This window comes from Tetrao urogallus, assembly GCF_951394365.1.
Source record: "Tetrao urogallus genome assembly, chromosome: 6".
Classification (NCBI taxonomy): Eukaryota; Metazoa; Chordata; class Aves; order Galliformes; family Phasianidae; genus Tetrao; species Tetrao urogallus.
Genome location: NC_136819.1, coordinates 43,218,566 through 43,290,654, shown reverse-complemented (window position 1 = coordinate 43,290,654; position 72,089 = coordinate 43,218,566). Strand labels below are relative to the sequence as shown.

General features: G+C 38.2%; 1 protein-coding gene across 1 annotated transcript; it reads left to right on the top strand.

The window, feature by feature from the left end:
* Positions 1-12,146: 12,146 nt before the first annotated feature.
* KCNK10 (potassium two pore domain channel subfamily K member 10) lies at positions 12,147-67,780 on the top strand (the record flags this gene model as incomplete). The annotated part of the gene is made up of 7 exons (XM_079536820.1): positions 12,147-12,198; positions 34,815-35,143; positions 41,665-41,782; positions 44,195-44,355; positions 62,023-62,209; positions 65,021-65,163; positions 67,157-67,780. The coding sequence occupies 7 exons, from the start codon at positions 12,147-12,149 to the stop codon at positions 67,778-67,780; spliced, it is 1,614 nt and encodes a 537-aa protein (XP_079392946.1).
* Positions 67,781-72,089: the final 4,309 nt, after the last annotated feature.

Below are 72,089 nucleotides of genomic sequence, written 5' to 3'. Positions count from 1 at the left end.
GTTTGGGGGCTTATTTTGGATTTAGAAGGTACTGTAATGGCATTGCCTCTTTGTTTACGCTTACTGGAAGATGAAGATGACAGACTGAGAAAATCTCTTGCATGCTGTGTTGCATAAGTAATAGCGATTTCTGTCACTTTAACCACTTGTAACTATGTGTGAAAGAAAGCAGTGGGCAAGAGAACAACAATAATCAAATTGGAGGGTATGAAATGTAACTCTTGCAATAAATTTTGTAAGAGTATTTTTTTTTTTCTGTGGAATCATTTTATTAATAGTAGGGGGGGAAAAAAAGAACAAAATAAGGACATTTTAGGAAGAAGTACAGTAAGTACTTTCTGTTACACTGTCTAAAGCTTTCCTTCAGTTTAAAGTTATATTCCAAGGAAAAAAACTTATTGAACTTACACATTACTTATTGAACTTGTGCATTGATACTGATATCATAAGACTTCAGGAAAGTCCACATTCTGATTGAAACAGAACCTGAATTTTAATGTTTTAGAACTTGGTATAATTGCACCTTCTTCCCCATAAACATGTTATATGCATCAGGAAAAAAAAAAATAAGAGGAGTTCAGTTTGATGGATGTTTCACAGACCCAGGAGTCAGGATGCTCACAGTTTGTTTACAGTCTGTCGGTGACTTGTGTGACCTTGTGTACACCCCGAGTCAGGTACCTGAGTAGGCTGCTGTCTAAATCACCTTAACATGATTCATAGCTTGTAGTAAAATGGGATACTTAGTTAGCTCGCTTGTCTCCATTTTGGAATGAGATTTCTGCACTGTACTTCTTATCAGTAGGAACATAAATGACGTTCTATTGTTTGAATAATAAATATCAAAACTGCAGATTACAAGATACAGGTGAGTACTGAACACAATATTTATTTTTAATCTTCTGTCACAGAAAGCGGCAGGGTAAGGCTGACTTTTAATATTAAATGTGAATAGCACTGGCTGTTGAACGGATAACGTAATGGAATATAGAAATTCTGACTAGAAGGAATTGAAATTACTCTGAGTAATCAAACCAGTTGTAGAATATAGAAATAAAGGAAAATATAACCAGGATAGGGATAAGTCTTACGTGCTATGATGGTTTCTTTAATAACAGGCAACAACATTGTATTAATGTTTAATAAACTGCTCAGGCTCTGTCTTAAAAAATTTTATACTTTTATTTAAAAGTTTGCTCCCATTTTATTCCGTAGGTGGGTGTATGCCAGTGTTGTACCAGTGCTAATCTCAATTCTAAATAATTTTTTTTATTTCATCTTGAGATTGGTAACTTAGTTGTGGCTCGCTGTGTTCCTTGGCCCCATGCAATTCTCTTTTATTCCTGTACTTTTCTCAGAAGTTTCTGGAGTGACCTCACTGTGGGCTAAGCTCTTTCTGTCTGAACAACAAGGGATCCAGTTAAAAAATATTTGCAGATGCTTTTCAATCCAGCAGAAGTTGTGAGGAGGGAATTTTCACTTTACTGGAGGTGTAGTTATCTGATTCTTAGTGGTGTTTGTTAATCATTTCTCTAAATCCAGAGATTTAGATCTGAAGAGAAAGCAGTTTGAGATGCAAGTTATTTGATTTTTTTTTTTTTTTAAAGAATAATGCAAGTTTTAAGTAGCCTCAGTTGTTCCTTGACCTAATAACGTTAGCAGGTTTTTTTTTAGGTGGAATTACATACTTGAGAAGTAATAGGTCACGTTTAAAGCAGAGTTCTTCCTGAGAATAAAATGGAGGTGAATACAAACTGTGTCAGACTATTGTCTTTTGATTGGCAGGTGTGAAGGTACATTTTCCTTGTTGCTCTGGAATTGTCTGAGGAAGAAATGGTTCTTTCAGTAATTTTGGGATGACAACAAAAATCTTTTGATTTTTAAGAAGTCAGAAATTGGGGTGAGGGTAGACCTATCAATTCTCCTTCTCTTTTCTGTGTAAGAAAAAGTGATTGCATTTTGTTTGCTGAAAATTGATGTATTTTTAATTTAAGATTTCACTGATCATTTCTTTCGGATTTCAGTAAGTTTTGTGGATTACATTACTGGTAAAGAATTTGTGTTTTCTATGCTTCTGTGTTGTGGCTGTGGCAGCAATACTGAGCTGACAACTTGCTTCTCCAAAATAGTGAAAACATAGCTATATTAGTTTATCGTCTTAAAAGTCAGTTCCCATGCAGCCTCTCCTTCTCTGAAGATGCCATAGGCTATCAGACTCTTGTGTATCCAATGTTTGCAACAGCTGGATTTCCTCCTACTACCATGTAGCAGGAGAATCAGAAATAGCTGCAAATAAAAGCACTTTAGCTGCTTTCTATTACTAACCCCTGATTAATGAATAATTAATATGATTGTAGAAAACAAAGTAGGCCAAAAATAGACCTTTGTTTTAGTGACTCAATTCCTCAAGCTAAACCTTAAATATATTCATTTTGTAAAATTTCATAAAAAACAGCCATGTCCAAGAGAATTTTCACACACAATCCATCTACTTGTTGTATTTCAAATCTTAGTGTTTTATAAACATTTGTCGTAACAAAAAAAAAAATAGATATTTAAGCAAGTTTGTTTTTTCCTAGGAGTAAAACAGATCTAAACTAAGGATTCTCTTCCTTAATGATGTCACACCTCTGAAACAGAGAAGGCATGTTCAAGAGTCAAATACTAAATACAATCTCTTTTGTTTTTGAGTTTGTCACTAGTTATGTTAGTATTAATTTCTTTGCTTCAGTGAGTTTCATATAAGAAACGAGAAGACGGAAGGATCCCGGATTTTCTGTGGTTTACCTAGAATATATATCTTTACCCAGTTAGGAGAGAAATAAATGTGTTAGTATGTGAAAAAGCTTGAAAAAAATTATGCAAAAAAATTGTAAATAAGTAAAAGTTGCAATAGATTATTAATGACTGTATTTCAGTTTTGGCCACTGCTTTTCAAGACGGAGAATTACTGGAGTAAGAAAAATGAAGTTGACATACTGCAATACATTAATAGGTATGGATTTCTGTGATTAAATAAAATGAAAAGTTGAAGAGCCTTCATAATATGTTCTTTTTGGATTGTTACAAAATCAAGAATGAGCTATTAACTATAATTAAAGGATGATGTTATTTTGCCAGAAACTAATATGAACTGCTGATTTATAACCCAAGAAGCCAATGTGCATAATTTATTGATATTTGTGATAATTAAGAAGGAGGATGGTTTTATGCATAGAATATTTTATATGGAATGAACTGCTAGTAGAGGTATATTTTTTACCAAGTAGAATGATAGTAGCTGATGTGCGTATGTTTTGATTCTTGCACTGTTTTTTTTTTTTTAAACAGTATTTTTCAGTTTATCAGTCTGGGTTCTTACATCGTAAAATTATTATGATTTTTCCTGGCTAAGTGTTTGGCTTTGAAAAATCTCATTTCCATTTTTCACTCTATTCAAGATCTTCATAAAACTAAATGAGACGCTAGACCATTCTGTACGCCAGTAATCTCATCTGTAAGAAGATTTTCATGATCCTTTTTTGCTAGAGATAGCTCAGCTGGAAGATGCAAAAGAGAATAGAATTAGCTGTATTATGTTTCTCCTTGAAATATCAAGTACAAGCATTGACAAAGGAAAGGTATTGATCTATCTAACAAGGACATGTAATGGCAAACTTCCATGCCTGTTTATATATTTAGCAGCATCTAATGTTAGCATCAAATTTCTGTCAAGATTTATATAACTGTAGCTGCACTGGTTTCTCACTTGGTATGCAGAAAACTTGTGCCATAAATGTACACTTCTACATTACTTCTGAACTCTTCAATTGAGTAAATTATTACCACTGTTTGTGTAGATAATTAGTTATGATGATGACAGAACCTTCATTTGTTCCATCGTCTTTCTTTACTCAAAATGCTTGCAACTTATCTTGGTGCTAAATTCTTTACTTCCTTTATTCTATTACCATGGTTAGGGTACTGAGGGATTTGGTGTGGTGTTATATGTTAAAAAGAAGATATGCAAGATATTTAGGTGCCTAACTGCTGTTGATTCATTTGGTGTTGGTTGCCTAAAAAACTTTTGGAACCTGGGCAGGAATGATTGCTTCATATTCCTGAGTTCTTTGCTGGTCAACTGGAAATAATTTAAAGGGGCATTTTTTTTTTTTCCTGGAGTGAATACCTAGCACTGTCTGCAAACTTTTTTTTTTTTTCCAAGGTTTCTTCATTTGTGGATGGAAAAGCACTTGGCACTTCTGAACACATTGGTTGACAATGCAATACTGAAACAGTCACCAATCCCCAATACTCTCTAGAATTTCAAAGAAGTGTTCTAAATGAGGGCTGCGGAGTGCCTTAGTGCCTTAATAGTTAGCCTTGTGAAAGTGAAAAAAAAAAAGTGGAAAGTAAAAGGAAATGCATATCTGATTTGTACATGTGTTTTGTAGTACAAGTAATTTTGATCTATCTTTTAAACGTATTAAACTTCTGGGCTAGAGATTATCCATGTCTTGTTTGTATAGTAAGGAAGATTACTAAATGGGATCTTTATATAAAAATACAGCATGAAGATGTAAAAAAAGTGTTTTTTGTTGTTCATTTTGAACAGAAGATCCCAAGACTTTTACATGTTACATACAACGGTAACTGCAGCTGTTTTAGAGCAGCAGGGAGGCATTCCTGAAATGCTCTGTAAAATACTTAAATAATATCTGCACTCAGAATGTAAATATACAAAGGAGGCAGCTTGTAGAGAACCTGCAATTGTTAGCTTAGGAAGCTTATGCACATTATTTTTTCTATTCTTCAGCATAAAGACTTGTTATCACAGTACAATTCCCAATTCACATAACCTTATATTTACATTTATATTCCCAGACTACATATAGTCCAGAAGCTTACTATAATTATGTAGGGTGACACTTCTTTTCATGGGTAGCAAAATGAAATGCATGTTACCTGCTGGTCTGTAGGCTGTAGCAGATCTGCTAACTGTGAGAAGCCACTGCCTATGGATTGATTAACACTGAGCTTCTCACTTTGGTGAAAGTATGCATGTGTGAATAACACTGCAGTCTCTTGCCATGTTACATCTAAACTTGTAATCCCACTAATCTTATCTAACAATATACTGCAAAACAGTTAATGAAATGGAGAGTATGATAATCAGGGTAGTTGTTGTGGAAGATGATGTTATATACTGGGATGAATCCAGTCATCTCATTATTTCCTTTTTTTCCCCAAGTCCAGAAGATTCTACTCATGGGTTTGTATTTCTACTTCTTACATGGCTATATATATGTGCATGTGTATGATTTGTGTATATATTCAAACTGGGATTCAAATACTGTATCTTCAGAAATGTGGGAATAGCTCTTTTTCCTTGCTATATTAAGATTTTCCATCATGAGACATTTTTCTGCTCATCATTATAATGTCTGGCACTGCTCCTGTAATAAGTATTAGTAATTTTTAATTTACACTCAGAACATAGCCCCTACTCTTCTTAAAACAGAATATTAATGTACTGATTTGGCTTTGCTTGAAATACCATACTATTTCAAGGTCTTTTTCTCAAAGAGGTCCAGTGCTGATGTGGCTAGTCGTGTGCAGATATAAAGACCTACGCAATTCAGAGTGTTACCTTTCGAACAACGGCTGAAGTACTGACAGCGAAAGCTCTGCATCTGTGTGGTTTGGCTGAAAGGTGTCTGCACTCAGCTACGAAGTTGGAAGAAGCTAGAGGAAAGATCTAGTAGTGCAACTGAAATTGAAGCCTTATTTCATTCCCTGTTCCACAGCTCCATGATAAATACCATCACCTTCACATTTTTGGAACAGCTTCTTACTACATGAGTGGTAAATAAGTTACCTAATTTAGGAAGTTGTAAAGCTCTACTGAGTAATGTCAAAGTGATGATGATTACTGCAAGTGTTGTAGTCAGCTCTTTAAATGCTCAGTATATCATCTTTCTTCCCTTGCTGTTCAGAGTAGATAAGAAAAAGACATGACAAACTGTAGGAGGACTGGTCACAGTTAATAGTGTCTGTGCAGACTGTTCCTCCTTGCTTCATGTATTCTATACTTGCATTAATACCCACATTTAATAGGCTGCTGTGAGGATTCTTCCGTGATGATACAATGAAGAACACTGAAAGGAACAGCTGCATCTACTGGCATGCTTGGTTCTAAGAAATGATGAAAGTTTTCATTACAAAGTGTGGTAAGACACTGCTTCTGAGACTAGCATTGACTTCCTTTGTGTGTGTGGCCCCTAAACTTGCCCTACTGTCTGATAAGTTTGCATGTCATGTATGCTAGAAGGCAAATCTGAGTACAGGATATGCAAGTAGTTGACTTAGTTTACTGGTCCTGCAGATTAGGTAGGAAATAGTCAGATTATACTGCAGTAAGGAAAATAATCTGAAGTCTTGCCCAAGATCCTTACGTGTTCTAAGTACAAATCTTTGTAAGTATATTTATTCAATCTGAAGACATTAAACAAAGAAATATTGGAACAACAATCATATACATAGAATCACACTTCTGTTTCCCTTGCTGTTCTTCAGTGGTGCAATTGTTGATGACTCCTTGGATGATTTTATATGCAGATGTGATTTAATATATTTCTGTAATGCATTGAACACATCCACTCATTTATCCACCGTTCTTCTTTCAATCTGCTGCTACACTGCTTTAGAAAGCCTGCATTGTCACTGCATTGGCTCTGCATCGCCTTGGCAGGCCAGACTCGCCTGGGACGTGGGAAAGCAGTGCCTGGGGCCAGGCGCTCATGCAGCAGGGAGGCTGGGGCCGAGGCTGCGGAATCGGCGCTTCCCCGCAGCCCCTGCCCGTGGCCGACTTCAACTGTCCAGGGTCCTGAAGCCACCAGCGGGCCGGGCGCGCTTCTACACACTGCGCCCGTCCTCGCACGACTCTGCTAGTGATGTGACTGACAAAGAAACATAGGTATCTCTGAAAGCCAACCCTCAAATTTCCTGTTTAATATAGATAACTTTTCTCCTGCTAAGGACCTGCTAAGGTAAAGCTTCATGTAGCTATCTAGTAATAAATCTTTAACAAATGACAAGAGGAAAGAAAACAGTACTGCTACTGCTCTAAAATGAATTTGGTGGCTTGTTTTTATTAATCAAGCTTTCTATTTTTGTTAAATATCAGACTTTGATCTTATGAGGATTCTTTGCAGACATCATGAAAAAAAACTAAGGGCCAGATTGTAATTCTCCCATGACTGTGATTCAGGAGTAATTGTACTGAAGTCAAATTAAACTAATATGAAACAGATGTAAGTGGGTTCCATCAGAGATTCAGTACTATAGAGCTTGAGTTAATACTTGTTTTACATGACAGACCTTTCTGAACAAAATGCTACATTATATTATTACAGTAATGATGTGCATGGACTGTAATTTTAAAGATAGTTAGCTCACATTTTTATTCTATGCCACTTCAGTCCTTGCTAGCACAATAAAGGGACTGGTGTAACAGGTGTCTGAAAGCTCGAGTCTGGCTAATGAAAAAATATTACCAGGAAAGAACTGAGGATGAAGTAGATAATTACAAAATGCAAAGCAGGCACCCTCACTTCAGTTCTGGCATTTAGGGGATGGATGCTTACAATGAGGCTGGGAATATGAATGGTGTGTTAGGATGTGAGAGGTAAGATCCATAGTGTATTCTGTTTAGTGTCACTGGCTAAAGGAATTTGTAGATTGTCTGTGGTAACTTAAACATGTCAGATCTGTGCAGATCCTGTTCTGGAAAAGGCTATTACAAAGCCTCAGATTCAGTGATTTCGTTAATAAATAAAGAGTTGCAGTTCTATGGGTTCATCTCTGCATGAATGAAAATCGAGGCTTAATGATTTCTAAGAAACACCAAGCAGTAAAAGGCAATAGCAAGTTTGTTTTCCTTGCACAAGATGAGGTAATCCTGATTATTAGTTAACTTTTTAATTCCCAGACACACTAAATCTTCTGAAAACCATCAGAAGAAAGTTATTCAGTTTACTCCATAGAGAAGGCTTTATAAGTCTTCCTACACACAAGGCTTCCTAGGAAGTAAAAAAGCTATAAAATTTTTCTGCACTGGGTCTTGTCCAAATTCATACTACTGAAGACAGAACATAAAGAACAGAATGCCCTTCACTGGATTTATACTTTGGATTTCTTAGTCTTAGGGTAAAAAAGAGCAGTCTGTGGCAATAAACTAAACAAAGAACAATCTTCAAAATCAGAAATAGCACATTTCTAGCAACCGTAAACTGAATAGTTACACGCACATGTGCATACTGCGAAGTGATGATGCAAAGACTGCAAAAGATTTCCACCTAACCATATTGTATTCCTTCAGTATGTTCAAGAAATTTAACATAAAAGTTACAGATGATTTCAATCTACCACTGATGCATTTTCTGCTTACTGCGTTTACTAGGTATAAGATATATTTATTATTCTTTTCTGCTGTGGCCTTCTTTCAGTTACACCGGAACAGCTTTTAAGTCACTCATTCCATATTATTGAACAATAAAATGGAACTTAGCATTTTATTCTTCTGTCAGTGAGATTGTGTGTAATAAATAGCGTCTTGTTGGTTGTGTTTTGATGGTCGCAAGTCGATCCCTACAAGACGCTGATCTCAGCTAACACCAACTCTGAGGATGTAAGATCTGAAGAATTTAGGCAGACTGATTTGCTAAATTACTGTTAAAAAGTCAAGACCTGAAAAATGTTATGCAAGTACTAAAGTAGATTGATTATGCTTTTTTTTTTTTCTTGGTGGTCTCCTATTTAAATATTAAACATTACTGAATCCACTTGGCTTATAAAAGTTGACAGAGTAACAGCTTGAAATACTATAGCTTCAAGGCACCAGTTCTGCCTATCATGAGAATTCAACATCACTGAGGGGTGAAAGGCCTTTTATTTGCATAAGATAATAGTTACGTTTCTATGCAACAGCTATGCTGTCAGTGAAAGATGCGCTCATTGTGCCAAATCCATCTCTGGAGTAACCCCATTGATTTTAAATGAGTTACTTTGGGAATAAATTGGCCAACTAGATAAAACTACAGGTCTCAGGTATTGAAATAATCGAGCAAGATTTCCATGATCATAACATGGTAAAAAATTGCAAAACAATTGTATGATATCATGTATTTCTGTACCTGACAGATCACAATCAATTTACAGCAAGATTTTTGAGCTGTATAGCTGGAGCCAAGACAAAAATTACTGTAAAGCTTACAGATAGTTTTGAGGAATGTGGGAACATCGGGTGGTTACAAAGACAGGAATATAATATTGTTTCATTATTATGAACTTAGCATTTTAATGATACCATAAGTCAAACAAATATGATGTTTGTCTAAAGTCAACTTAATAATGTAAGGTTCTTAAGGCCACATTAAAATTACTCTTCTTTAGACAGCAAAAGACAGGATCTGTTTATTTGCAAATGCTTGGTAATGAAATTGCCTGAAGATTTCATCTCTAGACTATAGGTTCATTTCGTGCTTACGTTAGCAAATATTAAATGCTGTTGGCCTTTCAGAAGCCAGTTTGAATTTGTTGAATTTGGGTGAGTTCTCAGTGGACAGATGATTACAGCATAATAACTACCTCATCAGTTAACTGTTAGTAGTTATGGCAAAAAGACAAAAGTATTGCTTGGGTTAGAGTGACGGAGCTCCTAATCACAACTAAGTAATATTTGTCTATATGTAAGTTTTACCAGTAATATAAAAGGAAGATATTAATAATAAACTGGAAACCGGAATACTGAAGAAATGTTATACACATGCATAGATTTTATGTATTCATGTGTGTATACATATATTATACATATGGAGAGAGAGAGAGAGAGAGAGAGAGAGCATTAGAAGTCCTTTAGAATAAGGTGTTCAAAAGTCTCCGAAGTCTTTCTAGGTTACTAGAATAGCAAAAAGATTTTCAGTTATGACTCAAGCAATCATGCTGCACAATTAGCAAAGCCTACTCTCAATTTTTTCCATTCAGTTTGCAGAAGTAACGTCAACAGGAATCCCAAAGCCTCTTCAGAATGTATCGTAGGATACTTACAAAGGAAATACCTTGTTCTTCTGGTGTCACTGCAATCATCTCAAATTCAAATCTGACTGAGCAGGCTCATTATAATTCTTACCGTGTTCTCCCTTGAAGCAGCCTCTCCCGCCTCCTCCTGTACAGAACAAAACAAGAGCCACGGGGGTGCTCAGATTAAGAAAAGAAAAGACACCCAGCACCTCCCCCCAAGGAAAACTTGCACTACTATTTCTCTTCCTGGGTAAGGTTGAACAAAGAGTGTGTGTGCAGGAGTGTGTGTTATTTACCTTCTGAATCTGGAAGTGTAAAGAGCATGCAAATCTTCACAATTAGAGTTTCCCGAGGAGAACCACACACTTCAGACAGCCTAATTTTTCACCTGGGTAAGATTTCTCTCTTTTTTTCATACAGGTTTAACTAACATCTGAGCAACAGATAGGAAAACAAGACAGTGCAATTGGGTGAAAAGAAGTTTAGGGCAAAAAGTGCAGGAAAAGAAGTTGTCTTAAGGAGCAAGTTTATAATCTGAACTTGATTCCTGGAAATTCAGAAGGCTTTTTTGGCTATGGACCTCAGTCTGATTCTAATGTGAGTCTCTGACACATGACCCACGTAAACATGTGGATATCTCCCACCAAACCATTCCCAGTGATTTATGTGCTTTTCACAGTTTGAAAAACCGGAGGCAGGACAGGGTTAACCTTTCACACTCTTCCTTCAGCCCTGCAAATGGGCTGAGGTTTTGTTTTCCTGGCTAAAGGAGGGAAGCTGAGGCATACATTGTAACTCGAACTGAAAGCACTTCTGGTGTAAACTGTCAGCAGCCTAATTTGTATTTGAGGAAAACAGGAGCAGGAGGGAGAAGAGGATAACTGCAGATTGCGCAAGTAGTAAATGTCTGATAAAGGCACAAGGGACACCCCATCGTCCTCCACTTTTTCCAAAGCGCCTGGGGGCTTGGAAGGTCACTGATACCCCTGAGCCTCCTTCCAGCCCTCCTACCCCCACCCCTGACCACATCTTTCAGCCTTGCCTGAACGCCAGGTGTCTATCCGTGTCCCCCAAGCAGAGCAGGCAGGGCACAGGGAGCCCCTGGTTGGTCGAGGTGCTCTTTTTAGGCTGGGCTGCCGGCTTTGAGCATCCCTGCCCTTCCCCTCCCCCGGTGCTGCGGAGTCTCTGGCTGCCACCGTGCTCCTGCCATGTGCTGCTGCTAATAGCTAGCCGAGCGTGGCTGCGGCTGCCAACTCTGCCAAAGCAGCCTGCATCCTCCTGCGGGGCCGAGGACCCAGTAAGTATCGGAGGAAGCCTCCCCTCCCCTCCCGGGGCACGCGGCGCCGCCGCCGCCTCCTCACAAAGGGATTCGCAGCCTCTTCCCACTCCCTTTTTAAGGCAGTGAGGAGAGGGACTCGGTGAATTCCCTTCAAAGCTATAGGGTGGCTTCCTTCTCCTCCTCCTCCTCCTCCTCCTCCTATCCTTCCTGCTTCGGCTCTCCTCAGCTAGCCAGGCTGCTGCTACACCCAGCCGAGGGTGCCCAGCCTTCCCCCAGCCATGCTGCTGCGGCTCGCCCCCGCTGGCTGACCTGTTACTCTCCTAGTGCTGCGGCCGAGCTGACGTGGGCTCAGCTTTGGGGTGTGTACGTGTGGGAGGTGTCCCTGGGGGTGGGCTTGGCTCGCTTCCTGAGGGCTGCCCAGCCCCGAGCCCCTTAGGTGGGCTGCATCGGGGACCGTGCCGCCCCAGCATCCGCGAGGCGAGCCCAAGACTCAGCAGCACACGCTGCCCAGCCCCGGCCCCTGCGGCCCTTACCTTATCTCCACTCCCCCTCTCTGCTGGGGTGTCCGCACCCCTCCTCACCTCCCTCTGCAAACCCCACCGCCCTGCTCCCTTTCCCGCCCCTCCCCACCCCTCCCCACTTTCTTTGATTTATTTGTGTATCGCTTGCCTTGGCAACCACCAGTTTCCCTCAGTCAAACAGCGCAGACTCCCTATAATTTGAAATTAATTTGTTTGACTGCAGCATTGAGACAGGAAGGTCGGGAAATTTATTTAATTCTTTTTTCTCCCTGTGTAAAAAGGAAGCGATGAAATTTCCAATCGAGACTCCAAGAAAACAGGTGAACTGGGATCCTCAAGGTTGGTGAATCTCTATTACTATCATTATTACAATAATAACAATTATTAGTATTATTCCTTCTGTCTCGTGACTCGCAGGAGACTATTTGACTCCAAATGGGAGGAGACGCTGGATGCTTGTCTGCCTCCCATGTGCTCTGTTCGTTCTTCCTTGCTCAGCCCTACCAGGGCATTAGAAATTGCTCCAAAGATGTGGGGTTGTGTGGGTACGTGGTTAAAACCTCATCTGGGTGTAAGTTTTTTAGTCCTGTATTTGATATCTCCCTTTCCTTCCCTCCTTTTTCTTGAATATTTCCATGGCAAACTTGCCTGGGATGGCTGTGATCTCTGGCTCAGAGCATTGTTTGTTTTATCTGTCACTCCTTTGTTGTTTCTGGTCATCATTGTCTCTGCTAAATGGGTGGTACAGGAGTGGACACAGATGTGACAGCTTGCTAAGGGCTCCTCTATGGTAAATGCTGGCAAGCAACTTGAGCAAAATGCTGCTGCAATATAACCCATAATGTGGACAGTATAAAAACACACATTAAATAATGGAGCCCAAAGGGACCTTTTGACTTTTTACACTGTCCTATAAACAATTGCTCAGCCCAAGCGGATAGTTTGATTAACTCTGTACTTAGCCTTGGAGTCTGTCTTGGGGAGTGTTTGTGTGATGGTGGCAGGAGATTTACGCCAGTGCAGTGGTTTTCAAAAAAATGATCTAAGTTGTGTTTTAAAATAAACCTTTTTTTTTTTTTTTTTTTTTTTTTTTTCCTTCTTTTTTTTTTTTTTTTTTTGCCTGGGCACGGGAAGAAGTTCATGTGCATCCTACAGAAGAAATAACTGAAAAAATCCTACTGGCAATGTATATATTGGTGTGTCATATTTCTGTGCATTGATACAGGAGCAAAGCAACTTGGAGCCATATGCTGAGGTTTGCAGTAGAGCTGCTGGCAGCTAGTTGCTGTGTAGCAGTGCTTGCAGGAAGTATGAAGTGATAGCATGGATTTTATGTATTCAGCTTTATTCTGCAGGTCTGGTTTTAGTGGTCAATTTGTCTGTCACTCTCTGTGTCCTAATGTCTAAAAAAGAGCCATTAGAAACATTTTCTCTTGGTGTAGAAGAAATATAGCAGAATAGACATCTTTCTGCCGAGCAGATCTGGTGTGCTGTTTGCATAGGATACACAATTAAGCTTTAGTTTAAGCCTTACTACATCTTTAATTAGGTGAAAGCTGAAGTCAACACATCAGCCTCCTCCACCCTCAGATTCACAGCCAGCAGTAACACTAACACATGTGCTTATTTCCATAGGAGCATATTCCCTATTCTGTGGTCAAAATCAGATGTAGTGAAAACTTGCTCTTCCCAGGTGCCTTTTTGAATGTGTTTTCTGTAGCTTAATTTTACTCCATTTTATGCATTGTAAAATGCCTTTTACTGCAAGAAGCCCTTCCCTCCCATCCCTTGGCAGTGCACACAAGGAGATGTACTGCTGGTATTCTGTGTGCAGTCCCTCTGCTTGGCAAACAGCTTTATAGCATATGGATCCAACAGGTGGTTGGTCACAATTTACTAATGTGTCCAGAACCACACAGTATTCTAACAGGTTAAGGACCTCAAACCCAGCAGGTTCCCCCTCTGTCAGGCTGGTAAGGACTGCAGAATCCTACCTGTTATTTTCCTTCAGTGTATAAGACTTCATTAGCCAAGCAGCAAGGTCGTTAATGCATAGCCAGGAAGGAAACAAGAAATGTTAATTTCTAATTCTCTGTGGGACTCGGGAAATAGATAAAAATCAGTCAAATAGAAAAACACAAATTGATAAGGAAAAATTGTCTAGGGTCCAATCAATACAGGAGTAGTTTGATGTTACATATGTGGTCTCTTCTCTGCGGGTACAAGGTTAGAAGGATGTTATGTTTTGGATACTACTTTCTTAGATCAACATTTAAAAATCTGTCAGTGAAAGGATACAAAGAGTACTTAGTATTAAAAGCAGAATTTGTGTCCAGTGAATGTTCACACTCCAGTAGTAGGCTCATTGCAGTGTGTTTTGTGTGATAGTGCTCTGTTCTAGTCAGACAGAGAACATGCAGTTTCCACGTTTCTGTCTAGCATAAATTGTGCTGACTTGTGCTAACGCTACTTGAAATATTTCAACCAATGTTTCTGGCAAGCAAGCTAACATTCTGAAGATGAAAGTGAGAGCTATGGCATCTCAAAGATGTTTAGGTCAGTTCACTCGAGGAAAAATTTGCTGGATTGTCTATCTATCTATCTATCTATCTATCTATTTCAGAAACATTTCTAAAGCCCACAGCCCTTGTTGTGGAGATATGATTGGCTTGAGACTGATAATAGTGCTGTTTTTTTATTCCAGGTCAGGATGATATACACTGAAAGGAATTAATGCTCAAACTCTTTAATGGTGACTGCACTTTATATATTTAGATAAATAGAGTTTGCTGGTAGACTTCATCTCACATAAACCTGTTATTCTCACTTCACATCAGTGAAGATTAATATATCATAGAAATACTCTGTGGATGGAACAAGTTTAAAGGAATGGACTTAACATAAGAGCTCATGTGTTACAGACAGCTAATTGGACTGACTTCTGGACTGTTAGACTGGAATAAATAAGGCATGGTGGTGATTGAACTGTATATACATTTATCCTATTGTGTAGCAACTTCACTTGTCATGGCTATGGAAATTACTTCTGCAGTCCCTCTAACTGATGAGTGTATTTTCTAGATAAACAAATTATTTCATGAACCTGGGAGTATCTAAGGTTCAGGTTCCCTTAAGGAAGTTCCCTCCTACCCTAGGCACTATATAACTCCATTCATTATCAAATGTCATTGCAAAAGTCATTGCAAAATTCCAATATGAACATTGTCCTAGAACCTCACAACAGAATGTACATGGTGTTCATACACATTGAGTGAGCTAGTTAACAGAAGAGCATAATCCCAAATAGGCTCTTGCAGAAGAAATGCATTTTTTCACAGAGCTGGACACTCAGTAGGGATACAGGATCTCATAGTATGTATCCTCACATTTGAGGTGGGAAAAAAGAAGAAAAGAAAGAAAGTCCTGCTATTTGTCTTACCGGTAGAATCAGCTTGGATTTATACTATCAAAGGGCATTTAATTTGCCTGTCATTGATTTTTTACTTCTCCTGTTTGGTGCAATTTAGACAATGCAATCCTCACAGTAGTTAGTAGATCAGATTTTTAGTTTCATATGTCACACAAATTTAAAACATTTAACATCTAAACATTTTGAAATGTAAAATTGCATTTAGAGCAGCATACAGAGACTCTAACTCTTGTCATTGTTCTTCTCCTCCTTCATCTCCCACCCTCATCTTGCTGTTCATTACACAGTCTTGTTGTCCATATTTAAGTTGGCTTACAAAGTCTTTCCATATATATTTTTAAGCATCCCTCATTCTGACTGAAACATCTGGATATTACGGGAATATCATTTTTTTTCTTCTAATTATCAGCTTAAAATACTGCTTCTTCCTAGAAAAGGATAGATGTGACCCTTTCCAATATGCTCAGAAATTATCTCCAAGCGTGAATGTCTTGCAGAGTGACGGTTGAATGTTTTTTCCAAGGTGATGATGGTAGTAGGCAGAAAATTGAGTTCAATCTTGATCCATCATTTATGGCTCCAGGTTTTTGTTTTTGTGTTGTTGTTTTTCAAAGATGTTTATCTCAGCGTTGACCTTTTGGAACACTGAAGTTTTGGTACAAGCTCAGTGTCTTTTTTGCAAACAAAGGTAGCTCTCTCAGTTTGAAACCCTAAAATCATGCTATTATTATAATTCTTACATTTTGTGTTAGTGGTCTGTGGGGGATTCAAGATGTGATTGAAAATCTGGAGTTTTTCTGGTTCTGCCACTGAGTCATTGTTTAATTTTCAGTAAGTCACTTACCCTTTCTTTTCCTCCTTTCTTCTCTGACTGCGAAATGGAAATATTAATATTTGTCTACTGCACAAAGGTGTTGTGAAATATAATTAACTTGTTTAGAGCAATCTAAGACTTGCTATTGCAATCAGTGCTAAAACAATTAGGATGGAGAAAAACAGCCTGTCTTTATACATCGATCACATCACTTATGAAATAAGGTTATCTCTGCACTCTACAACTAGAGGAAACTAGCATTACTTCCACATCTCTGCAGACACTGAAGGCTCAATTGAGTTTCCCATTAGATGAATATAGAGCCATTTGATAGTCCCCAGCTGCTTCTCCAGATGGGCACAAGTCTTCCACAGGTCCTTCTGTGGGATTTTTCCATTTCACCTGAGACACCTCAAGAGGAACTGGACACCTGCATTTGGAACTGAGTCTGTGTGGATAGCAGGATTGGATCACCTCTTAATGGCTGTTGGAAAAACTCTTCGGTGTTAACTATTCAGTATAAAATTAAACTGGCTGCATAATGTTACAAACTGTTCCAGTTTCTGCTTTTTCTGCCATTTAACATCAGAAACCTATACAAAAAGCAAACTATTATAAAGACATAATGAGTAGAATGAGAAATCTCATTCCTGTCCTTTCTTTTCAAGAATATATATGAAAATGTGTTTAATGTCATGAAGTGCAGCTGTGGGCTAGACAACTTAATATCCTTCTGCACTAACAAGACATTTTTAGTAGCTCAGTGTAAGAAGACATTAGTATGGAAAGCTGTGATGTACAAAAACATTGATTTGTTCCCAAGAAGTGAAGGCAGGATAGTGACCATGTGCTGCTTGCATCACAAAATCATATTGGTTTTGAGTTGTCTTGGAACTGGAAGAAGTACGGATTCAGAAAGGTCAAATTAATAAAAAAAAAGGAAGTAAAAGATTAGGCAACAGCTTTCTTATAGTAGAAGCAATAAGAAAAGATTGAACAATAGCCAATATAAGATGAAAAGTAAAGTATTACTATAATGCCATCTATACTGTGAGGAATAGGAAATGAACAGAGCACTATGATGCTCTGTACGTCTAAGTCAAGGATAGCAGTAGAATTGTTAGCAGCTGGAGAAGTTAGAACAGAGTAATAATTTCAGTGAAGAATACCAGTGCTATTTTTGCAATGTTGTACAAAAGTAATCGATTAATAGTCTTTGGGGCTGAAAATTCCCTTGTGCAGGTCTTGAAAATTGATGCTACCTGAAGTGATGGAGTTTGCTTTTGGAAGAAAGATATACAATACCTGTTGTAATTGGGTAGCTTTTAGGTTAGCTTTTGTCATGTCTATGGATTTATCTAGCTAATGTATCAACTATATCAGCTTCAGACATAAGAGTGCATATATATTTTGATATAAGTCTTACTCTCATGATTTAAACCAGAGATAGGGTTTTACTGCTCCAGTACAAGCAACATGAGATTCTTCACTTTAAAGTCTCAGAACTTTATTGTCCCCATGAATTAAAAGTAAAAAAAGTACCTGGAAGAGAGAAGAAAAACAAAACAACAACAAAAACCAGAAAATATTAGAGATGGAAATGTGCTCTAAGGTGAACCCACTGACTTTAAAAATAACCTGCCATTCAATTCTCACCAGTTAACTCAATGAGATCAAACAGCAGATGAGAACAAAACCCATCATATACTCAATTCTTTTTTTTCCATGGTCCACTGTTTTCTTGTTTTGTTTTTGATACTTTTTTTCTAGGCTGCTTTTACAGTTAAATATCAATTCGGATAATTTAAATAAATTGATGTTTAAAAAGTGAACCATGATGATTCTCTTACAATGTTAATGAAACATGTTTTAGGGGATATTTTCTTGGTCTGAGAATGCTGAAACCAAGAATTCAGATTTCATCTTTAACTGCTAAAAAAAAAATTCCCTTACTAATATAAATGTTATTACTGACAGGTTTTGAGCAGTATGCTAAATACATGCATCAATATGTGTTAGTCAGGTGTTTCCAAATACAAGATTAAGATTTTGAAGTTGCAGTACAAATTTTGGTTTGGTTAAATCTTGGTTTGAGAGGTGAAAATGAAAGCCAGTAGTGAGATAGAATCAAAATTAGTTATCAAAATTTGTATAGACAGTAAAGAATTTAACTACTAAGGAGTAACAAAAGTTAACATCTCAAAAATCATCTTCTTATTAAGCAATCAAGTTATTTTGGCATCACTATCCTACAGAATCATCACAGTGTTTCAAGCATCAGGCTTTGAGTATCTAGATTTGTTATAGCCATATGTTCATATCTCAGCAGGACTGACTCATCTTTTCTTTCTGAGGAGAAAGAAACAGCATGCTAGTGACTTTACTGGATGAGGATTTGGATTTTGCACCACTTTTGCACTTGCACCACAGAGATTCTTAAGATTCATCAATACATTGTTAAAGGCTACTTGCATTATTCCTCTGTTACTCAGTGCTGTCATATAATAGTATTGGCATGATTTGAAAATAGCAAATACACACTGACAGATTGTCCAACGTTTTTAATACTTTGACATTTAGTATTTCATTTTAAAGAAAAAAAAAAAGTATCTAGTTATGAAGGTGGAAAAAAATCAAAGAAAGAATGACAAAAGAGATGGTACTGCAGAAACTCCCAGGTGATATGTAGGAAGTGGCTCACATTTCAGAGACGTTCCTCTGGGTTAACTCAAATCCATCACTGGTTACTTAAATGTTAAGACTGCTAATAGGGGTTTTAAGAGAGGCCTTGAGTAGCAACATTTGTGATAGGCAAATAAACAACACCAGAACTACCTCTTTGTGGTCCCAGAGCCACCATAATAATTATTTTCTTTGAGAAGAAGAGTTCATTACTCATTTACAATAATATGCTGACACATAATTTGGATTTCTCATCGCCAACAAGCATTATTTGTTGATTCTGTTTTCTGAAAATAAATATCTGTTGCCATTTAATGGGCAGTAAGGCAACTGAAACGTTTACATAGGATAGGTATGTATGCTAATGGGCCAAAAGGACACCTCTGTCTTCCTAGAGCAGCAGCTTAAGGTGAGATAAAATGCCCTAGGACCCCACAGTAGGTATTAGGTAAATGTGAGTGAGCAACTGAGTTATGCTGTTTGGGTGTGACTTATTTTGAACATAAATCATCTAAATATAGGTAGGTATTCAAATGAAATGCAGAAGAATTTGACTGAAAGGACCTGCTATGGTCAAAGGAAATATAGTCACATATGTTTGTTGTAGCCTGGAGAACTTTCAGAAGGTGCCTGGTTCAGGATGAGCAGAATAACTCTTTGGGATACACTCTCTAATATGGGCACATCTGTATTGACTCTGCCGAGTTATATTCTAAGATAGAACAAATGAAAGAGTTGATGAGTTGTTTGTATTTTGAACTTTAGCCCAAATGGCTTTGGGTACCTCCTCACTAGAAGGATTTAGAGGACACCATTCTTTCCTGGTGGATTCATTCTCAAATTGCCTGGGCTTTGGGGTCATGAGGGGTTATACAGTCATTCCTAGTGCATCTCTGCCAGAAACTGTAAATTACTATTCTGAGTTTGGCATTATTAGTGATGATTTCATTTGTTACTACCAGCTCTGAGTACAGAATGAGGTCATATTCACCCACTATTACATTGTACAGGCATGCTTTTCTTAAAGGAAGCTTGATTTGGAGCAAAATTGACTAAGGGGACACAGCTGTCTCCTTCTTAAGTTTGATATCCAAATGCATGTGTCTGTGTGTCAGTGATGAAGTATGACAACATTGCAAAGCACTATCAGATTCTAGAAACCATAGCATATTAGCAGATACCATCCTTATGTGGCTATGAAATTTTATCATAGTTCAAATTGCAACTGTGTTTCTATACTCAGAATAGAAGTTGAGCATGAGACAAGAAAAGTCCCACATAATTTATTTGTTGTACCAGTCCCCTTATCTATGATATCCTAAATTGTATAACATAGCTATGAAGCCAGCTTTGTGCAGCCAGAATCAGCTTAGTGTTGACCTGGAGCTCTGTATGCCCAACTGGTGGCACTGTTCATGTGTTCTGCTTGTGATTTGCTGCCAGGTGCAGGATAATGATTTTGGAGGCACCACGACTTACTTTTGCTTACCTGAGCTCTCTGACTCAGTTACTTTCTAATAATTGTTCCGTGAGCACTCTGATTGCAGCATCTTCACCAATGCAACTTCACACACCAAAAGTGGAAATAAAAACTGCGTACCTTATGAAGAATCTAGAATAAGAGAAAATAAAAATGTCTGTGCTGAAGAAGTGCATTTCAAACAGCAACTGCTTCTTGCTTGTGAAATGTCTTTTTGCACAGAGTCATTTTGTAATATCTAGCTTATATGTATTCTCTCTCCTGTTTTCAAAGCACAGTAATGCCTTCATTCATTTAACTAAGACTCACTTACTGTGTACAGGAATTTAGCACTAACCTGTACAGAACCTTAGTATATACAAATAGTGTATCTCCAGTGAACTAAAAAATAGCCCAACGGATGTGCTTCTTACAAGATTTCTGACCATTATCAGATGATGTATAATCCAGTTCTATTCCCGTTGCCCAGAAAAATTGAGAAATCATCATTTAACTGAAGCAGTGAATCATTACTCAATTTTGTTAGAATTCACAGTATTTTTCTATAAATTTAAATCACTATCCAGGCTGGGGAAACCACCAGCAGACTGATGCAGGAGTTCTTGTTTTTACAGAGGAACATCAGTGTGAGCTCTGTAGGTATGGTCAGTAATGTGCTGATACATCTTAATGAATGAGTCAAGAAATCTCTGAAGGTGCTTACACTACTCTCATTGTGCCTGTGTTTTTCCAATCTTGTTCATATGTGAAAGGTCTGTTCTTTTTCTGTTAACATAAGAGAGTCGTGCAGCAAATGCGCTCCCCTGGCTAAATGATGTATTGGTATCTTACATTTCCAGCTTATAGTATATATCTAGTGCCACTACAGTTCCTCTTTGCATGACTGTGAGACAGCAAAGAGTTTCCTTCACTCCACTGCTATGCCATGCCACTAGCAGACAGCTGTCATCAATCATATTTCAAATATAGATTAGGTAGTTTCCTTCAAAGGACAGAATGGAGCGATGGATCTTTATTTTGTCTTTTGTCTCCACTACTTGTTTCTCTTTCCACCAGGTTGCTATAGGTAAGAATGTTCTTTTCTTTATACACGTCTTCTTATGCTAAACTATTAGAAGATAAAGGTTTCCTTCACTGGCTGGTCTGGCCATGAGACTATTTGCTGGATATCTTGTGTGAAATATTGAGACAGGATATTTGGAAGATTACAGTCCAGCTTCTTCAGCAGTAGGGCACCAGCTAAAACCCTGAACCTACATCAATGTATGAGTACTTGGAAACAGAAAACCTTAAAATCTTGTGGGACATCCTGACTTCCTAAATGTTGCTGGAATTCTGGAACGCTTCCTGAGAGAAAAATGTAATTGACTTATTTTACCAATGGCATGATGCAATGACTTTTTTTTTTATTAATCTTTCAAAGGAAGATTGTGGATAAGCAGCAGCATCACTGCTTCAATGAATCTGTTGTTCCTGCAGGATGAATTCTGCAGAGGACCAGCTGCTTATTTGTTGATGCTTGTACTTGAGGCTTGTGATATACTGACAAGAAAGAAGATTTTCTAAATATTGCCTAATGAGACAAAAAAAGTGGTGTACTCGTCCCTTCTGACAGGAACTCTTTTTCACAAAGTCATCACTATGCCCTAAGATCTTGAGCCAAAAGCGCTTGCTTTCTATTTGGCTCTTGACAGAGAAAATCTGAATGGACTAGCACTCCCAATTTTAGCAAGAACAAGAAATATCAGTAATGCTAGGGAAAGGTATTTTAGCAATGATCTATTAGTTTTAGCTTTATTTCAGAAAACAAAAGGTGAGGATTTTTGTTGGGTTTCTCTGTATTCAGTTTCTCTAAAAATAGCCTCATGAGCCTGATGATAGTAGCACTGCTGCCAGTGAGTGTGTTGGAACAAACACAGTCACTGGTCTTGAAGCAGAGGGATTCCCTATTTGGGACATGCCCCTGCCAATCACTTCTAACCTCCCCTCAACTCTTTCGACTCCTCAGCTCAATGCTCTTCTACTCCATTTTTCATTTCCCAGTATGTAAAGTACCTTGCCAGGGAGTTCACTGATGCATCCCATCGCTTGTGGCTTGGCGCCTTGCTTTGGCTCACATGTCAGAGGCAATGGAGAGGGCAGCTGAGAGCAGAGCTGTGGGAAGAGGAACTACGCAGCAAGATGCAGGTATGCTGCTTCCTATGCTGCCAGCAGGACTGTAGAGAAATGAGAGACAAGAACAGATGTGTGTATTTGGAGGAGGGCAGTGTGGAAGAGAGGTCAGGAAAGAGAAAGCAAAGCAGGGGAAACTGCCCTCCAGCACAAGACAAATTTCTCTCAAGTGCTCATCTGGACTTGGCAGCTCTGTAAGTAGTGCTATGAATGGTGTCAATGGCAGTGCATATTCATGTTAATGCCAATAAATGTTAGATAGGAACCCCATGAGGATTGTTGTCCTGAAGTCAAGCTAGACAAAAAAAAAAAAAACAAAGATGCTTTCAGCTGCTGCTGGAGTTCACACCCTGTCCTGTACCCCAGCCTTTTGACCAGTGAGCTTTCATGTACATGCCTGGGAGCAGTGGGAGAGTGGGGAAGTATCCCAGAATACCATGATTGTGACTTTGGCAGAGATATATTTTTTTGAATGTCAGTGCACATGTTCTGGCTGATACTTTCACAAACCAGTCTTGGGTATCCTCTTATTTTCCTGCAATTTGCATTGCCTCAGTATGCAAAAGTGCTGGGGCTGTGTTTGCAACAGAGGAAGAGTAAGACTCAGACAGTCCATTTTAGGATTTTGTGGGCAGGCTCTGACTGCAGTTCTGAAAGCAGAGAGTCAGGGTCAGAATCCATTGGGATGTTCTTGTAAATAGTCGGCAAGGGCAACTCACGAAAGGAGTATCGTATTTGTCTTTTATGACTAACAACACAAAGGAATATAATTTGTGGTTATCTATTAATCTTATAACAGACAAACCAGTATTTTTTTTATGTATAAAGAGTGGAACAGAGCTTGTCTCTTGAGGAGTTGATAGTACACTGATGACAATTAATTGTCATACCTACTTAATGCGCGTATGACAAAGACAATGTTTTAATCACCTCCTTAAATTACTCCTGAAATCATCTGCTAAAGTCTTTGTGGCACTGTTTATGTGAGACAAACAGTGAATACATGCAATATCAGTTTTTCTCAGTGTCACAGGAGATTACGTATTTTAAGTAAAATACTTCGAAATATTTAGATAATCATCAAAGATTACTAGACTTTTGGCATGACTGGTGCGAAGATGAATGCTGAAATGCATTTGACTATTTTTCACAGAGGGGAAAGCTTTCAACAGCATTTTCCTGTTGTGAGTCAGGACTAGTATACTGAGATGCATTTTTTGAACCTTTTTGTACCCTTAACATTTTACCTGTTTGTTTACGTGTCCTGGATGATAAATACGGTCTACAACATTAGGCTGTATTCCTAATTTATCCTTCACTGGTAGCTTTTCTTCTTGGGTCCACGTGGGAATGCAGAGCACAAGCTGAAAATATAGGCCTAAATGTTTTCTGGCAGATGGTTGTCTGTCCAATTAGAAACTTTCAGTGAAGATTTCACTCAACAGGCTTTCCCATGTTCAGCTATCCTTGCAGATGGGCTTTCCCCTAATGCGCAATCCAATAATTCCTTGAAGTAGATTAAACACTTATTACTTGTAAAGGATCTAGAGAAGAATTCTTCACTGTTTTTTTGTTGGTCAGTGCTTATTTTTGTTTGAGAACTATGCTTTGCATTTTCACACTTAGTCTAAATGACATTTTCATTGACACTAATATGATACTTGAGAATATTGCAATGAAAATCTAAGTGGGATGTTTATAAAATGATTATCAGCTTTGTTGTTGTTGGTTGTTTTTTTTCATGGAAAATGATATTTGAATATGTGATAGTATTTGATTTACTGTTTTTCAAACCAAGATACTAGAGTGGCCAAACTGGCTGAAGCAAGGCACAGGTATTTCCTGCATTCTTTAAACATGAAGAGGCATTTGCCTTCTGTAGTTTGCTAGCTCATTTTCTTCTTTTCTTGTTCTGTACTTTTAACACTAGGTTACAATGAATCATGTTGGTATTTTGTTACCATTTAATATTTTAGTGATAAGTGGAGCAGAGAAACATGCTGAATACAACAGCCTTTTCCCTGGCATTCGGAGATTGCTTTCCTTTTCTGAAGAAAGAAAAATGTTACTTCATGTCCATTGTTTGCTAAAAGTATGTATGATGAAAGTTTGTGCTGTAGACAAAAAAAAAGGACAAGAATTAAAATATGACTGTGTCCGTCCCCCATTCACCCTACCCTCACCCTCCCCACCCCACTTTATGATAAGTCATAAGAGCTTTTTTGAGAAACACATCACCATGCTAAGAAATCTACCTGGCTTTTTGTGGCTTAAGGCTGTTTTCTGTGCAAGTCTTAATAAAAAATTGGATCACTCTGCAAGAAGGAGCCTAGAAATACTTTTGAACTCCTCACATTTAGGATCAAGGAAAATTATTGTCGTCTATCATTGGATTTTTACATAATGATCTAAAGAAAGTGATATATGGTAATGCATTGCTATCTGGAATAGATTCAGGAGAGTGGAACTCCTGTTCTAAATGCTGCTGATGTCTGAAACCATAATTTGAAGAATTTATGAAATAATTATAAGATGCAATTATTAATCAGAACCTATACAAATATAATGTAAGATTGGATTTGTTGACTTAGTGAGCTTTTTGATCAATTTATTTTTTTGGTGCTTAAAAGCACTGAGATTTTCATTCTGTAGACTTCTTTTTTCCTAAGCAATCTTTGTGAAATTTTCCTTTCCTTGCCTTGAAGAACCTTTTGAGTTGGGTTCTTGAACGACTATTCTTCTGTGCTTTAAAGAATTTACAAATATAAATGGCAGAACCTTTCAGAAATACAGTAAGTATAAAAATGGTATTCAGACCCTCCTCTTTCTCACTACATTTCATGACTAAAATTCAGCCAGCTTGTACATTGTTCTTTTGTATCTCTTTAGGGAGGCTAGGTTCAGAATTGCTGAAGTGAAATGATGGAATACCAGAAAGTCTTTCAAAACCCTCACAAAATCTGTTGAAATCAATGAAAAAAGACATAGCATAGCTCAGGAGAATAGTAATTGTACAGACTCGTTAATATCTTGCACGCTTGTTAAACTAATCACAACTAGATTAACAAATAATACAGTTGGTCAAGTTTACCCAGCACCCCATTTCTAGCTACTTAATATCTGCAAACAAATGCTGATTTTCTTTTCTTTTTTAAAATTGCCAAAGAAATCACATTGTATTGCTGCTTTTCCCATGGTTAGTTGAGGGCATACACAACTTCTGCCAGCATGAAATATTTAATGAATTTGACATTTAGCTTTATATGAAAATGTGTGCTGCTAACATCTGTTTTCTCAAATGTGTATAGAAAATGAGTAAAATAAAATGGTTATATGTGAGAAGAAAAATGAGAATGAAAGGTGATAAAAAGTGAAAAAAATCAAATCAGCTCAATAGGACAAATGAATGTTTTTGTTCCACATTGACTCAGTTCCAGTATTCAACGACAAGAAGGCATCGCTGTTGGAAGACTGCTTGCTCTCGCTCTTTCTCATGCTCATCACAGTAGTTCGAGTCTTGATCTATACATTGATATTCTTAGAGTGTGAGGGTAATGAACTGATGACTTTTTTCTTTTCTTGCCAAAATCCATATGCATACCGTGATCGATGGGACTTAAAAGAAAAAAAGTGCTGAATGATACACATCAACTCTTGTGCTCAGCTCTGTTGTCTTTTGTCCAAGCTGGCTATGGTGGGTTGACCTGAGCTGGCTGCCAGGTGCCCACTCAGCTGTTCCTTTCCTCCTCAAAAGGACATGGGGAAAAAATAAGATAGAAAATCTTGTGGGCCAAGATAAAGACTGGGAGATTACTTACCTGTTGCTGGCACAAACAAAGCAGATTATTTGTGGAAAATTATTTTAGTTTGTTGCAGATTAAAATTGATAAAATGATGAGAAACAAAGACAAAGGTTAAAATGCCTTCCCATCTCCTTTTTTTTTTTTTTTTTTCCTTTCCACTATGTTCAGCTTCCCTACTTCTTCTCTACCTCCTCTTCCTTCTCCCCATCCTGAGTGGTGCAGGTAGATGCAGAACAGAGACTGTGGTGAGATCACAACAGTTCCTCTGTGGCTCTGCTTTCCCTGTGCACTTTTCCCTTGCTTCAGCATGGGCTTTCACTGTGGGTGCAGTTCTTCAGATAAATCTGCTCCAGAGTGGGCTCTCCAGGGGCTGAAGTTCTTCAGGAAATACCCACTTGCTCTGAAGCAGAGTTCTCCACAAATTGCCATATAGATCTCTGTTCCAGCATAGTCATTTCCATGAGCTGCATGGAAAGACATGGATTCATTCAAAACTTCTGTGAGCTGCAGAGGAGTCTCCACCAGCACATGGAGATAATCTTCCTCTTCTTCTTCTCTGACCATGCTGTCTGCTGGATATTTTCTCACAAACTTTTTACTAATTTCTTTGCCTTTTTTTATATATACATTTTCAGAGACACCCCACCAGCTTCAATGAAGGGCTTGCTATGCCCTGCACTGGATCTGCTGTGGACCTGCCTGGAACAGGTTGTGCCTAGCACAGGGCAGGCCTGTAGCCTCCCTGCTGCTAACACCTTGCCACATAAATCCAGTACACTACCATAGAGATCAGATAGCCCAGCAGTTGGTTTTACTTGGACAGCTTGCTGCACAGCTATATGGAAGCAGCTATGGAAGCACACTCTGGTAGTGTGGACAGGAGAAACTGGAAAGTACAACTATAAAATTTGTCCCTTGGAAAAACCTCTTATCAAATAGGTGTGACAGCATCTTTCAGTAGTAGGCAAAATTCATTCTGATGAGTTGCTGCATAGAGAAGTTTCTTGTCTGCCTCTAAAGAAACTGCCTGGGAATGGCATAGACACTTAAATTCTACTAGTCCTTCTGATCTCCAGTGTGCCAGCATCACTCTTCTTTGAACACTCTGGATAGTTGGGAAGCTACAGCTACAAAAGGAGAGATCTTAATGCAAAACAGTTTTGGCTGTTTAAGATTTTTATTTTTATTTTGTATGAACTACAGTTTTTCTAATGAAGAAGAATATAAGCCACATTATAAATCGGTGGTACTTTCTTGTTTTCTCATAAAAATTGCATTCCAAATCAATTAAGCAGCTGGGATATTCCAAGAGCTATTAATTAGTACATATCAGTTATAACAAATAAAGCAGATTTATGTAGATTTCTTTGGAAACTTACCAAGAATCGTAATTTCAAGCATTGGCTGGGAATTTATGGCAAATAATTCAAAAATTGCAGAAGCTCTTTTATCTGACATTTTCCCCAGTGCTCCCAAACATTGTGAGGCACTGGTTAGACATGATTCCCTCTAGTACATATTACTGGCATTTCTCTCCCTACCAACAGAGAGAACTCAGTGTATGAACTTTCCCTGTATTTCAGTTGTGTTATATTGTAATAGGATGAAATGCTGACTGTATGCCTCATGCAGTTTTATAACTTATATTCCTACTGTCTTCTCCCTGCACCACTCTGGGACTAGAGCAATTGGGAGTGAACACTGCTACTTTCAGTCTACATTCAGTCTTTTTGTTTTAACGTTAGTTGCCCTTTCTGCCTTTACCTGTCTCTCTTTCCATACTTAGCTGAGTGCCTTGCTACTGATGGCTGTGTTTGCAGCAGGCTGCTGTGATGTTGCTGAAGTCAGCAGCACTAATACTGCATTAGAGATCCCACTTCAGGGAAAACAATGTTAGATTTAACCAGTGGGGTACTGCTGCAGTGAAAAGCTGTACGCTCGGAGGCACTCTGTGCATTTTTCAAGCTAACAATATACCAAGCTTTGCTTTCATGAGCAGTAAAATGTAATAGTAATGCTTCTCACTTTAACAGCAGTTTCCAGCAAAGTGCTGTACAAACAGGAGGGTGAAATTCCTCTTGTGTGGAAGGCTAGATGCAACTCTCACTGCTCAAATCTTGTGGTTGAACACCCTGAGGATTTGCAAAGGGACCAGAGCCAAAACAGCTTCAAACACATTGACACTGAAAGCAATTTTCTTGTGACTGTATGGATGCAGCAGCCACCAGACTGCAGCGCTTATTATTATGCCCCAGTCCAGAACAACAGCCACAGGGATACTCGTGTTCTGCCCCGTGTGTAATCGTAGCCTGCAGGCAGGATTTTGTCTCCCATTCCTTGATCACAGCTGGAATGTCACCTGTCAATTAGCCCACATCATGCAAAGATGCTGCACAGACACAAAAGCAGACACAATCATGGTCTACCGGGACTTTTTGCTCTAAAAGCTAGATTTTCTAAACTAGAGACAGATTTTCTATTGTCCTGTGTGTAAAAATCTGTACATTTATTGTGTTGGTTGAATGGATGCTCCCTACATTACAAAACATGTTTAAAGAAAAACACACACAGCAGAGACGAAGAAGAGAAGGAGGAGGCTGAAATAGCAAGCAAAGCAGGTGGCCTGGAAATGATTAGCCATGTTCCTCATAATGCAAAAATTTAATGGCTTAATGATTTTTTTGTTACACATGGCCAGAAACTTCTATTTTTCATTACTTTCCTCATGCGTATAGCAACTCCCCTGCTTACTTTCTGACACATAAATTCCCACTATTCATAAACCCTCATGTGTTTTCTGCTTGCGACATGCTCATGAGAAGTGCATATGGATGATAGCTTAATACATTGATAGCCTCATCTCTTCCTCGGCATACCCCTTGTCCCTGCTCTGGCTTCCAGGCATTGCCTCGTGATCTTAGCCCAAGCAGCCAGCAGCTGAAATCACTTGGGGGAGGTGGGGGAGGTTGTGATATTTGAGTGAAATACTTACAGACCCCTCTCCCTCAGAAGCTTCTCTTTGGAGATGAGCCATAACCTAAGAGCTCAAGATTATATGTCATCCATTGGCAGGCTATGCTTCCTCTTGCTTTTCCATGCTGGTTCATCAGGAAGCTTCTGATGCTAACTGCAAATTGTGGCCATTTCAGAAGAGTGGTGGTAGGGGAGGGGCAAACAACTGTAATACTCTGGACAGCGAAATGAAATAAATGAAGCTCCTAAAGGACACTACAAAAAAATACATCCTTCAGAGTCCCTTCATCCCCCATTTCCTTACTATCAATTTTAGAAAAGGTAGGTTCTTTTATTTTTAGTGACCAGTTCAGAGAAACTGAACTGGATTTGGCTGGCATGTCACAGACTTTTCTGAGCCTTGGCACTCCAGGTCTTTGCTGAAACTTTACACATTTGGCAAAATACCATATTTCTAAGTGGAGATAATGCTGTCTCTTTCAGCAGTGCTAAAGAATGTACAAGTGCTGATAACCCAGCATAGGATCTTGTGAAAGCAGTTGGAAGTATGACTTGATCATGAATTTTCTCTGAAACGGAACTGCATGATCACATCCCTCTAAAATTCAAATTCAACTTCCTGTTCTAAGACAAAGACAAGGAAGACTCCATGGGAAATTTTGAACTGCACATCTATATAAAATTTTGAAGAAAGTATTTCTTTTTTACTAAAAAGAACTTCCTGTCCTATGTGAATTTTGAGGAATATACAGATACTTACCTTAAGATGCACATCAAAGAATATTTTTACTTGAACTGGAAGTACCTTATTGTCTTCTTGTCTGTATCCACTAAAATGAGAGATGAAATGTCCAGTAGTACATCTCAGAAATGTTGGCTGCCTGCAGAGAAGTATTGCAAGCTATGGGCCTACTTGCGGTTCACTGAGTGTACCTCCTGGTCTGCTGGAAATCTGTGGGCTTTCTACTCATTCAATTTGGACTGAGTCATGTATTAAACTCAAAGCCAGCTACAGGGCTTATGAATGCCTAAGTCTATACATCCTCCATCTGTTTCTGTGCTGAATCCTATGAAGTCAATGTTTGCATCAGATGTGCCAAAATTGCTCTATTATACTTTTATGACAGTATACACACATTCCTGTGTGTTCCTGCAACACTGGATCACAGAAGAAAATAAAAGAACTATATAAGACATTCAATTAAAATTGACCTACATTATTTTCACAGGTAGATTTTGTAACAGGAACACCACAGAAAAGTGTCCATACTTTAGAAAAGATAATGTTTCTTTTACAGCTGTTGAGAAACTCCTCTAAAACCAGATTTTTTCAGTATCTAGTATGTTCTTAGCATACTGGATAGGGTAGTTATCTATGTGTGGGTCAGTGTATCAAAGCCACACTTATGCTTTCATAATTAAAAGCCATCTGGACCTCCTCTCAGCAGTTTGGTACTTGTTTGATGCCACCCATTTGAGGCAGTTGTACTTTGAATCTCTCCATCTGGAAATATTCCCTTTAAAATAGAACTATTTTCACAACTTGTAGCAAATTATTTGGCCCACCCTGCTGCTGCAAAGCAGGGCCAGCTACACCTAGATATTCCTGACAGATGTTTGTCTAACTTGTTCTGAGAAACATCAATCTCTCTATACAATATATTCCAGGGCTTTAAAACCTTTAGAGCCCTTCATCACAGTGTCCAATCTCAGTCTCCCTTGCTGCAGTGTGAATAATTTTTTAATGTTGTTTATGTTGGATATAGCGGTGATTCATCAATGTAGAATTACCAAATTCAGGCATTCAGAAATCATGAGGAAAGTTTTAGAATTCATATGGTAGTTATGAAGAAGTACAACGTGAGTCTTTTTCTGCCATCCAGCTTCTGACTGTTGCTTACTAATCCTTCTCCTCAACTGTGCTGAGAAAGCTAAGATTTGCATGGCACTTGCATGTGGTTTAAAGACAACGGGAGATTAGCACTGTCCCCTGATACACTTTGAGAATTGACAGGAAATAGAAAAACCTTCCTTGATCATTGAGTCATTTTATAATGGTCTGGAAAAGGATTTTACCTCTGCAGAATATGCCTTAGGGAATAATATTTTTTTATATTTTAATGTCTTTGTGGAAATAAGAGACATCAGACAACTGAATCTTTTCTAGACATCATGTGTCCTGGTGGTAGCATGTTTGTGCTTTTGCAGTGAGAAGAAAATCTTCTAATTTAGATGATCAAATTCTTGAAGGTTTAATTTGCAGCCACAAACAAATGATTAAAGCAAAGTGTGTATGCAATATCAAAACCAATTTTTAACTCAAGGCAAAGTCTCAAGTTGTGCTGCTTCAGTAACAACATTTTACACTACGGGTTTTGCTTTGCCCCAGTCTCCCGATGGTCAGTGGGCAAGAGCTCCTTTGATTCCTTTATTATCTTGGGTATTAGCAGAAATCATAGGTATTTCAGCAGCTCACTTTACCAATGGAGAACCTGGCTGCCTTGTGCAGAAAATGTTTCAAGTGCAGGCAGTGGTGTTCTTAGAGGTGAACAAGGAAGCTAACAATGCTAGATGCTACATGCTAACTAGATGCTAACAAAGATGCTTCAGATGCTAACTTTTAATTTGATCTGTACTGCCAGAATCTTCCCTTGTTTTATTTTGAAATTTATCCAAGGCTTTCTCTCACTGCTAAAGGACTGTGTCGTAATACTGGTGTTTTCCTTTGAAAAAGGAAAGGTATCCTTTCATTTGAGGCTTCATTTGAGTGCATGCACATGACTGGAGGTTTATCATTGTTTCTAATGAGGCAGACTAAGTCTCCTTTGATATGATTTAACAAAGGACTCTGTTCTGGGCAAAGCCAGTCTGAACAGCAACTTGTTTTTTAAAACATGGATTAATAAAACAGATACTGTTCTACATTTATTGCAAATGAATCCTTTTTTCTTGTACTTTTGGTTTGTACCATAATCAAATCACAGAATTTAGACAAACTTGCAACAAAGAGGAAATGAATTCCTTTATTTCCATTCAGTGAAACAAGTCAGTTACAGATATAGCTATAAGAGGAACTCTGTTAAACATTTCTGATCCTTTCATCATGATGCTTTATTCCCAGCAGTACATGATTTTATGATTCTTTTTCTGTCAATCTGAATATTTGAGTGCTGTTTTCCTGTCTATAGCTTTTTGGGATGCTCAGGACTTCTTACTTTCCTTGATCCTAAGTTTTCTCATAGAGTGATGACAACTGCTGGGATGAATATCTACTCTGTTTTTTTGGATAAAGTGTCTAACTGCTGCTTTAAATCTATCCTGAAACATCTGGGGGGTGCTAACTGCAGTTGTGCATTCTGTGTCAGCATTGTAAGAAAACCATCCCTGTTCCCCATCAGTTGCTTAACTAGCTGCTCTAGTAGAGTCTTCCTGTATGTTCATTTATATATGACAAAACACATTAAGATCAACATTTTTACATACCTTTAGGGTAACTATTACTAACAGAAAACAAAAGCCTTTAACACAGTCATTATAAACAAATTAACTTTTATTTTAGAGATAAGCAAGGCAACCTTTGAGCTGTTAAAATTAAACAATATTCGAAAGATCCCTTTTTGTTCCCTGTTCTGAACTTCCCATCTTGTTCTTAAACAAGTACAATATATTTTCCTTTAAAGAGAGAATCAAACAAGCTGTGATATTTCTGCAAAATTGTTATTAATATTTTGCCAGAATTATGACATGAATAAGAAACAACATTTGTACTAGCAAAGAGGAAAAGAAAATTCAAAAAAAGAAGTTCTAACTCTGCTATCTCCTGACCTCTTGTTCAGATGAGTAAAGATAAATTATTTATGAGGTGTCAAAATTAGGAATCTGCCTACACTGAAACATCTTTCAGCCTAAACCAGACTGTGCCAGTCAAGGTCATAGCTGTGTGAGTTCTTTCCTCTTACCACATGAACCATGGAATTCACAGAACTTACGATGCATGGATGTACATCAGCTAAACCATTTCTGGGAATACTCAGATTTGTCTTAGTTCAGTAATGAGCTGTTGTGATTCAGATATAAGATGTCTCATGTCACTACATCCTACTGATACATGTTGGGAACCATTACCGATCTTTTGATGGTCAAACTAAGCAATTGTGCAACAGGTATTGCAAAAATGAGATAACAGAAGTGGAGTCCAACTCAGAGGCTTTTTTTCTTATCCTGGATTCTTTCTAAGGATTTATCTGAAGATACATATGAAGAGAAATATTAATTGTAAGTGTAAAGCAATTGTAGGCTTATGAAGTTTCTTGTTATCAAGTCATCTGGAATTTCTATCTTCAGCGTGATGCTAAAAAGATGTATCAGTTCTAGGAAAATCTGATTTTAATAAACAACTGAGTCCTTTAAATCATTAAGTACCATAAAATGTTTTCTTCTGGAAAGGAGTCATAGGCCACCTCAAACAGTTCAAATACTATAGAATTTGCATACACTGCCACTCTGCTCAGTGACAGATGCACTGTGGTAAGATTACAGTAAGGGTGTTTAAAATGAACCCAGAAGATTTAAATCCTTCATTTGCTACCATTATGCCAGTAGATGCTGAGGAACCTGGTCTTGTTCTGCCACTGCTATCACTAACAATAGAGAGGAAGGAAGTGTGGTGCTGAGATCCCTGAACTAGTTGAGGGCAAGCCAGCTTTGATTTGGATGCCTTGGTAGCTTGGCATAGTGATTAGGCTAATAAGACTAGCTGAAATTCAGGGCTCATTAGCTCTGATGTAGTGCTAGGGTCATGCAGCTATGTGATCTCAGTCCCAAGATGGTAGGTCTGCCATCCACCTTGTGCTTGTTTCACTCTGCACCGTGCTCTGTTTTGCACTGAGAGGCCGTATTAGTTTGGATCTGTCTAGTTAAGTTCTTAAGTTTAAAATAAACCTGACTAATTGAAGGTCCCTGTTCATACTTGGCATATGTGAGGGACAGACATTCAGGTAGCCGGACTATGCTTTGGCTTAAGAATGACTTGTTCTAAAATTTATGAAGCTGCCTGGCTTTAAGAAAATGTTTAGAACTAATGTTTTTGTGGATACTTGTAAATAATACAGGATTGCTTTTGCTGGTGTGCACCCAACAACATTTTGATTTGCAAAGCATTGTCTGTTTGTCTCAATACCAGGCCAGTAGTGATCACTGACTGTTAGCAGTTCTGCCTCCTAGCACAATCGATACTATTTTTACAATGATTTAATTACATAAATTCCTGCAAAGGTCCCTCAGCAAACATCACCTTGTGTAATGCATATCCTAACTAGTAAAAATTTTCATGTTCTTATTGGATAAATGATTTCCTGAATCTCTCTAAAGTTTTTGCTTATACAGCTCCTCTGTCCTCTTCTAGAGATAACGGGTAAAAAAACTCTAGAAGTGACCTAGGTATGAATGTGCAAAAAACATATGGACCCTTCCAGGTGAGAAGAATTATACCCATGTGAATAATGTGGTTGATGCAACTTGAAAATGGTATTTAGGAAAACTGTGTGTGAAGATCAGATTCATGTGCTGATTTTGAGTAAAGGCTTTTACTTTGTGTTTCAGTGGCTGTTCCCTCACCAGTGCCAGCTTGTGAACCCGAGCCCAAAGCAAACGGGCATTACACATCTCCACGGCTCTCTGTTTCCTCCCGAGCAATGGTTGTCGCTACCATGGAAGCACCTTCTCAGGGCCTGCAGACAGTCATGAAGTGGAAAACTGTGGTGGCCATCTTTGTTGTGGTTGTGGTATACCTGGTGGCTGGAGGACTCGTGTTCCGTGCCCTGGAGCAGCCCTTTGAGAGCAGGCAGAAGAATACCATCGCGCTGGAGAAGGCAGACTTTCTTCGGGAGCATGTTTGTGTAACCCAGCTAGAGCTGGAGACACTGATTCAGGTAGGGCATATGAAGATAACAGTATTTCTCAGACATCAGTGTGAACAGTATGGCAGTTTTCTGATCAGCTTTACAGATGACGTAAATAGAAATTAAGTGTCTTCGCTAGAATAATTAAAAATGTGTGCAAAGAAAATTGAAACTTAATATTTGGTACACATTTTTTGTGAGAGGTGACAAATTTTCAAAATATCTCTGTAAGTTTTCAAATGATATGAAGTCTAATTTCTTTCTCCAACATTAAACACAGCAACAAAGAGAGGCAACAGAATATGGTAGGTGGGAATTATGAAATACATATTCTGTCAAGAATTTTGAAGTGACAGGCACAGTAACTTATGGGTTTGCTGTTGAGAATATTAGGTAAATGAATGATTATGAAAGTATACAATTAAAAATAAAAAGTAATGCTCATTTAAGAACTACAGATTTTTTTTAGTTCAGTTTAATATGAAAAGTTTTGAATAAATTTTGAAGTAAATAAGTACTAAATATCTAGGATGAAATAACATGCAATACAGGTCTATCAAAGGTAGAGTTACATTTCATTGTTTAACATTCTAGACTTAGGAAAATATGGATCTCACTTATCACACTTCAGTACAGTATCTTTTAGGATTCCATGTAGAAACCTATCACTGAGCCCAAAGAAAATGGAGATTAGATAAGAGATGTGAGATACTGAAAGAGTATATTCCAACAGTGTCCAACATCAAAGTTCAACCTCATATCTCAGACCTGAATTTGTCTGAGCTCTCCAAGAGCACAATGTATTTAGGTGTGGGGTGTCATACTGGAGCCCCATTGTGATTTCAGTCTTTGTTTTGAAGAACACAGAATTATACCCTGTTCTACTGTGTCTGTCCACCCAGTTGTGCTATATAATTAGAAGTAAATCAAACTTCATTTTACAAGGTATCACAGACATAGTATTTCTATTAGAAAACTGTTCCAGTATCTCATTGCTGTGACAACAAAAGTGTTCTGCTAGTTTCCAGCCTAAATTCATTCCGTATCTTTGTAGTTGTTCTACAGCCAACCTTCCCCCCTCCTTCCCCCTCCCCACTGCTTAATCGATTCCTTTCCCTTGCCCATGTGTGCAGATAGCAATGCTCTTCTGCTTCTCCTAAGCCAAACAACATTTTTCTGTTTCTTTGCAGATAGATGTGGGCACTCCCTGCTTGTACTGTATGTTCACAGAAGACAGGTCAGTTCTGAGTCAGAAGCTGTGTACCTGTGTTTGTGCCTGGTACTTTAGCTAAGGAAGCAGCATAGTGCTGATGTGACTATACAGCTTTTGGATCAGGGCTGGCTTGGATCACACCCTTCATCTGTCTGCAAAAGACAGGTGAATATGCTTAGTTTGCAGTGTGAATTCTTCTGGTCAAAGATATTGGCTTACGTGCATTTCTCATGGCAGTTTTGCAGAGATTAGCATTTTCCTCACCTCCTTAGTATGATGTAATGATTAGAGGATTAAAGTTGGTGTTTTCTGCTTTTTTGTGTGTGTGAAGGGGGAGGGGTGGGAAATGTCACTATTTAAAGATGTGCAATATGCTTTGCTTATTGCAGAGAGTAGGGTGCAGATACAAACAGATACAAACAAGCTAAGCACCTCAACAGAAGGGTAGACTCCTGGAAACAGACTAGTAGAAATATTTTCAAATAGCTCCCCCTTCTATAGCCTAAAATATGTATCAATTTTAATTCTTTACTTTGCACAATCTTTTTTCTTTCTTTCATGTCAAAAGTGGCACTATTGAAATAATAAACAGGCTTGCTATGTGTTTAGAAGGCAAATGTTTCAAACAAATCTTATTGTCTTTTGAGATTTCAGTACATCCTCGGGCATTATCATGGTTAACTGGAAATCATCTGCAAAGATAAATTAAATGGGTTTAGTAGCTTAGCATGTGAATGTCTTAAAGCTAAGTAATGTGAAATACTGAGACAGATATGTCAATAAAGAACAACTTCCTTTGGATTTTTCTGTAAGTCTGGGGGTGAACCTGGTTCTAGAGGTGTAGCTGGGTGTGCTGGTACAGAAAACTGATTGTAACTGACTTGCACAGAACAATGAACCACTGCTCAAAGATGATATCAGGGTTAACATTGTGCTTTCATGTCAATGATCTCAAAAGTGACATCTCCCTAGCTGACAGAATGGATGACTGCATTGCACCAAATGTGGCATCTGCCCTTACAGCTGTGATTTCAGACTGATGTGACAGCCTTCACGGGTCCTGGCTGTTGTGCTGTGTGCAGTTATCACCTGACTGAGGGAACTATTTTTTATTAATGTCATTTGATTACCTGATAGCCTCCAGATAGAATATGAAAAAAGAGAGACCTTAGAACTGGTGTGTTTCCTTTCATTGTGGGGGTGGCTCTAGAAGAATCTTTTAAGGGAAAGTGTCTTTGTTAAACTAATGATGGAAAAAAAAATAAATCTTACAAAGTATTCTCCTTTGGAAAATCTGCAAAGAGGATGTATGATACTGTACAAGGAAGATGTGAAAAATTCAATATGGATGAGGTGTGGTTTAAAATTTATCTTCAATAGTCCATTGCAAATTCTGTCATTGGTTGTGCAAATGTGAATTGCCCAACTGATTTGCTAAGTTCAGACAGGGAAGTTTACTCAGACTTCAGAAGAAATATAGTGATGCAAGCAGTGTAAATATCTACTAAGACACAAATCTAGATTAAAGTTATTTAAAATACATATTTAGCTCATGTTTAGTCCTGATCTAATACTAACACAATGACAGAGATGTTTTCTTCTGAAGACAAAAAAGTGTTTCCCAGTGCAGTTTATCTTGTTCCACCTGAAGTTCTTACTCTGTACATTTTTAAACCTCATTACTGCTTCTGAAGATTTCTGTTGCGGTGAAACAAATTCATTGTTTACTGCCTTATGTGATCTACTACTTGAGTCAGTGGTGAATGGCAGAGTGAGATAATGACAAAATCGGATACTTTATTCCAGCACTTCCGAAGATGAATTTTCAGAGTGTGAGAGAAAGGAAATGAAGAACACAATAAAAGAGAATGAAACTTCAATTACTTAACTGAATTTAACTGTACTGTACCCACTTGAAAATATCACAGAAGGCAACTGGACTGAAGTGATTGGATATAAAACTGGAAAAAAAAAATTAGTAATTACATATATTTACACGGTTATGAGAAATGCTTTTTTTCTCTCATGGCATAGCTATATAATCAATGAATATATAGGTGTTATAATTAAGAAATACACAAGAGTTTGGCTAAGCAGGTTATTACACCAAAAGGAATAGATAAAGGGCTTATCCTTGTCCTAGGCTTGCTGGAAAACTCCTAATGGAGAGATTTCCAGAAAGAAATCCTTCCCCCCAGGGTCTAGGAGAGGCGGAGCCAAGCTCCACCCATTCCAGCAGCACAGGTGAATTGCCTTCACCTGTGCTCCCAGGGCTGATTCATTGCTTGCCTCAGGTGATCAATCAGAGATTCAGGCCACAATTCAGCAGTTCCCACACTCATGGCATAAGCTTATTTGTAGAAGGTATAAAAAAAAAAATAACCTTGCCTTTGTAATAATGCACACTTGGTGGTTTTATGAAGAGGTTAAGTTATTTACAACCAGGAGAGGCAGGCAAGAAGACCTTCAGTGTGTTTTGGTGTAGTAATTCCTGTGGGTATAATAAAGGTATTCTTTCTGTGTAGTCTGTGCACCATACGTGGGCAAACGCTTTTGTAATGAGCTCCACTTCTGTAATAAGCCCTGCACCATGACATAAGGGTGTGGCTTGCTGCTGTAACAAGTTATTTACATAGATTATTGGTGGCCTGTTGTTTTTGTTTTTTTTTTTTTCTCTTTTCCTTCAGGGTTTTGTTTAGGAGTGGGAATGGTTTTAGTAAAATAAAAAATCACCCACTTAGGAACTTAATCATATTATCTATGTCCACTAATGACTACAGCAACTCTAATGAGTTAGACTGTAAGCTGAAAAGGAAGTGGAGTTTGAAACGTGTAAGTCAGATGTTACTGGCTAATTATGCTAGGGAGAGTTCATATTTCCGATAGGCACTTTTGATTAGAGTTCTGAACTACTTTTCCCCTGAAGATAAACAAGAGAGGGAACATCCTGTGAAGATATCCTGGAGCACAAGTCCTATGAGGAGTGGCTGAGAGAGCTGGGATTGTTTAGTCTGGAGAAGAGGAGGCTCAGGGAAGACCTCATTGCATTCTACAACTTCCTGAAGGGAGGTTGTGTGAAGAGGGATTTGGCCTCTTCTCCCAGGCACCGAACAGGACCTGGGGAAGTGGTTGCAAATTGTACCAGAGGAGGTTTAGACATGAGGAAAAACTTTTTCTCTCAGAGAGTGGTCAGGCACTGGAATGGCTGCCCAGGGAGATGGTGGAGTTGCCATCCCTGGCAGTGTTCAAGAGGCATCTGGATGAGGAGCTGCAAGATGTGGTTTAGTGCTTGTGGTAGCAGTGGTAATGAGAAGACGGTTGGACTAGGTGATCTTATAGGTTGTTTTCAACCTCATGATTCTATGATTCTATGTGAGTGATGTTCTATTGTACGTAAATGACAATTTCCTTCTATGATTCTATATTTCAGTTTCAGTGTAGGAAACAGACTGAGCTGGGAACGGTGCAGAACTTTGCAGCTGTTCTGTAGATATGTTGCTTCGAGAACTCAGCTGAGACATTTACAGGGTGTAGGGACCTCTCTGGACTTAGATCTGAATATTTACAGATGGGAAATGCGAAAAATTTCATGATCTGTGTGAAGTGAGAGAGTCTTGCCATCGAGATTGTCCCTGTTTGAGTTTTGTGCAAGTCTTAGTTTAGCAGGATACATCTGTTTAGGTGAACTCCTGGTGATGGTGGTGGTAAAGGGATCCTTTAATCATTACATGACCAAAAATTGCATATTAATTGCTGGTAGCTGCAAGGCTTCTCTGCTTTTCCTGCCCACTTCCTGTTCTCCTAATATCACAGTTCATCACTGTGTACAAAGTGCTGTGTATTTATCAGATGCAATGAAATAGCTGGGTATTTATAAATGAATGATGTCAGACAAGCTTTAAAGAAAAAGAAAATGATTTGTTGTGGTTGTGAAGGGAGCCTGAGACGCTGTAAGCTACCTAAGGCAATGGGAGATGCTCCTTCACTTCAGCATTCAGTGTTTGGCCCTAACAGACTTGCTAAACTGTGCAAACTCAAATGTGTTTTAAGTGTTGCAATTAGCTCTATGACATTCACACACTCATGGGGAAGGCAACCAGCATTCCTTGACAGAAGTAAGGTGCCAGGGTAGCTGACAGCATGTCATGGCCTATTTAAACAGGCAACCTGTCTGTTATGCTGATTTATGCTCTTCTGGATAAACAAATGATCTCTGCTTTCACAGCACCTGCAGTATGCCAACAATGGTACAGAAGCCCTTTCAAAGGGTTTGGTCCTAAACACTTTCTTGCCCTAAATTCTTATTTCCTCACATACAGACAGGCACTGAGGTGCCCTGCTGGCTTCATGTAACTAGTCCAAGTCTCCAAGTCTGGAGTTTGCTCATCCTGTAACTTTATGGTCAGCTTTGCCTGACATGCAGAAACAGTATTGAAAAGAGTTGTCCTATACTGATCTCCTTAGATACATCTCACCTCTATATTTGTCTGCCTCTTCTCCTCCAAATCTTTTCCTCATGTTGGCACTAGTGTTTTTGGCAGTAATGTTTCTGAACTTGCAGTGCGGGAGCAGGTTAGCTGATACTAAGCCAAGCAAAAATATGTAACTTTCAGCAGGTGCAGTTCTGAGTAGACTCACATTAGCTTAAGCTGACTTTGAAGCTGCACTACTCACACTACTTTGCTGCTAGAAGTGGCTTCTCTGACCCCTTTTTGTCAACCATGTGATGCTTGCAGACATTCTCCATTCCCTCTGTCCCCATTCTCCATCCTCATTCTTTGTCCCCCAATCCCTGATTGCAAAGTTGTTTCATGATGTTTCCGCAGTTATTTGTTCCTTTTAAATGGCATATTTATATATAATTTTTACTTTAGTTAGCATAAAATATAAAAAACCTTATCAATTATTAATTGCTTGGGAAATAAAATCTTTGGCTGACTAGCTTCAGTTGACCTCATGAACATTATTTGTATTTACCACCTTTCTTGCTGCTTCCAACCTCAGCTGTTCACACTGGGGAATTTCTTCCTCTGACAGTTACTGCTGCAAGAATGTTATTTATGGATCTCTTTTGGTGTTGGACTTCTTCTTTTCCAGTGCTTTGTATCTTTTGTCATTTATCTATGTATTGTGTCTTTATTCCATTTCAGTATCTGTTTGGTTTAGTCATATATTCAGATCTTGTGTACAGAGGATACTAATATACTTGGAGCAGGTATTAAAAAGTAAATCTAAGCTGTTCTCATGGCCCTAATAAATTATTTTTGGAGCCTATACTTATTTGCATGGGATACTGTAAGGCACACACAAGGCTGATTTGTTGTCTTTTTCTTTGCAGCATGCTATTGATGCAGATAACGCAGGAGTCAGTCCCATAGGAAATTCCTCTAACAACAGCAGTCATTGGGACCTTGGAAGTGCCTTTTTCTTTGCTGGAACAGTCATCACAACAATAGGTATGTTTATGTTTATTTTTTAAAATACATAGTCAAGTTGAGAGCTGGATTACAAGTAAATTTGTGGAAGGTAGATCACAAAGAAGTGTCTAATCTGTATTTTGGTTCTCAGGAGGTGTGCCTCGTTGTGTCTCAAGGGCATTGGGCCTCTGGGTAAATAATCAGAAGCTATTTCCATAATTAGGGTGGAAAAACAATGCTGAACTGAAAACAAGTATCACTGATGTAGCTGAGGGTTTATTATGCTGTTCTTAATGTTAGGGCAGGTGAACTCAATTATCATGAAAGATCAAGTATCAGTACTAGATGGAATAACTGTTATGTGTTGTTGGCAATTTGAATTTTAATATTAAAAGTTAATTCACCCATGAGTAACTCTCTTTCATCAATTTTGATATATACTCTTAAATTTGGTACAAAATTTCTTTTTTTGCGCTACTACTTGTAACTGGAAATGTATCCACATAATTAACACATTATATCTTAAAAACCTTCCTTATTTTCATACCAGTAGTATGTTACTGGAAGGAATGTCACAAACTGTAGATTATGCAAAAAAAAAAAAAAAAAAAAAAACAAACCATTCTGGAATTCGTGGCCTTGAAATATTTTTACTTTTTTTTCTGTTATGTGAAGAGTGTTCTAATAAGCTTTTCTTGAACCACTGATTTTAGTAAATTTATTATTCAGGCCCTTGTCATTTGTGTCTCCTGTATATTGTGTCCAATGTATTTAGTGTCTTCATCTCTGAATGCTTATGCTAGATGTGCTAGGGTTTCTGTCCTGTCTTCTGTGAACAAGTTACTCAAAGATGAAGAAGTTGGATTTTTATTATTCTGTTCTTAAGGAAAATAAGATAACTGATATCACTGGTGGCAAAGTTAATCTCCTGATAATCATACACTGGCTTTATAATTTTAAGCTTGATTTCAGTGCTGTCTTGATTAGGAGTCAAGAGTTTGGAAACCATTGGAAAATTTTTTGGCTTTTTATTTGCGTTGCTTTTAAGTATTCTTCTCACTTAAATCACAAGAGTCTGATTTCTTCAAGTTCTTTACATGGCTAATACAACAAAATAACCTGGTGCATTTGCAAGACTTGCTGTGTTGTCCAAACAGTAGAGTCCTGGTGCCTTTAGATCAGTGGAGTCTTGTGCCTTTACTTTGTTGTCAGGATGAGGATGAAAGAGTGATTACATAAAGCATACTCCTTTGTGTGGTCCTCTATATGCTAAGCTACATTGCCATGTATTTTTAAAGGCAGCATTAAAAATAAAACCAGGCGGTGGAGATAAAGAAAACATTTCTGAATCAAATGTTTATAAAACCCTCCCTAAATATTTGTTTACTCAGTAGACCCAAGTGGCAAGCTTTTAAATTACTCGTTGAAATAAATGCCACGTTATAGGCAGTTTATGTAAGCATATTCTTTGGCATCTGCTATTAAAATAACTTATTGAAAAGAACTTGGATGTTTGCCCATATCTGCTTTAAGTTCTCCATGAATGAGATTTTTAAAGGCTGCATGAAGTCTACGTATTGTGTCTGGGCAAGAAAATGGTTTTATTTTACTCACCAGAGCCCTGCTAGTATCCCTGTTATGCAGACACTCAGTCGATTACTTGGTCATTCTCAGTCCACTAGTGAGTGAAGCCTGAATTTTCTCAGACTTTTAGGAGAAATCTGGGATCTCGGATGCAGCTATGAAAAGGACTGTGGTTTGGAGCATAGATAGTGTTGTAAGTCAGCATAGTCCTTTCTCCATCATGTGAGACGGATTTGTCCAGTGTTCGTGTTACAGAATGCTGGTTATCACAATCATGTTGTCTCTGGATCACCTTCAGATCAAACCATCTCTGGTGTAAATTAAGTAGGACTGTAGTATATATTCCTCATATTCCTGTTCCTAAATACATTCTGCTACCTTCCTATGTGTTGCAAAATCTGAAAAATTATTTCCTGTGGCTTTAAGAGGCAGTACAAATGTGTTTTCTTTCCACTCGTCAGAGTGGTGAGGGGAGAGGAAATTATGAGCTAACCACTGAAAATGAGTCTTGTCGGGTGAATCACACTCCTGTCAGGAAATAATTGACAAAGCCTGAGAGGAGCAGCAGTGTGCAGGCACCACGCCAACACTGCATGATCTTTGTGCCATGATAAGTCAAGCTAGATTAGTTAATCGCAAAACAACTTTAAATAGGACCTGAATTTATAGAAGAAATGGGTAACTGAGTATACAAATGAAGAACTAAATCTCTATGGATAGCTTGCCTGGGAAGTGACATCATTCCATGGAAAATCTGTAAATAGATATCAAATGTGGAACAAAGGCATCTCTGCAGTAACAGCCCATTAGTTTTTCTAAAAAGCCCCATGTAAGTTTGAAGTTTCCAACAACTATTTTTCTCTACAGGGTATGGAAACATTGCCCCAAGCACTGTTGGAGGCAAGGTATTCTGCATCTTGTATGCCATCTTTGGCATTCCTCTGTTTGGCTTCTTGCTGGCTGGAATTGGAGACCAACTTGGAACAATCTTTGGGAAGAGTATCGCAAGGGTGGAAAAGGTTTTCAGAGTAAGCTCTATCAGTTTTTTGCTTCCATTGTGTAACTTGCTTTTAATTCTGTTGCTGTTACCTGCAGTCCTTTTTACATGTTGGGCACCTTGAAGGATTTACATTCCAAGCTGAGAAGATAATCTCCTTAAAAGCCTTTGTAGTCAGTTGAAAGAAATTGACTTCTCTAGTTGGTGATGCAGGAGTAGGCTCTGTATTTCCTTTCTGAGGACCCATCATCTTTTCAATGACTATAGGCTATCTCTGGAGAATATATCTACTAAAATAGTTTCTTTACAAGGACTAGTTTAAAACAGCCTTCCAAACACCACAGGTTATTTTTGACTAGTATATCTGATCACTGAACATAGAAGTTAGTATAATATTAGGTGAAAGAGGGATGCTGAGTAGGTCCTGACTGTATTATATAGTAAACTTAAAGGACTTGGAAATCAGGGTTACTGGAGTAAATACAAACTTGGAAAGAGAAATACCTGACTGATAACTTTCGCTGCGAGAGACCGATGCCCTGGAGTAGATTTGCTGGTAAAAGAACTGGTACAATACCTGTACGTAGAATTGTTTTCATTGTGTTTACCCACTCTATGTACCTTATGCACATAGACTTCTGCATGGATTTTCCAGATTTGAATAGGTCATATAATTTCCCTTCTTCTAACTGCTACCATCTATTTTTTGGGTCTATATCACCAAGAGCAATTCTTTTGCAAGCACTGCTGCAGGCCTGGCAAATGATAATTTGCTAATTTGCCGATGGTTCACTTCAGGGATTCTCTTTTTGAAGCATAACTTCTAGAAGTGACCTGTGGTTCCTTTGGAAGCAGCGTAACTGGAGGTAAGTCTTTCCAGGGATGGAGAAGAAGAAAAGCTGTCCAAACTGGTTAGCGTAATAGGCATCTATTTCTAAAACATTCCCACAGATGAGAGCAAATTACTTGTAGCTGTATTTTAAAGGAAATAATTGAGTATTAAACTGGAGTATGAGCAATTTCCTTTTTAATTAACTTACTGTGAAGTGTCCCAGACTAGCCATAAGGAGTGTCTCTCAGACTAAATGTGGAAAAAGGTGGCTGGTTGATTACGGGTGAGTAAGCATTTACATGCCTGACTAAGCACTTGAAAATGGCCTACATTTTTATGAACTAAAAATAAGGTTATTGAAAGGTGACTGGCTGGTTCTGCAAAAACAAAAGTAGCCAAGATCACTACTTTCTTTTCAGGCTAGCTTCTTGTTACTGTACCTACTTTACCTGAAAGGAATCTTGGAACCTTCCAGACTGCTTCTGCTCCCCCAAAAGTACAGTAGTTATAGTGTGAGTCAGAAAGTCTTTGATTAATTCTCAACTGTACTACTGCCTTTCTAGGTGACTTGGACAAAACCATTAAACTGTCAGCATGATAGTTTACAAATAAAAATAACACATGTCCTATTTGAAATATTTTGAGATTCATAGATGAATGCTGATACTAATAATTAATACAGAATATTGCTCTTCAGAACATAATGGGAGTTGTTTTGGTATTCAAAGTACTCCTTTCTTTCCTTGATTTAATGCAGTTGCTTGTTTTTTATAATCATCGAAACTATTCCTTTTCCTCCTTGGTATTTTGAGAGCCTCCAAAGCAATGTATATATCCCCAAGATATGTTTACTCCTTATATATATGCATATATATATATATACACAATACTTTATTATTAGCTACTGCAAATTATAATAATCATTATAATGATAATATCTATATAAATTATTAATATGTTTTGTTTGCATAATCGGAAACCATGTATGTTTGAAACTAATCAGACAATCCAGAAGTGAAGCAACCGCTCTTGATTTAATTATGAGCAGTGAGCAAAGCTTAGCTCTACATGTAGTTTTTATTATTCAATGTGTAAGTCTTCTTACTTTGTCTCCATGAGGAACTCAAATTCAACATATTTGTGGGCGTAAAGCAACCCACTACAACTAGAGAAGACACTAAAATTTGCAGAATACTTATAAAGGTACAAATGTAGGCTAAGAAGGCACTAGAAGAGCTAAGAAAATATTGAGTGGTGTGCCTCACAAATCTTTTGGAGGCTCACTGAGTATGTATCAGTATCTATTGGTATTATATACTGCATTTCTAAAAGCTTTTGAGAAGTTTTCTCATCAAAGGGTATAAGAAAATCAAGCTGTGGTAAGGAAAGAGAGAAGATCTCACACATCAGTAACTGTCTGAAGGAGAAATGGAGATTAGGAGTAGGGCATCAGTGTGAATCAGCTGGAATCCTGTTGGAATCTTACAGTTTTGACAGGAACGGTCTGGAGTGACTCAGACAAGAAGATGAATATGCAGATGACAGAATCTACACATGACAGAGTCTGCAAATTGCATCTCTAGATATTTCAGAATAACTAAAATGAAAGGTGCAAAATGATGATGATAAATGAAATCTAGTGTTAGCAACGCAAAATAATGCTGAGTTCTTTAGTTTGAGGAAAGAAATTCTAACATATTTAGTCAGAGATGACAATTGTATTTCACTACTCCTAGAGGGACTTGGGATTACTTTTTTTCTATTGTGGTTGGTTCTTTGAAGATAACTGCAAAACCTAGTGGGGGTTAAGAAGTGTAAGAGTGTCAGCAAAGGGGCTGAGAACCAGATGGAAAAGATCCTTCTGTATCTGCACAAATCTATGGTGCAATTGCACTGTGAGCCCCCCACTCAGTTCTAATAACCCAATTTCTAAAACAATTAAGAGAAATTAAAAACAGTACTACAGTCTGCACCTGCAGGCCTTGTAGCTGAGTCTCTAAGGCTGCATTCACTACTTACCCATATTATTTGCCCATTCTAATGGGTTCTTGCCTCTCTAGAAGATCATGGGCAATTTGGGACAGTCCAGCTTGTACATTTGAGGAAGGAACTTCATAAGGTCTTATCAAATAGGCACTACACCCAGAGTGTTGAGAGAATATTTCAGCACAGGAGCTGGACACATGCCACTGCATGTTTTGATTATAAAAGTAATGTTGCCACTATTTCAATGTGTAGATAACCAGAAAAATAACTATTTACTTCTCTGTGATTAAGGAGGGTTGGAAGTACTTCACTGCAAAACAGTGCTTTGGGAAAACAGGAACTTTCACGTATCTTTTTAGGAAAGGGATGCACTGTACTGGACTTCAGAGAGGAATCCTGAACATCACACATTGGCTAATTTATGCTGTCTCTCCTATTGTAATAATGCTGCTTCATAAAAGTAAATAAGCATCAACCAGGTCACAGACATAAATCAAAGTATCCCCTGCACAGACTCTCCCTATTCAGCTACTGATTACACTGATATAGGAGTTAGAAATGGTGATCTTTTTTGTGCCCCTTCCAACTTGGGGTATTCTATGATTCTATCTTCAATAACCTGGACAGAAACTATCTTCAAATCTGTTCTCACTTAGACACAAATGTGATGGTTAAAGAAATGTATGTACAGGGTCATTAAATGCACTACATATTCATGAATCATTCAATATCTGGGCTCGGTGCTGAACTGTGTTCCAAGCTCATCTGAGAAAATCAAGTAAAAACTCAACATTTAATTGAAAAATTGATATTTTTTGTAATCATTTTCAGCTAGCATTGACAATATAGAAATTAAATATACGTTGAAAGGTGGCATAAAACCATAAAAACAGTGCTGTTACCTTGCATGTGGGGGCGATCTTATGAATGACCAGAGGCTGTTTCTATAATAAACAGCAGAACAAACTCCATTCTTTTAGATTGTTCTATACACACAGAGGTTGAAAGCATCTAAAGATAGAAAGGGTAGCGCTCCAGAGTACACAGCTACAGAATGCACTGTCATTATCCTGAGTTAAATATAGGCTGGATTCAGATAGTCTTTATTCAGACTTTGTAACAAGTTCTTAACTGGAAGTAGATCGGATGACCATAACCAGACAGATCTTCCCTCAGTTTGCAGTTTGGTACAGATGCAGACATTGAGTGTGGGCACATCATGCTCCTGAGAAGACTTCAGGATTTTCTAGCATGTAAAGTGAAACTGCTGGGAGCATTTCCTAGTCTTGAAGACTCCTTTCACTGCTCTAGCTTACTGCAGCGGTGCTGAGGACAAGCCAGGCAGTACAGCAGGTAGGGCATTGATGACCATACAGGAATGTAAATAAGCAGTCAGAAACATGGTTGGTGGCAAGACTTCTCCACTGAAGTTTGTGCATCTAGAAAGTACAGTACTTTGTGTAGAAATACAGTGTGTCTGTAAACAAACCATAATTCACTGAATGAAAATTATCAGAACAGGGACATCTGATGCCTGTCTTTCCAGTGTTAAGCTTAAAGAACTTGTTTGCCTGTTGATCTCTTGAGAAATGATGCGCTCCAGATATGAAAGACCTGTAAGTGTTATGGAAATTACATGCATTTCCCCCCTTCCACCAAAAAGCAAACCAGCAATGGGCTTTATCTGAACCTGGAAAAAGATACAGGAAAAAACAGTTGTTGTTGGAAGTTGGGATGGGAGTGGGGCAGAAGTAGAAATCCCACTGAGCCACTGGGAAGCTTTCTTTAAGCAAATTCTAAAGGTTTACCTTCCTAAACATTGTTGTTTGCCTTTCTGGGTAGATTAGATCTATCCTAGCTATTCTTTCTCTTAGAGAATAAAATTCTTTTTAGTGATTTTTGGCTGCTTTATTCTCTTTTGTTATTGTACCGGTTACAGGATTTATCTTTATGAATTCCTTATCTAAAAATGAGTGCAACAACTCAGGGGAAAGAAACTTTGTAGAGGAGAGTAACTGGTCCAATGAAGCTGTAAGAGATTTCCTGTTCTGCTTCTCTACCGGGTTAATGCCATAAATCAGAACCCCCATCTGCTCCCTGCAAGGCATCCATCACTTTGTACTCTGTATCTTGCAGACCCATACCAGCATTAGTTGTTATTTTTTTAGCAGATATGTTAAGCTTTTAGATGATAATGTTCTCAAAGCCTGAAATTGAAATTCAGATCACAGCTTAGGCAAAATAGGAAATCATTCAGGATTTGCAGTTGTTTTTATTGCATTCAAAATTTGACATATAGTTAATAGATAAATGTATAGGAAAATTAGTGATGTTACCTAGCAAGAGCCTATACACAGTTGTGAATATATGATGTTGAAAAGTTTGCACTCTGACTTTGTTAATAAAATCTGACACCTTCATTTCTGAGCATATAAAGTTATGTCAAACTGATGGAAAATTTAATCTCTACTTCATGACATCTAATCAAATAATACCAGAAATCAACAAAATCTCTTTTAAGTTCTATTTCATTTCCTTACTAGCCAATGTCAGCGTGTTACTACAGTAGCTGCTAAAACTTCACTGAGACTATAAATATCCTATCTTAGGGTTTTGTTTTTGTTTTGTTTTTAATATAGAGTTATTTACTGTTACTTTCTGTAAGATTAAAAAGCTGTGTTTTTAATATTTTAATTCTATTTTACTTTTATCACACTCAAGAGCTTTCACAGAGGAATGAGCTAGAGCAGTGATCAATCTGCCATCTGCTGGTATTCTGTCTCTGGACAGAACTGTCAGGAGAGAGTATGAAATTCAAATCAGTGGTGCATGTACATAGTATTATTCCAAGATGACTCAAGACTTATGAGCTGAAATTCCAGTGTTCAGAATTCAGACTAACAGTTTCCTGGGTCATTTCCACCAAAACGAAATGTCTGATGAATATAAAAATTCTGCTACCAGAAAGGAGTCCTTTGCTTTTGTAATTTAATAAGAAATTCTTATTGTTGCAATAAAGACAGTGGATCTAATTGCATTCTATTATACGTTATTACCACGTTGAGACCATAGAAGCCAGGCAGGAACAGGACTTCTGTATTAAGATTGTGTAGAAACAGTCATTTATAAACATTATTTTTAAATGGACAGGAAAATACATTGGCAGAGGAAATGTGATTTGTAGCAAATGACAAGTTGGTGTGAGATAGAAAGTTTTGGAGGGAAGAAGCCAACTGGAAATTAAAAGAGAAGTGAGGCTGAGAAGTTGGAAGAAGTAGTTAAACATGACAGAAATTAAATGGAGCTGACATTAAAATATTGTTAGAAGAATAGGGAGGTAGAATCAAACAGCCGTTCACAGAGGAAATTTTCCCCCATAATTTCAGGTGTATTTTGATCTATCCACCTGTCTCTGCTCTACTCACCTTCCTGCTTCTCTAAACCTGGAACTGCTGTTAGGTTCTTCCTTGCAATTATTTTCTATGAGATATATGATGAGCAGGAAGTAGAAAGGAGGCGCAATTGCACGATTTCCTCAGAATAGACTTCCCTCATCATAATTCTGCAACCAATAAGTCACAGCAAGGAATGAATGCTAAGGCTACTTTACTTTCTTCACCACTTCACATCAGCAGCCCCTGTTACGGAGTCCTATAATGTGTTGACCTTGCTGGATGTTGATACACAAGACAGATAGGGCCTTGCTCTTTCAGGTGGGTGAGTTGTACGTGAGTCTTGCCTTAAGCTGACTGGCCTTGCAGCCATCCTAGGCAGACATTACAGATGTAGGAGCGAAGACTCTGAAAACTACTACTGCAAGGTATGCATCTAATACAGCAATGTAGGAAGTGTGTGGTAGACTTACAGTTGAGCTCCCTTTCACTGCAAGAATTATAATATTTCTTATGAAGTTGCTAAGTTAGCTGCAGAATGACTTTGAGAAAGAGATGATGCAAATTCTATTGTCATTCACAAGATCACCTTGTTACTGAAGGACCAAAGGTGATTTAACCTTGGAGAGAAACATTACACAGTGTGAACTGACTTGAAGCTGTTTTCATTTGATTTTTGCAATTTTATGCCTCTCTCATTGCTTGGGAACTTGGTTCTTTGAACCTGCTACTGTTTTGCTCCAGATGCAGCAAAATAACTTGCTCGGGAAAAAATTAATCTGTCTGGTGAGAGCTTGTACAGATGAAAAGATTTGTTGTACAGTGCTGATTTACAAGAGAAGTAGAAACAGCAAATGCATGTAAATCTCAGCTCATTACCTATTCTTCTGCCTGTAACTCCTGAAGCGTCAGGCTGAGATTTACAGTTTCATGAACAATGTGAAAGGGATACTTGTACATTAAAATGGCATTGGTTTATATATGTACATACTTATGTATGCTTTATTTCAACCATGTGAGCACTTGAATGTACATTTCAAACCCGAGTATTCTGAAATTTAGTAATTATTTAAACCAAAACCTAGATGCAGATAAAAATTTTGCAGTCAGTTATCACTAAATTCACGGATATATGCATGGTGAGATACTAGCAAAAAAGATCTGTTGGTAATGAGTTGTCCTTCATAATTCTCAAGAAGTGTATTTATCTAAAAGTGGACTTGAAAACATAAGAATAATAAAAAACTAGACATACACTAGTGCTTGGAAACAATACATCTGTAGTGCCTTGTGAAACTGGGGAGTTCTTTACTTCATTTTCAGTTCCTCTATTTGAGATCTGAAAATGTTTTTGTGTATTGGGTGATGATAGAAGTGAAATTAAGGGATGCAGGTACTGTAAGAATCCAGAATTGCAGCATCTCTATAGGCTGTATGCAAAGAGCATGGCAGATAGAGCAGCTTGGAAGAACAATTTAGAACAGCTAGAATTGTGAGCAAGATGCACCAGACTTAGCAAATGCTGTGCTTCTATTTATTTTAGCTTATCTTCCTCATCGAACTTTATTTAGACCAAAAATAACTATCTTTAAGAACAGTCGGTGCTGAGGAGTTACTCTCCTGAATCTTTTGTCTATAAAAATTTAAGACTGATGTGCTGTCTTCAGGAAAATGAGACCTCAGCACAATGGCTTTTTCAGCCTATGAAAATTCAAACAGTCTGTCTTCCACCACAATGGAATTGATTGTGAGCTACTTTTGATAGATGTACACCTCAGTCCTTCCTCTTGAAAAGGAATTTCATTGAGCAGAAAACAATAGAACGCAGTGTGGAAATGTATTTCAGTCCTTTTAATAAATAGCCTGACAACTGTTAAAAGTTAAAATACATGAAGTCCTTCTGAAATCCAGGGCTTCTTTTTCTAGATAAGTGCTCTAGTTTGGAAAACTCTGAGTGCATTGACTCTAGTTCATCAATAACTTATCTGCCGTTAAGAGGACTGTTAGTCTTTGGGTACTTTACAGAAGTATTCTTCCTTCTGCTACTTTCTGCTTGGACTCCTTCAATGCTCTTCCTAAAAACAGTTGTTCTTCTAACTGCTTTTCTTGGCTGTAAAGCAAACCAGACCCAGGGCCATCTGGGCACTTTACTGTAATATGCCTAGCTCTGGCAAAAAGACCACCGACTCTTGCAGTGTTGAAGAAGAAGATGAAATGCAGCAGTGGTAAATTTACAATACCTGTCTCTGAAATACCTTGAGAAGGTACAGGCCACATCTTCTTTTCTGCTTCCAGCCAGTACTTTAATTATGGTTATGGAAATGGAACAGGAAGTTTTATTTTATTTTTGGTCATTACCTGCTCTAGTAGTCCTCACGCCACAGTGCTTAACGCAAGATACAGCTAAGCGATAACCCTGTGGATGAACTAAATGAGCAATGGTGCAGGCTGTGACTTCATTACATGCAATGATTCTTCACCAGAGATAAATTTGTCTGTGAATTCTATTTAAGTTCAACCACTGCCTTGCAGTACAAATTTTAATATACCGTTGTCACTCTTCGATTCAAATACTCTGCTGCATTTAAGTTACAGGAAAGTATACTTGCTACACAGTGCTGAGGCGATATGTTTGAAATAAAAAATTAATGACAAAATCTGTGGATCCTAGTCATGGAATATCTGTTTTTGGCATTTTATCTCTACAAATTGGATATTTAATTCAGTTAGAAATGCTTACAGCTTATTTGCTTCAGGGAAAATAACCCAAATGCAGCAAACCTTTTGGAAGTTTGTTTTTACCCCAAGTCCTTTGCTGCCAAACATCAGCTCAGAATCTAAAGCTTACCTCAGCTGGCTGTGGAGCATGTCTTTCTTTAATCCTGCAAGCCAACAAACGCTTGCAAATTAGCTTCCAATTTAAGGTTTAATATTTTCCTGAGTTAGGTACAAACCTTGATATCTCTGTAAAACCTTTTAGACCTGTCCACCTTTTGCACTTCTAAACAGAGCCTGAATTCCAAATTTCTTCATAAGGAAGGGAGGTAGATAAATGATCCTTCTTTATCACAGAATTAAAGAACTATAGGTACTGGAAGGAATCTCTAGAGATCATCGAGTCCAACCCACTATTCTGGAGGGTAAGGTTACACATGCCTGCCTCCTACTGAAATTAGTATTGTCATGTAACTTTTAATTTCAGTGGAGAACACTGGAAGTAAATCTATTTAGATGCAAGCAGATCTTTCCCATGAAACACACATTGCTTTGCGTATTCTGTCTTCACCTTTGAGGATTATCAAACTATCACATTTGTTCATCACAATGCTCCAATGCATTTTACGTATGCATATATTTCCAGAGCTTATACACATACACGTCACTGTGGCAACAAGAAATGTTTTGAGCCGTGAAGCGAAGTGTTTGATGCATCCCTCTCTCTATGCCAGCTCTTTTCTTTCAACAGTGTTTCCTGCTTTCCTTTTAACTTTGAATATGAACTCTAAGCACATAGCAGTGGCAGCTCCTGCAAAATGTTGAAGAAAGCTGGTAGAGGCAGGGAGAAAGTTGTAACATGGAGGCAATATTCTGAATACTCAGTAGTATGAAGAGCAGAAAACATAACAGCAAAAAATCAAAGCCCAAGCAGAGCTAACAAAAGAAATACAAAATATCTCCACCCTACAAAGTGGAGAAAGTTCTAACACTAATATAAAATTTCTGTTTCTTGCTAAGTCTTTGAAATCAGCCACATCGTGCTGTAGATAACTAGATCTCTCATTGAGAGTAAGAGTTTGTCTCAGTACATTTCATAGTTAGATTCTGAGCATATACTAATAAATTTAACCTTGCTGCAATATGGCATTTTTCTTTGCTCTACCATAACTGCATTTTAATTTTGCCCCGAATTGCAGAATTGCATGGATGAAAAAGAAGAAAGCATTTGACTCAGCACTTATCAAAATCAGGGTTACCAGAACTAGCAAGTTAAAATTCTTTCAGGTAAAGGGAACCGATGCAGAACAACCATTATTAACTCATTCTGCACTCTCTGGAAGCAGGGAATGTAGCTGTAGTTCAAAAAGGAGCATACGTATGGAGGAAAGAAGCAGCATATTCCAAATCTGGCCTTTGAATGCATCCTTTGAATTTCTTTCAGTTTGTGTCATGAGCCTCTGTTGCCCTCTGTCTGCTCCAGTGTCTGAGAAAAGTATATGCAGAATGGATCCTTCTTATTCCACATGTATAAAAAATATACTGGGCCTGTATACAGATCAGCCAGAACAGAAGTTTGAGCTTATTATTGTTATTTCTGTTTCCTCAGTAGCATGACGAGCACCTCGATGAAATTAGTTGATGCATATCAGAAATCCCTAACTGTGTTTTCTTGTGAGAGAAAGAAGATAGAAAAGAGATATACTGAGCCTATAAAATTTCCATAGCAGTTTCTGTATTTTCATAACACAATATCAGTACTTACATTATGACTGCAGCAAGAACCATGCCTAACAGTTTACAAAAATAACATTTGAGAAAGCTGCTACCCTGTGAAAAGCTTGCTGCATATTCCATCTGGGTCTAGACAAACACCCTGCAGAAGTGTTGTTTTATGGGAAAAAACAGCTATGTAAAAAATAAATCCTTCTTTATCCTGACCTGTGTTCTGTATGTATTTAGGATTGTCTCTACCAAGCTTAGTAACAAATGTAAGTGCTTACAGCTTTTAATATCCATTTCTCCTATGGTACTTGCTATACCTAAGAAACAGGGTGTGGATTTTGCATCTTCTTTTGATACAATGGCAATGTGCTTTGTAAAGCACAAGAATTGAAATAGCACTGAGGCACCAAGAGAGCTCATTAGATGAGGGAGAAGCTTGTCTAGTAGAATGGCTCAAACCACCATTCTTAACTCATGGAAGTGTCTGAAATGTCACATGTATATTTTGGATACGCTGCATGGCATTCTACTTCTAGGCTTTGATATTGTGAGTTTGCCCTGGCTGCTCGCACAGATGCTTGCTCCCTCCCCCTGGTGGAGAAAATAGGAAAACAAGAGAGAGAAAATTTGTATGTTAAACACAGGAAAATCCCCATGTACTGTTGCATGCAAAAAGTACTTGACTTGGGGAATTTAAATTAATTTAATGAAAATTAGCATAAATATTTCATTACTAAGGGTATTTGAAAACCCAAAAAGACAAACATTTGAAATGTCTTTCATCCCTCTTCCCCAGGCTCACTCAACTTCACTCCATTCCAACTCACTTCATTTCAGATGTATCTCCTCCACACATTATTATCACAGTCCTTCCTTTGTGTCAGTATGCAGTGCAGGAGGGCAGGGCCAGTGCACAGTGTCTTATTTCTGATGCTTTTTCTGTCTCACTCTTTTCCTCTGCTCCAGTGCTGATCTTCCATGGGCTGCAATTGCTCCACAAAAGTACCTGCTCTGGGATGGAGCACCTCCCATTTCTCAACCTTGTTCCCTCATTCACTCCTCTCTTTCCTCCTCCTGTCCCTTTACAGCATTTCTGTCCTTTTAAAAATATTTATTTCCCAGAGGTGCCACCATCTTGGCTGCTGGGTCTGGCCCTGGATTGCAGTGGCACAGTTGGATCCAGCTGGAACCCAGTACATCCTACATGAAGCATAGCCTACATGAAGTTGGCCTCTCCTTACCACTGGTACCAAAACATTGCCACTTACACCTAAAATAGCCGAGTGGGGATTTCAAGTGCCAGCCTATATGGGATTTATCAGGCTTGCCATGTTGGCAGTGTCCTGAGAGGACTATTCATTAGGTGTCCTCAAGATCAGTGATACTGACAGAACTGATTACAGTAAGGTAAAATCAGAAAAGGAGACAGCCAGCTTTACTTGCTGGACTGTTGTGGAAACATTTATCCCCTCAAGTTCTTTTCCAGACTCAACCCAGGCATTTGAAAGAAATCTTTTCTGCTCTAAGAAGCAAAGCAAAGGAGGACAACCATTAGGTTATAGAAAAAATGTACTCATCATCATTTGTTAAATAAAAAAATTGCAAAGTTCTATAGCCTAGTGATTAAAATAGGAGGAAGAGTATATTGATTATAACATGTTTGATGGAGGGTAGCCCTGAAGAAAATGATTAGAGAGTGTTGGCTGATGAAAAACTCAGCGTGACCCATGACTGCCTGTTGCTGTTCCAATCTCTGTGTTGAGATGGGCAGAGCACCTTGCTAAGATGTGTGCCATGTGATGGATCAGGGCTGGCTTATATTTAACTGATCAAAAAGGCAAGCACTGTGAACCTATGACTATTGGCAGCACCTAAACTAGCTAGCCAAAAATGTTTTTGCTATGGACATAGTTAGGGCTTCCTCTGTGGCAGAAGAAAGGATGGAACTGATATATGCGATATTCTGTTTCATGTTTTGAATACAAAGACTTGCCTTCCTTTTGTTAAAATATTTTGATCTGGAGGAAATGATTTAGAAGACAAGCTGCTTAATTAGTGTGCAGGTAGAGAGAATATGTTCCAAGAATATTTAGCAGCATGGGAGAGGGCATAAAGTTAGCAATAGGCAAAGGGGACAAAAGAAGTGTTAAAAAAATATGTTTTTGGAGGAATGTTCCAAAATGCAGTGCCTGGTGTAGAGACAAGGACTGCATGTTCTGTGAAGGCGCAGTATACTAGCACTAAAAATACAACACTGTTCAACTAGCCAAAGAGGTAAACAATTTTTTTGAAGTCCTGGGGATGTTTGTCAGGAATTCAGAAAATAAAATCTTTGGAAAACAGAAGTAACATATGAGCTCACTGTAAGGCAGCAAATGTTCCAGTGATTTTTATAGTTGAGTAGTACGGTATATTGGGCTAGTTTCTATGCAATGAGAGGTGACACTACGAAGTCTTGGAACAAGCATATTTGAAATATAGTGTAATTTGCCACATATTTAGCGTTTTGTCTAGTCTGAAAAGTGACTATAGTATCTTATAGTCCCATGCTTAATGTTTTGTACTTGGCAAATAATTTACTCCTTTTTCAATGAATCTGTCATCTTTGTTGTCTCAGTCTGGGAAGATAAGAACCTTGTTTGGTCCTTTTGTTGACACTGAGCAGGTCAGAACATTTGTAAATAAGTTAATCTACCTGAAAAAGACAGTAGCCATGGAAGAATCCTGTTAATCAGCATAGATTGTGTAGGACCTGAGGGGAAAAAAAAATAGTTTTCTCTTAACTTCTAGAATTATTGGATAGATCTTATACTGGTAAAATCACAGTGTATGTAATAGAAAAAAAGGGAAAAGGCAAGCAAAGTAACAGTTGTGGATGGAGAAGATGTAGAAGATCTAATTTTCATTGATAAGGGTCTCTCCATGAGAATGCTTGAAACTAAAGCAACCTGCCAGTTTCTTTAATTAATACAAGCAAGATGATTCAAATCTTTCTCCCACTCTACTTTGTGCTGTTGCAGCATCACCTCAAGCACTGTGAGCAGTTTTTGTCACCACAGTATAAAAAAGACATAAAACTATTCAAAGAGTGTCCAAAGGAGGGCCACAAAGATGATGAAGGATTTAGAGAGCAAGATGTATGAGGAGCAGCTGATGCCCGTTGGTTTGTTCAGTCCAGAGTGGAGGAGAGGCCTCATGGCAGCCTTACAGCTCATCACAGGGCATGGAGGAGCAGCACTGATCTCTCTGATGACAGTGACAGGACTCAAGGGAACAGCATGGAGCTGTGTCAGGGGAGAGTCAGGTGGGGGTTATGAAAAAGTTCTGCACCAGAGGGTTGTTGGACACTGGAGCAGGCTCCGCAGGGCAGTGGTCATGGCAAAAAGCTGGAAGAGTATCGGGAGCATTTGGACAGCACGCTCAGAAATAGGCTTTGGATTTTGGGTTGTTCTGTGTGGATTCAGTAGCTGGACTCAGTGCTCATATCTCAGGATATTCCGTGATTCTGTGTTTAGCTCTTACCTACCTTAAGAGTGAAATGAATACCTTCATGAGTAAATGGAGATGAATCTTTATGGGTTGTTATATCATAAAAAACCACTCCACTCTTTCCTTAGATTTTTCCTTTAATTTTTTTTTTTTTTCAGATTTTCTCTAGTTGGATTTAAATTGAAGCCTCTCTCATTAGCAGGCACTAATTTATTTACACTTGATGAATGTTTCACAAATATGTGTTTCATCAATGTGGAAAGAATGTATTGGTTAAACAATATTAAAAAAAAAAAAGCAGAAAATATCTATTTCACAAGTGTTTTCATTTAACTGAGTCCACTATGACATGAACTACCTTTCACGGAGAGAGACCTCTCTTACTGTTTCATTTTGACTACTGTAGATAATTCAGCATTTATTTCCCAAAATGGGCTCAAAGGTTCTGCTAGCCTGCCTGGAGATACTCAGATATTTGTTCTTTGGTGTTTGGCCCCAGATTGCATGTACTGTTAAAGTAGAATGTTCTTTCTCTGTCAGAATCCTAAATACAATTCTTGTTTTCTAGTAAAGCCAGGTAGAAAATTGTTTCCACAAGGTTCTCAGAAATTCATATACTATGAGGGCATAGGATAGTTCTAATTTTCTTTTTTTCAGATATACCAAAATACTGCAAAAACTTGCAGTATTTGAAGAGTCTATTTGGAGTACTTTTATGGAGATCCGTAAGACAAGGCTGGGTAGGAGGAAGTAGAGGCAGAAAGTCTTTCTAGATCATGTGATGATAATCTTACATAATGACAAGAAAGAATAGCTAATTGTATTTAAGATGTCTAACTTATTGGTTAGGAATTGTCATTGCTAGTTTGACAAACTAGTTCTATTTCTTAAATTTTGCTAGGAGCAGTCTTGATAAAGCATAGTCCTTCTGAGAACCAACAGCCTAGACATTTCTTACACAATATGGATTAAATTTTAAAAGGCACATTTGATGCTCAGTATGAGGCTGTATATTAAACAGATTGGCTCTGTGAGTAAGATTCACGAAAATCACACAGATGACAAAATTCCCTGTGTTGGTACATGGGGAGAAGTGGGTTCGTAAAGCTGTGGTTCATGAGAGCTGCATGCTGAATGGGAAAATCAAAACCAGTTTCTTGAGGAAAGTGTGGGTGTGTGGCATGCAACCCTGCACCTGGAATTAAATATCTATATCTATGCTTGTGGCAGCTGTTGTTGAGAAACTGAAATTAAGGAACTAGGACAAAGTGGTTGACCTTTAACTTCTATTTATACTGTGCAGGATTGGCATATGGTTCAACCCTGATCTGGAGGTCATTTTCATCTTTTGTATAACAGCTTGAAGGTTAGAGAATATGAGAGACCTGGGCTTGGCTTAGCTACAGCAAAGCAGGAGTGCCACTTCTATGGAGTGCCCTAACCTAATACATTTTAGGCCATACTCAGCTGAACTGTTCGTTTCCCTTATTTTAAAGTTGGATCACTGTTTAGTTAATACAAGCAGTCGTAAGTTCATCAGAAGAGCAAGCAAGTGGAAAACCACCAATTCTATATCATGGTGATTAAGACGTAAGGCTTGAAGAAGAACAAAGGTATCAACAAGTGATGTCTGTTCCTATGAACAGTCCTGAGGGAAAAAAATTTCTTTTGCAGAACCCATGTGTTTTTTTTTCTCTTCTTGTGAAAGTACAAGCTTAATTTTTCAGACTATGTAATTCAAAACCTGAGGCATGAACATTTTCAGATTTTTCACCCTTTAATGTATCTATGTAGTATATATATATATGTATTTTAATAATGACTTGTTACAGTGTAATACTGCAGTGTTTAGGCTAATATAGTCCAATGTAATATAACTGTGCCAAAACTGGAATGTAGAAGTGCCATTTCCTTATTCTTCAGAAAATGTGCAGTACACTATGACGTTCTTTGTATGGATATAGCACGGCCAAATCCATCCACAGGAGAAACATGCAAACCAACCTTTTTTGATATGGGATTACTATAACAACATTTGTGCCTTAGCGTTTTTTGGGTCTATAGTATTTACACTTTGAATGTCTTCAGAATGCATGCTTAATTACAAAGTGTTCCCCTTTTCACTTGTATCCTGAATTTCATGCATTATTCTCCAGTATGTAATTCTGCTTCTAAGTCATTCTGTTCTGCCCTTTTCAGTATCTTTGAAAACGTTGTCCTTATTCACCATAATTTTCTGATTCATTTGTACCAGTGGAAGAATAAGAAGAATATAAAGAACCTCATCTGCTCTGCTTTTGTGCAAGTGACCAAGGTGCACAATAGCCATGAGTCAGATCTTTATGCACATTCATTAGCAATGTTACCATTTTTACATTAAAAAAATACAAAAAAAAAACAAAAAAAAAAAACAAAAAAAAAAAACCCACACAAAAAAAGCATACAAAACCACACCTTTGACTGAATTCATAGCTCAGGAACAAGTGGTCCTGAATATCTGGTAGAGATTTATACATCATTTCTTCCACTCTTTTTTCTATCATTGGCATTACATAACTCATGCTGAACTCCACAGTCCTTTTCCAGGTCAGATACAGAATTGATACTGTCACTTTAATTAATCCATAATAAGTTGGTTTTTTTACTAGATTTCATCTTTCTCATGAAACTTCATTAAATTCTGAATTCCTTTAAGTATGGCACAGAAAATCTGGAATAAATCTGTTAGAATTGGTTGTGTTAATCTGGATTTATATCAGTGTTACTGAAAACAAAATCCAAGTTCATGCTAAATGAAGTGAGAGTTTATATGATCTAGGAGTGTAAAATGCTGCACTTACACTGCTTGTATTTGTATTCAGTTTATAGCATCCAGTAACATGCTCAGTATTTGTTCAAGAGCTTTCCAACACAGATTTGTGTAGGTAATTTTATTTCAGGTTATTTGGTATTTGACATAAAGCCTGTATTTTTGTTGTGAACTGGGAAGTCCTGAAATCCAAAAATAGCTATATTATACCTTCATAATTGAGAAAGCAAGCTGGAATTCCAGAGAAAGCTTAGCCTTTTGCATGATTTATTTGTAAATAAAGTAGCAAAACCCAAAGCATGAATTATTAGTAAATAAAATAGCTTTTTTTTCCCTTCTTCTTTGAGAAAAAAAAATGTTTATTTTCATTTTAGTCTTGGTATTCCTGATGGAGCCCTTAGGGCTGGTGAGGCTGTGTGGACTTATATCTTTGGTGGTGTGAATGCACACCTTCTTTTATACTTTGAACTCGAACTGGCGTGTACTGGGCCATGATATGTTTGTCATAGATTAGTGACTATCTAGGAAAAGGGAAATCACCGTTTTTCTGTGGCCAGACCATAGTAGTTCACTGTTCTCCAGAGATGGTTCTCACCAAGTGAGAGGAAGGATTGGGTTCTACTTAATAAGCTCACAAATGACAGAAATTGAAATACAGATATCAGCATGATCCATCTGCCATTCATAATGTAAACTATACAGTTCCAATAACATTCTTTTTTTTTCCCCTTTGTTTTGTCCATTCTCTAGAAAAAACAAGTGAGCCAAACAAAGATCCGGGTGATCTCTACCATCCTCTTCATCCTGGCTGGCTGCATTGTCTTTGTGACCATTCCCGCTGTTATCTTCAAACACATCGAGGGATGGACAGCCTTGGAGTCCATCTACTTTGTGGTTGTCACTCTGACTACTGTTGGTTTTGGTGACTTTGTAGCAGGTGAGCAGCACTGAGCCTAGATTGTACGCATGAGGGCCTTGGCTCTTAGAATTTATTTTTTGGTAAGGAGAGGAAGGTTTTTACAATTTATTATATCCAGAGAAATGAAGCCAGGTATTTCTGTTGGGGTTATTGTACAATAACATGGAGAACTCCAGACAGGTTTAAGAGTCAGATACATTGCCATCTGCAGAGTGCAAGCTTTCAGCAGTGTAGATAGCAGGAGTCTGGGAAGTCCTGATTACCCCTTATCATGCAATGAATTATGCACAAGTCAAATGACTTTCCTATTGAATTCAAAATTTGTATTAGTCCATTAGGTCTCAAGCTGAGGCTGCCTGCTGAAGCATATAGCCAAAATGATGAATGGACAAAGCTTTACAAAGTAGAGCTGAGCTATAAGGCTGGAAAATGTCCGGTCTGACACAGTAGAGAGCTGCTAAATTCTTCTTTTGCAGAATCTGCAGCATTTCAGAAGCTGGATTTTGTTCTCTAGCCTTGGCAGGAATTTTGACATTGCAGCTGCCCTGTTACATCAAGGAAGGTCTAATAGCATGTGCAGCTCAGTGCTAGGAAGTTATTCTCTCAGATGAATACAGTACTAACTAAAACTATAAATACCCATCCTTACCAAAGAGAGAGTAAGGATTGTTGGTTACAGAGATGAGAGAATTTATTTTGCTCTATTGTTCTGCTAAGAAAAAGTGGTTAAAATAAATGAGCTTTCTTTCGCCACTATTGGATTACTAGTGATTATTGGATTATTAGTGATACTAATTATAGCATTAAGATGCACAGACATATAATGCTTCTGTTTTGTTATTTCCTAAACATCAGTGAAATATGAATGAGCAAAAGATCAAAGGCAGAAACAAGAATATGTAAAGTTTTCTTTGCTAAACAGCAAATACAGTCTTTTTGTAGATAACACTCTGACCCTCTTTTATTTCTGACATAGTGGTATAGAAGACATGAACTACTGAGGAAAAATTGGCACTGAACAAAGCCCCAGATATGAAAAAAATCCAGATTTGAAAGTAACTGTATGAACTCAGTCCTCTTTAACCACTTAAGTGTGAAGAGAACCTCACTGGTATTCTGGCTTTGTGGTATCAAAACACAGTATAATTAACAATATTTTTCTTAGGCATGTACACATTGATAGTGTTTTTTTGAATAATATATTTGTAAAAGATCAACAGAGTACTAAATTTTAAATTGCTGTATATTCAATATAATCAAGACAATATAATCCACAGCTGGGTGGTTATTAACCAGAATTTTTCAAAAATGGAAACCCTGAATGAGAAAACTTCAAAGATGATCTCATGATAAGAGCTTAAGGCAGGTGATCACCAGGAAATCTGGGTTTCATCGCTGGTTTTGAGAAAGATTTTCTGTTACTTTTATTTTCTGTTACTTTCATCCCCGTATCTCTATCCCTTCAATATCAAAGAGAAAATGTTATACCGTATTGGGTAAAGCAGCATCAGTGAAGCTACACTGATTTATTCCACTAAAATATGTCTCAATTCTTGGCAAACTGGGAAAGTTTTTGTTCTACTGTTGGAAATACAATTATAGCTGTAGTCTGGAAAAAAAACAAAAACAAAAACAAAACCAGAATATTTTATAGGCTGAAGGAAGTGGTCTCATGTTTTCTCACTTGGCTCATTAGTCTGTAAGACAGACCCAGACAATCTGCTCCATAACAAGCTTCTGCTGGGACGTGTGTGATTAGAATAGCCCCACTGTACCATAGCAACAGCAGCCCCTATCTACTATTGTTTTACACTCTCAAAGACTAGAAAAAGAGAGTGATTCATATAGTGTATGAGGAGAGATCAGCATCAAAAACATATTTGGGTCCCTGCCAGTACTCAAATATCTGAGCTTTCTTGAGAATGTTCAGCTGCTTTATACACACTCATGCTCAGTCTGGATAAAATTAAAATGCTTATAGAACTGAAATCTGAAATGACTGCAAAATGCTCAGGTGGAAACTCTGAGCTGTATTGTTGGAGTACTTTACTGAAGGAAAATCCTAAAAGCTTTTCAGTGCCATATGAAGATAAAAGTTGGTGTCTGGTTCCCTTCTAACCAAGACAATCTTCACTAGGTTGAGCAATGTGGTTGGCTTGGATGACCTCCAGAGGTCCCTTCCATCCTCAACTGTTTGTGATATTTGTTGCTTCATTTGACCCATATCTCCTCTAGAGTTGCTGGCCAGAGAATTCATCCCTATAACTTACATCCAAGCAGACAGCATATCCTTATTATCAGAACTGATATAGATTTGATTTCCTGTCAGATATCCTGATTTGGTAGAGAAAGTTACTTTTCTGTCTCCTACACAGAAATCTCTGAATCTTTTATTTAAAGCCAAAGAATCTGGAAAATATCATTTGAGAAGGTTGAACTGTGAAGTCTCCAAACTACCAGGTTGCAGGTAGTTCAGAATAAGGAAGACAAGTTGTAATACATTTTTTCTTGAGAATGTATTTGTGCTGTTGCATGTATTATCAAAGCAGGAATTTGAGACTTGCTTCTGAATTGTCTCAGCAATATAAGGAAAGAGGTTTACTAGGTGCTCTGACAGATCACATAGCAGTAGAGCAGTATGTAACTTCCTAGTCTTAAATTAAAAACAGTCTGTTCCTCCCACCTGACAGATCTCTTATCTTTTATTAGAAGTACAGTGGTGTTGGCAAGAATTAAGAAATATTTTCAGAAATTTCTCAGAATTGCAGAAATTTTGTAGTCAATTTTGGCATCATATGTTTCCTAAAGAGAAGTTTATGCTTATTTCAGGAGGAAATGCTGACATCCATTATCGAGAGTGGTATAAACCTTTAGTGTGGTTCTGGATCCTTGTTGGCCTTGCCTATTTTGCTGCTGTTTTGAGTATGATTGGAGACTGGTTAAGGGTCCTGTCCAAGAAGACAAAAGAAGAGGTATGACTAATATCACAGTGATTTGTCATTTTATAAGAGAGCTCTAATTGCCTGATTCCTTTTTGTCTATAAAAGGATACTCCCCTGCTTGACTAGTGCTCAGTATAGCCTCCACTGGCAGCCTTTTGTGTTCTCTTAGCTCTGATCTTTATCTCCTTCACAAAGTGTGGAAAAAAGCAACTGAACAAAGCTAGATTGTTACACCTCTGTCAGTATTACTAAATACATAGAACACACCAGTAGGTCTGCATTTATGAAGAAGAGAGGCCAGCCTTCACTCTGAAGCGAGTTACAAAACTGTGATAAAAATTTCAAGTGTTCTCTCTAAAATTAGAGGTGTGTGGATTTAAAGACATTAGTTGGCTCTGTTAATTAAACAATAATTTGCTTTTAATTCATGCTCTATACTGACTTTTCCCACATTCTCTATGTCAAAGAATATGGTTCTGAATGAAGGTTTAGATTTAGGTCCTTTATTGAGTACTGCATTATTAAAAATTAAGACATTGAGTTGTCAACATCAGGGAAAATATGGCTCATTTCACTCTGATCATGTCCTCCATGTTCCAAAGATAATATTGTTAATGCTCAGAATAAGAGCATTGAAAGGTAATTATCATACCTCCAAACCTAAAGCCTGTTGACAGAGGGTTGATATGATTTCAATTTTTAGTGCAATCTCTTCCTGTATTCCACAGCAAAGCTAACCTGGCAGAGTTAGCCAAAGAGCAAGAATAACCAAAATTTGGCAGAGTTAAAGTTATTTATCATTTATGAAGGCAGTTGTGCCGTCTGAGACACAGTGTATCCTCATGAATAAAAAAGGATTCACAAAGAGCTGTCAGACTGATGAGCAACAAGAGAGCTGCAGTGCTTGGCTGTGGCAACCAAAGGTGGGAGTCTGAGCTCTCAGGGTGGATATGAGATACCTGCTACCACAGTTAATTCAGTTCTAAGTAGAGACCATTTCATCTGGCTTGAGGAACCAAAGATAATACTCTGAGGACTACTGAATGGAGAAACTGAGTTCAGACCATGGCACCCTTTACCTTGGCAGCTGCAGACATCATACTCCTGAAATTATTCTTCTTTAGCTGAACTTTAGAAAAGGCCTGTATTGGAAGAGATATTTCTTGATCATTTATCTTTTTTTCCCTCCCTTTTCAGAAGAAGTACTTGTTTAATACATGTCAGTGCTTTATTCTTAGTCATTATTGTGCTCTCAGGTGCAAAGCAGTGAAATGGAACAGCAGTGAGACATTTAAAGACATGCTGATGGTTCTCACACAGAACACTGATGTGTTTTGAAAATTTCTTCATGAATCAGCACGCTTATTGATGGCATGTGGTGGTAGTATTTGAACAGTTATGCAATGTACACCTCTATTAGAGTCAGCCAGAATTGTCCAATATAAATTACCCTAGACTGTATGTATCAGAAGGATTTTGGAGTACTTGAAGTCATCCAATAGATACTCTCAACATTATTTGCTTTGTGGCAATGAACAGAACGTTCAGTGGGACTGAACCATGAGCAGTATGGGAAAGTACATTACTGTGCTGCTATATTGGGTGCTATAATGTTCTGAGGCATATTACTGTAACTACATGTGAATAATTCTGCCTTCTCCCAACCATCTACTGCTGACATTATAAGTCAGGAATTTTGTTCTTAGCCAGGGAGGGATTAGCATGAAGAGCTCTCCCAGAGTAAAACAGCTGTAAAATGTGCAGGATAGCAAAATATGAAACAGGCAGCCCAGTGATATGCTGCGTATGCCATTTACTAGTCACTGGTTGGTAATTTTAAAGCCTGTCTTAGTATAAACACTGTGCTGATGAAAACTGGGCCCAGATGTATGCTTTGGAGTTGAAACTTGTCTCCAATTCTATGCCAGACAAAAAACATTCTTGTGCTACTGTTCAATAGAAATGAATGTCACTCAATTTTATTTTTGTTTTGTTTTTATTCTTTCTTTTTCTTGTGGTGAAGGTTGGAGAAATAAAAGCTCATGCAGCTGAGTGGAAAGCAAATGTGACAGCTGAGTTCAGGGAGACACGGCGGCGGCTCAGCGTGGAGATCCATGACAAACTTCAGAGGGCAGCCACCATCCGGAGCATGGAGCGCCGACGCCTGGGCTTGGACCAGCGAGCCCATTCCTTAGATATGCTGTCTCCAGAGAAGCGCTCAGTCTTCACTGCCTTGGAAACAGGACGCTTCAAGGCCTCATCTCAGGAAAGCATCAACAACAGGCCTAACAACCTACGCCTTAAAGGGTCCGATCAACTCCACAAGCATGGGCAAGGGGCATCTGAGGACAACATCATTAACAAATTTGGATCATCTGCTAAGATGACCAAAAGGAAAAACAAAGACATCAAAAAGACCATCCCTGAGGATGTGCGTAAAATTTATGAGACCTTCCGAAACTACTCCTTGGATGAAGAAAAAAAGGAAGAAGAGACTGAGAAGATGTGTAATTCTGAGAACTCTTCTAGCACTACAGTCCTGACCAACTGCATCCAGCAGCACTCAGACCTGGAGAATGGAGTGATCCCCACTGAAACCAAAGAAAGGGAACATGAAAACAAAGCATTACTTGAAGACAGAAATTAAATGTAAAAGATGCTTGACTTGAATTAACAATGTTAGTGTTTTTATATACGTATATATATTAAGACACGTGCCTTATACAGACTCCTTATTCAGTCTGAATTATATAGCATCGAAGAATATTTCACTGTGCCATAAAGACTCAAGCTTGCTCTGCCAAAACAAATCAGGAAGACAGCACTGAAGAATGGCAACAGAAAGCTACGCACATGGAAATTTCAGCCTGTATAAGACTACCAGGGCAAGACACAGAGGAAGAGACGGAACTATGGCAATACCACCAGAGTGCTATGACCACAGCATAATATTAGACAAAGGGTAGTTACATAAGAAGAGCCTTTGAAAGGGATGAAAAGGAACGTGTCTTTGTAATGGAGTATGTATTCATTAAGGCTTCCCCTGGTGGTTAAAAAGAGGAGGAATAATTGGAGCAAACTAGAAACTTTCAGTAAGGCTTAGTTTACGTTTTGGCACGTGATCCAAGCTAGATTTTTTTTCCATTTTTGAACCAGATGCATTATCTTTCTAAACTCCAAAAGAATGTCAATGGACGCAGCCACCAGCCGGACGCTGGTTTGAAAAATCAACACGGACACATTTAAGGGTCAGATTACTTTTTTCATTAAAAAAGGAAAACAAAACAAAACAAAGCAAACAACTCTGTGGGTATTTATCTTAACCAGTGATGCAGTGATTAAAAAAAAAAAAAAAAAAAGAAAGAAAGAAAAAAAAAAAGGAAAGAAAAGAAACAAATGGATCTTTTTCTCCTACAGGAAATATCCAGTGTAAACTCGCATATGAAGAAATTGCAACATCTAGAGATATGTTGTTTAAAAGAAGAGAAGTATTATTTACTGATATTTGGATAGGTGTATAAAACAGTGGGCAAACTACTTTTTTAAAAAAGGAATTTCTCTTTCATACTTTCTACCACTGAAATAAACTTCAATTTTAATGCTGTAAGACTACAAAGACGGAAAGAAAGCTATAGCTTTTGCATGTCAGCAAACTGCTGTTCTCTGTAGCTGAATCTGAATTTTTAAAAATAGATATAAGAGCATATACATTATTCAAATGAGGGCCAGGGAAACCATAGAATCTCAGGGCTCTATGCCCCCTTTGCTAGGTTTGGGTTTAGACATGAGCTGCAGACATAAAATCCCGCCCGCCCTCCCTCTCCCCCCCCCACCCAAAAAAAAACAAAAAACAAAGAAAAAAAAAAATGAAGAAGAATTTTAGGAAAAGAGGTTGAGAAAAATATGGTGGTAATCTTATAAGTGCTTAGAGCTTTAAGTGCCATTAATGCTGTCATATTTTGTAACTTTTTAAACAAGCATTTTGACTTACTTGTTTTATTTCCTTTCAGGTATAAATTTGTTTGACATTCGTTATCTTCTTTCTTGATAAATCTAAACACAAGCACTCTGCATTCCTAAACAAAAGTGAAAAGTAACCAAACTGTGGGCATTTAAAAGAAAAATCATTTGTGCTGTCTGGACACATATAAGAAACACAAATGTCCCTAGACTTCATAGTAATTATTCAAACAAAAGGCTGCAAAATAACTGATAGAAATTACCAAAAAAATGCTGAGTATTGGTAGTCTTAGCCTGTGGGCTACTGTGTTTGCCACTGCAGATATACAATTTTGCATGCCGGAAATGAAATACATGATTGCACCAGCAATGCTTCCCCCAAGCCTTCTCAAAGTCCTGAATAGTCCTGCAATTTAAGCTGTAGGCTTATAGGTATAAGGGTATACAATGGTAAGCATTATTAGTCACACATACAGACACTGGCAGGTCATACAGACACAGACTTTTGGAATTGCATGCCCATATCTGAATATATAAAATGCATGTTCCATTTCTGTGGTAGTTCCTGGAATTCTGTGCATAATGAATCACCTCAAAATCCAACTGGCCACCTGAATAGGATCGCCATAGCTGTGAATAGAAGCATGGCAATGTAAATGCAAATTCTGAGTATGCATATTTGTATATCTGATTTGCTCTTCACCATTTGCAGGTGTGAGCCAAGTATCACAAGTGCAGGGGAGGAAAGAAGTTCTTAGTATGTTCTGTCTGCTGTTTTACTTCACTTGAAATATCATCTTTGTAATTCTATTATCTGTCTGAACATTAAGGATAAAAAAAAAAAATTTGAAAATTTTCAGGTCATATGGGATTGCTTTAACTCAATGAGATTCAACAGAAATTGCATTCTGTGTAGGTCACTGATTAATCTCTTAGGGTGAAGAGCTGCATTCTGGCTTCGGCTTGCTGGAGGCAGGAAGGTGAGCCTGGTCTGCTGGGAAATTTCAGTTGTCTCCACAGTTGCCCTTGCTGCTGGAGGCTTTGATGCCACACAGCCTTATGCTCTGCTACACTGTGACATGGATTGCAGCTTGCAGCCACCCTCGCATGTCCTCCTCATACTGTGAGCAGGGCCAGCAGGAAGCAGGTCTGTTCAGTGTACGAAAACTCTGGGCCTCCTGGCACTCCTGGGTGCGGGTGGGTCTCCAGCACCACAGGCAAGCAAATCTTAGAATCATAGAATGAGAATCGTTTAGGTTGGAAGAGACCTCTAATGATCATCAGGTCCAATCATTAACCTAGCACTGCCAAATGTACCACTGAACCATGTCCCTAAGTACCATATCTACAAGTCTTTTAATACCTCCAGGGACAGTGGCCATTTCCTCTTGTCCTGTCTCTTGTTTGGGAGAAGAGACCGATGTCCACTTCAATACAACCTCCTTTCTGGGAATTGTAGAGAGCTATAAGGTTGTCCTTGAGCCTCCTCTTCTGTAGACCAAATAATCCCAGTTCTATCAGTCACTCATTGTAAGACTCATGCTCCAGACCCCTCACCAGCTTCCTTGTCCTCCTTTGGACACACTCCAGGACCTTGGTGTCTTTCTTGTAGCGAGGGGCCTAAAGGTGAACAGCGAACATAGAATTCGAGGTGCGGCCTCACCAGTGCCAAGCACAAGGAGACGAAAACATCGTTGATCCTGTTGACAACACATTTCAGATACAAGCCAGGATGCCACTGGCCTTCTTGGCCACCCAAGAGCACTGCTGGATCATGTTCAACCAGCTATTGCCCATTACCCCTAGGTCCTTTTCTGCCAGGTTACATTGTACTGCACTTCACTTATAAGGACAATCAGGCACACAGGAGCAACTCATCTGAACCAGAAAGCCTACAATGCATGTAGATTGTGCTAGCAATTCCCCTTGGCTATCAAATGCCTGAAACAACATCATACATGCAGCTTTATTTGTTCCTCAACTGAGCTATGCTCACAAGAAGTGCTTTCCTTTAATGGAGAAGTCCTGTATAGATGCACAGACAACTAAGGATAGGTAAGGATATATGAGACTCATTTCTTCTATGTGAAAAATAAATCTTAGTCATAGCCAGTGTATTTCGGCAAGTAATGCAAAAGCTGTTATCTGGTAGAACTTGAGCAGGATGTTAGTAGGCAAACCATGGAAAACACACCAGCATGGACAAAGAGACTGAGGAAGCAGTGTTCAATGGCCAAATTCAGAAGTGATTGCTCTGATGAGATAATGTGCATATTTTTCATCTCTAAATTTTCTGAATTCTTTGTCTGTCCTGTCCAGATTCTAGCTGATGGTATCTGTGGCTCACTTCCCTGGCTATGATATGCACGAGTCTGGCTGACATTTTATCAGACTGTGTCTTCAGCAACTTCTAGTTTGAGATATGATTGTTTCAGGGACAAAGGGAATGCTAAATAAACTGCTAGTGAGATATGAAACAGAGCAGTGGATGACCTTTTACATGAAAGCAAAATACTCCCATCCCTTTTTCTGTGTCTGTGAAACTTGCTGAGAAAACTTTCCACCTACTGTTGAGTAAATATTTTCTCTCATGTGATTGCTTGTTAGATACCTCAGTACACATCCATTATTATAACAATGTTGGAAGTGAAAAAGGTGTACTGTATAGGGGGGCAGACAGAAATGTTTGAAAACTGAAATGATATTTTAATGTCTTAAATTGCTTCTCCCCTTGCAGATACCATCTCTTGGTTATAATTGTATATAACAGCTTGGGAGAAAGTCTCTTTTTAAACATCAAGTGTTTCTGTGGTTAAAATTCTCATCCTAAAAATGCTTAGAAAAAAGTCTAATATTATTTCTAGTGAGGCTATCTTGCCATTATTGCAAGTTTAGCATAAGAGTCTGAATGATATCAAATCTTTTTGCTCTTAATTACAACCTTTCACAGCAGCCTAAAAATAAAATCAATAAAAAGGGTGATGTATTGACTTAAA